Source organism: Gossypium hirsutum, chromosome A07, assembly GCF_007990345.1.
Source record: "Gossypium hirsutum isolate 1008001.06 chromosome A07, Gossypium_hirsutum_v2.1, whole genome shotgun sequence".
NCBI lineage: Eukaryota > Viridiplantae > Streptophyta > Magnoliopsida > Malvales > Malvaceae > Gossypium > Gossypium hirsutum.
In genome coordinates this window covers 21,008,254-21,062,195 of record NC_053430.1, presented here as the reverse complement: position 1 = coordinate 21,062,195, position 53,942 = coordinate 21,008,254, and the positions used below count along the sequence as shown (strand labels likewise).

The window sequence follows — 53,942 nt, the reverse complement described above, 5'->3', positions numbered from 1 at the left end:
TGAATAGCTTTCATAATGATATATAATAAGAGAGAACTCAGTCATTATATTTTAGTGGAATGATTCCATAACTAAATATTGTTATAATTAATAGACAAAGAGCTGGAACTAAATCATAAATTATTTGAACCTTAATTATATATGTCCAATTGGTCTCTCTATTAGCTCAAGATAATAAAAAACAAATGGCCCGTAGAACCAATGATATGAAATGAATAAAAATGAAGTAAGATAAATAGATAGTGTATACATAATATGACCTAAAAATTAATTTAAAATTTTTAAATTATTTTTAATTAATTATAATTAAATAATTAAAATTCAAACTAGGAATTATATTGATTAAGTCATTACAGATTTGTTGAATAAGACAATTAAATCAATTAAATTAAACTTGAGAATTACATTTAGATATTGAGGTCTCTTAACAATGCATTAGATCATAGAAAAGAAAAAGAAATGTCGGGGCCTACTATGTCCCAAAACTGCTAGTAGATGAGGCTCGACTTGCCATCAATAATACCGAAGGCTTTAAGAGCACCAATTTGGAAAATGGCTTCTTTGACTTCCCTCCCCGAGAATAGCTAAGAAAGAAAAGAAATGTCCTTCTAGGTGAGACAAGGGATGTTGAGTTCCCTCAAAGAAACCACAATAGTTTCCCTTCTAATAGTAACTGGGCTACAATAAAAGTTCTCAAAAAGTTAAAAAAGACATGTTGGACCGATGTAGGATCGGATCATCAACCTAGACATTGTTGGAGTCTTTGATGCCTTCGGTTCTATTTTTAGCTCTTCTATGTTTTGTAGAAAGGTGAAAGAAGTTGTGTTTTGATCTCCCGATTTATGTCACAGAAGCTTGGGTTTTTGAAGCCAATGTAGCTGCTCTTGTTCTTCAAGTAGTTTAAGGTTGGCTCTGATTTCCTTTTCCTGGTCTAAGGTGCTCGGGGTAGAGATGTCAGGTTGTGCATTCATTAAAGCACATTCTAAGTCCAACTTTCTTTTTTGTAGGTTACCGGAGATGTCCTTCCACTTGCGAAGAAAAGAACTTGTGATCTTGGTTTTGCAAACCAGATTATGGGAAGGGGATCCCACCACATTAGAAGCGATAAGGTATGGGTTGGAATGGTGTTCTTTTATTTGTAAAAACAATCATCGACCCATGATCGGAGTGAATGATGGGAAGGTTAAAGACAGACAAATTCTCATAGTGACTGAAGCAAGACTCATTTGGTAAAGGCCCTGTTGAATCCTTCCAAGACTACATCATTCTGTCCAAGCGAAAAATATCACCTTTTTTTCCAATTTGACAGTCCACTTGACAGCCTCATTGGGCAAAGGCCCTATTGACTCAATGTCACTGGCAAAATTTAAAAAAAAAAAAGGAGTTGTAATTTCTTGAGGGTGTTTCCCAAATTTAAATGCTCAATGCAAGTATCTGGTATAAAGAGGAAACCAACAACACATTCTGGGTTATTGAATAAACAATTTGGAGCAAAAGTTAGAACTTGATTAATCAAATGAATTAATTAAATTGCAATTTTTATATTTAGATAACACTATAATTTAATTAGAATTAATTTTAATTTTATAATACTTCCAATCCATACAATACACCAACATGCTTTTCCGGTCCCTCGTTCACAAAATACACGTCCCTCATTTTCTGAAACGTGTGCCAAGTCAGCAAAGAATCGGACCCGGCTTGGTGAGATTTCCCAACCGCACGGTTCACATCTAACGTTTGAGCCAGCCGGTCCAACCCACCATACAAGCTCTTGCAGAATCTCGTCATGTGCTTCACATCGTAAACTTTGTTCCCGAAAAACACCCTCAGAATTCTCGAAAACTCATCCAAGCCCTCGGGCAAGTCTCGTCGCGTTAGGATCTTAACCAGGTACCCGAAATCATATGCGCTGTGGAAGGTCACCCAACTCACTGAGTCATTGAATACGAGTCCAGAGGACATGGTCAACTCAGCGAATCGAACCGAGTCGATCCCGTTTTCCTTGTTCTTCTCAAAATCAACCCCTTGCCTCCTCAAAAGCTCGATGGAATCAGGGGCGTGAGGTCACGCTCCACATCGAAGTCGCAGAAATTGAATTGCCAAATGAACTGAGAGTCGTCGGTTCCGAGAACTGGCAGGTTACCTGAAGAATCGGAGAGAGTAAGGCCCACTTGGATCAAGTTGAGAGCATCAACGTTAGATTTGAGGATCTTGTAATGATCGGAGGGTCGGAGGAGTTGTTCATGGTAAGTCTTAGTGGGGTCCACTTTTGGTCTGAAAACAAGACCTGGAAATTCAGTGTCCATGGAAACGAAAGGGAAGTCATCAATTACCCGACTGATCAGCTCGAACTCTGATTCTAAATTATCCGACCAAACTTCCCTTATCTTCACAGATCTTAAAAACCCCATATCGTAATATCGCAAAGAAACTGAGAAAACAAAAATTGATCCTTTTTTTTTCTCCTCGAAGTTTTGATTTACGGTTTCTGATTTTGGGGAAGATGGTAGGTTATAAGAATTGAGAGACCATGTTTTGAATAAAATAAAAGGTGCAAATTTGGTTTGTTTTTAGTGGCAAATGGTTTGAATGCTTTTTGCCAATTTCACATTTTTCTGTGGGTCTGAGAGGGGACTATTTACAATGTATGTGAGGGGGTGACAGTAGGGATTTCTGTGTCAGTTGTGCGTGCGTTGCGTGCAAGTGCATGTAACTGACGTTGCGATAAGGTTCAACTTTTCGCTTCCTTTTTCCTTTGGTTAATGATAAATTTGGTCAGTAAGTTTGTTTGTTTTATTAAATTAATTTTAATTTAATTTTTGAGTTTTTTTATCATCAATTTTTTTAATATATTTTTCTAACACATTTAATAAAAGTATAGTTAAAAAGTTAATGAAGATGAGGTATAATTTTATATGTGAAATATTTGTAATGAAATATATTTTATTATTTAGATAATCTAATAAAATAATTATATAATAAAATAAAAAAATAAAATATTAAATTAAAAACAACTCTTAGTTTAAAGAAAATAAGTATAATTATCTAAAAGAATTAACTTAATAAAAAAACTTCTCATTAAACAACGTACGAAAGATTGAAATCTCTTACAAAAAAAGAAAAAATTGGAACTTTGAATTTATTCATTAAATCTATTAAAAAATAGATTAAAAAAATAAAGTTGATGGCCAAAAATATTCAAAAATATAATTAAGATCATTTTGAGAAAACATGCAAACATTAGTGACTAAATTTATCATTAAATCTTTTTCTTTTATGTTTTTACCGGTACACTCAAACCAATTTGTAATTTGATGTCTCCTTAAGCAGCTCAAAACATTTATTGATTTTAATTTTATTTTTAATGTATTATACACCTAGTTTTTGTTAATTTCATAAATAAAATTAAATTATAACACGCATGTAAAAATATATTTATAAAAATTAAATCAAACTTTAATTTAATCCATAAAATCCAGGGCTTTAGGATGTTAATGTTGGTACGTAGTCACCATTTATCCATTAAATTTGAGTTTACTTCAAATTGTTTTTAAAAATATATAAAAAAAGGTCTTAATATGATATATATTATCAAATAAAAATTCTTTTAATTAGTACTCGATGCACTCTTGACATTAATTCAATGAAAAAATTGAATATTGTTATCCCATTAGCCTAAAAGGGAAAAGGAGTAAAATTCAAATTAACCCAACTTCGAAGATAGCATGGAAAACTCTCTGAAAGCTTCCGATGGTGATGACGGTTCGCGGCTATCTGAAGATCGCAATGCCAAGAAAGTTAGGTTTAAAGATGTTTCCGATGGGGCTTCTGTGGACATGGCTGTGGACTTTGATCCACATTTGAATGCGGCAATGTCGTGGAAAGATAAACTTTTTGAGGCTGGTTCGTCTGGGACTAGTCAGGAAGTCGCGGGATTTGAGGGGGGAAGTGATGAAGATTTTATTCTGTTAGACGATGATATTATAAGGTCCACTATTAATGGCATTCCAACAATTGAGTTCTCTGATCGTGTTAAAGAAATCTTATATAAGGAGATAGAGATGACAGTAGTCTTAAGATTACTTGGCGAAATATCAGTTATAGTGTTCTTTTTAATCGAATCAGTAGCCTTTGGAGACCTATACAACCATTCCAATTAATGGGTATTGAGAATGTGTATTTTTTGGCTAAATTCCAAAACAAGGAGGATTATGACAATGTCCTTACACAGGGACCATGGATAAATTTTGGGCAATATTTGATAGTCCAGCCATGGACAAAAGATTTCTTTCCCCTTCAACCATACCCAGGTGTAGTTATGGCCTAGATCAGGTTATCTGGATTACCAGGGTTTATGTACAAAAGAAAGATTCTCGAAGCAATTGGAAGTCTGATCGGTAAGGTTGTAAAGTTTGATTTTAAGACCAATAATAGAACTAGGAACAGATTCGCTAGGATGGCTTTGTTTATCAACCTGGATAAACCTCTTATTTCTCAAATCTGTGTTAATAGAGAAATGCAACGGGTGGTTTATGAGGCCTTACCAACGGTTTGCTTTACCTGTGGAAAATACGGGCATGTGAAGGACTTGTGTTCCTTGTCAAAAGAAACATCGGACAAAGTCAGTGACAAAGTGGTGGCCGATGGTGATCCTAACAGTAAAAAGGACAAACCGGGGAAGATCTCTGAACCAGCTTTCAGACCGTGGATGTTGGTGGAGTGTAAATCCCGCCGAAGATCAGGGAATACTCGTGATTCTGGTGATATGGATGCTGGAAAAGGAAGGTTAGGCTCTCGATTTAATGCCCTTACCGTTGAAGGCGAGAAGACGGGTGGTGAAAAGGAGATGTTAACAGATTTAAGGGAACTAAATCTTCAAGCGGTGGAATCTGATGTGTCCATTCTTGATTCTAGAGAAGAAGAGTTTATTAAATCTTTGCCTTCCCCGCATATTAATAATGCTAAAAATTTGGACATTGGTTTAGGAGCTCAAAAGAAGACTTATGATTTGGACCTGGATTTGGAAGCCCAAACTAATATAACTATTTCAGAAGCTAAACGTATTGGGGAGGGAGCTCATTTGGGCTATGGTAATGACAGAATAAGGCTGAAAAGCCTCTATTAAATGATAGTACGTCGAATGGGTCTCTAGTTGGGCCATCGCCTAAAGAACACCTAAATAGATCACGTCAGCAGGCCTATCAATCTAAAGAAGTCCCTTCGATATCTATTGGTCCTATGAGTATGGGGACCACGGGCAATCACGCTAATGGAGCGGTGGAAAAGTCAAACAGGCCGTCGCCTCTTTTTATGGTCGTTAGTGACAAACAGGCCTCTCTTGTGTGGCCTAATACCGAAAAGACCTAGGTTTTTCCAAATCTTAATTGATTCCCGACTAATCAAGAACTTGGGGCTGTTTTGTTAAATGCAGGTAACTTTGAAAATGATTGTGACCCAAAATCGTAAGCTAGTAAATCGGGTGATATTAAGGCACACTTCAACCCAGCATTTGAAGGCCCAGTAAAAGTTGAGGTTCAGCTGACTGATAACATTTTGGACCATGAGAAACACTCTGCTGTCACTTTTAAAATTTTTTTTAATTCCTCTGATCAATCTAAAGGTAGTCCTTTTAAGCATATGAATGCAGGTAAAACGGATAATAAAGGTCGAAATAGTAATGAAAAATTTGGCATTACTAGAGGAGGGCGTAAAAATAGTAATGCTTTAAAAGGTTGTGGGAGTCGTTTTAAAACTTCTGAAAACTCGCGGGTTTCTTTAGCCGATTCAATGAAAGAGGTGGTGAAGCTTATATCCTCTGACCTTTTGAAGGGAGATAAAATGGAATCACCTGTTGAATGTGAACCTAGTGGAGTGATCGACTCCCGACAGTAATGGTATGGTTTCTTTTCTATTTTCTATTAATTATGAATCTCTCGATTTTTTCTTGGAATTGTCAGGGTTGCGCCAATGCCAGATTTCCTCTATTTTTTACGAGTATAATATGGAGTACAAACCCGATATTATTAGCTTGTTGAAAACCAGAGTTAATGGATCTAAGGCAGATAAAATTATTGCAAAATTAGGGTTTCAATTTTCACATCGTGTGAAGGCTATTGGCTATGTTGGAGGCATTTAGATTGGCTGGAACAAGTCTGTTAAAGTGGAGATTTTACAAAATCATCCCCAATTCATTATTATTCGGATTTGGCATAATTCTTTGTCCACTCTAATTTTGATCGGTTTCGGTTGCGGGAGTCCTAATCATCAGAAGTGAAAAGATCTTTGGCATGATTTGAAAGCTACTATTCCTGCTAGGCAAACTCCATGGATGGTGATTGGAGACTTCAATGCTATTCTTTCTTCTGATGAGAAAAATGGTGGCCTTTCAATCGGAAAGAGGTGTCCCTATTTTTGTGACTTTGTGGACTCGTCTAACCTTCATGATTTGGATTTTAGGGGACCTCCTTTTACGTGGCACAAGGGTCATCTATTTGAGAGATTGGATCGTGCTTTAGGAAATGAGGCTTGGGTAATTTTTTTTCCAAATAGCTTAGTTACTCATCTTCCGAGAATTAAATCTGATCACCGTCCTCTTCTCCTCAATTGTAGTTCTAATTTTACATTGCCTAAGGGAAGGCTCTTTTGATTCCTAGCAAGATGGGTTGAACATCCTGACTTTGGAAATCTTGTGAGAAATCAATGGGTCTTTCAAGAGAACATGTCTGCTTCTTTAGATAAATTTACCGGGAATCTCAAATAGTGGAATAAGAACACTTATGGTCATATTACTACTCGTAAGAGGAACCTGATTCACCAGTTGTCTACCGTTCAGAAGAAAATAAACTTTTTAGGTTCTTCTCATTTAGCTCATGTTGAAATGAAAATAAGAAACGAGTTGGAAAATGTGTTACACCATAAGGAACTTCTCTGCAAATAAAAGGCTCCTTGTGACTGGCTTCATCTGGGGGATAAAAATACTAAGTTTTTTCATGCTCGCACTTTGCAGAGGCGGAAAAATAATCGTATTTCTACCATTCGTGACTCTCTTGGTGATTGGTTATTTGACCCTAAGGTTGTTGAATTGGAAGCTTTTAATTTTTTCCAAAAATTATATAGAGAAAATCCTGGTCCCATGGGATCCTTGCCTCCTAGCAGGTTCCCTAAACTTGCTTCTACTGATAGTGATTTTTTAGGAAGAATGGTCACTGATGAGGAAATTAAGAGAGCTATGTTTGACATAACTCCCTTAAAAGCTCCGGGTAGCGACAGTTTTCATGTTATCTTCTTTCAGAAACAGTGGGATACGGTAGGGCCAGCTATTTATGACTGGGTAAAAATGGTTTTCAACGGTGGGGTTATTGATGCTGGGCTTAATAATACCCTGCTTGTCATTATTTCCAAGATTTAGAATCCTGAGGAGTTTGCTCAGTTCCGCCCTATAAGTCTTTGCTCTGTCCTCTACAACCTGGTAATGAAGGTAATAGCTAACTGTTTTAAGATTATATTTCCCAAAATTATTGCGCAGGAACAGGCGGGGTTTATTGCTGGACGTAATATTACCGATAATATTGTCATTGCACAAGAGGTGATTCATTCGATGAAGAGCTGCAAGAGTCAGAAGTGGATGGTGATAAAAATTGATTTGGAAAAAGCATATGACCGAGTGCGATGGGATTTTATTGATGCTTTTCTTCAAGTGGCAGGTATCCCTAATTATCTCTCAAATGTTATTATCTCTGCCATTTCTAACTCTACCATGTAGGTTTTGTGGAATGGTGTTCCTACGGCCAAATTTAGACCTGTTAGGGGGATTAGACAAGGTTGTCCTCTTTCTCTATACCTTTTTGTACTCTGTATGGAATGGTTAGGGCATTCTATTAGGTCGGCTTTATCCAAAGGAAGCTAGAAACCTATAAGGCTGTCTCGCTCGAGGCCAGATCTTTCACATCTCTTTTTTGCCGATGACCTTGTGATTTTTTGTAAAGCAGATGAACATGGGAAGATTTTAAAAGAAATTCTGAATGATTTTTGTGAGCTCTCAGGACATAAGGTTAATCCTAGGAAAACTAATATATTTTCTTCTCCAAAGGTGTTGAAGAATCCTTGGCTAATCAGCTAAGCAATTTGCTCAGTTTTCAAAAGGTGAATGATCTTGGACGGTATCTCGAAGTTTCTCTTTTCCATAAGAGAGTCACCAATAGCACCATTCATTTTGTGATTGAGAAAGTCCTCAAGAAGCTTCAAAGTTGGGATGCTCGTCAACTTTCTTTTGCCGAACGAGTTACTTTAGCGTAGTCTGTTCTTCTAGCCATTCCTAGTTATTTCATGCAATCTATGATGATTCCTAGGCAGATTTGTGAGGAGATTGAATGCCTAGTCAGGCGTTTTATTTGGGGGACCTCCGATGGCAAGAAAAAGATCTCTCTAGTTAGTTGGGACTCTATATCCAACCCAAGTGGTGTGGAGGTCTTGGCATGAGACAGTTACGGGACCAGAACATTGCTTTCTTGCTTAAACTTGGGTTCAAATTGGTTACAGATGATGAAGCTCTCTGGGTTCGTGTGCTCAGGTCTAAATATAGGATGAAGGATTTTCTACCGGCTAATATAGCAAAGGCGGAAAGTTCTTTTCTTTGGAAGTCGCTATCAAAAGTGTGGACCCTGTTACTTGGTAATCTAGTATGGCCTGTTGGTGATGGTAATAAAATTCGCTGTTGGAAGAATATGTGGATTCCTAGTTTTGGACCTTTGATTAATTACTTACCTCCTTATGCTAATATTAATTCTAATTGTTTGCTTAGTGACTTGATTACAGGAGATGGTAGTTGGAATCTTAATTTTTTGCAGACTTTGTTACTAGAGGACATTATTTCCTACATTATAGGCATTCCTCCTCCTCATCCAGCTGAAGGATCGGATAGGCTGTCTTGGCGACATACTTCATCTGGAGCTTTTTCTGTTAGAACCGCTCACAAAATGCTAAAGGAGAATTCTTGAAACTCTGGGGATGAGTTATGGAAGAAAGTGTGGAAGATTCCAGGTCTACAAAGAGTCCGTTTCTTCTTTTGGACTGTGCTTAAACAGAGATTACTTACTAATGTGGAAAGAGTGAGGTGTGGTTTAGCGGTTGATGCCTCTTGTTCGATTTGTGGATATGCCTTTAAAGACATTCTGCACAACATTTGAGATTGTACTATGGCTAAGAAAGTCTGGAAACAGGTTATTTCGAGAAACCAACAATCTCTGTTTTTCTCTAACCCTTTGTACGAATGGATTGCTTTAAATCTACAGGATACTTCGACGCTCCTTGGTGGGGAAATCAGCTGGGCTTGCCTTTTTGAATTATTAGCTTGGCGTCTATGGAAGAATCACAATCTATTCATTTTTCAAAGGAAGTCATGGAGTTCAAGCGAAATCATTAAAGTCTCCATGTGCTGGGCTAAACATGCGAGTTAGGTTTCTAGAAGTAGCCTGAGTGATATTATTTTTACATTCCAAGGGGAGCCTACACCTAAGGATTGGATCTTTCTTAATACTGATGGCGCCGTGTCAAGAACATCCGGAAAAGCAGCTGTGGAGGAGTGGTACGGGATAGTACTGGTAATTGGATGATGGGCTACAACCGATTCCTAGGGACTTGCTCGATTTTCGAAGCAGAATTATGAGGTATTCTGGATGGCTTAAAGCTCATTCAACGTAGAGGTCATAATAACGTAATTATTCATTCTGATAGTTTAAAGGTTGTCAAAGCTATTCATGAATGTGGTTCGAAGGGTTCAACCTCTGCTATGATTAGAAGAATACACCGAATTTTGTCTCAAGAGAGCCAATGGATTTTAAGACATATTTCTAGAGAGAACAATTACTATGCTGATTACCTTGCTAAATTGGCTTTTGAAAGAGAGGAGGATTTACACTTGTTTGAGTCTCCCCCAGATGAAGTGTTAGATTCCCTTAAGTCAGATAAAGAGAGGCTTTTTGCACCTCTCGATTTTTCCTTGTAATTTAACTTTCTTATGTTTCTTTTTCACAAAAAAAAAAAAAGGGAAAAGGAGTATCCACTATCCAATCAACTATTTTATCTTATTGGTTTTTAATATCACATGCATTCTATATGATTTTACGTATTTAATATTTAATAATGATATTTTTAATTACGGTAATTAATGTAATATAATATTTTTATTTAGATTATTAAACATAATTAAAATATATTAACTTATCAATTCAAATATTTTAATAGAAAATTTTTAAATCATAATTAAATATTTATAACATATTCAACATAAAATATAGTTTTATTTTATATAATTAATATAAAGTAACATGATTCAAAATAAAGAATAAATTTTAAAACTATACATGAACTTTGGTACCTAATGTATAATTTTGAACATGAGATTTTGATTTGATCTAATTTTCACAAATTATTAATATAATTATTGATATAGCTTCATTTTATGTTTATAATTACATACACAAATAATTATATTTATTAAATATAAAAATAATTTGATTTTTTCATTTCTTTAAATGTGTATAATTGAATCAAAAGGAAAGTTTCATGTATATATTTGAATCATAATTAAAATTTCATGTGTATAATTGCATCAAATCAAAATTCATGTATCAAATTCCCATTAAATCAAAAGTTCATATATAATTTTGAGATCTGTCCCTTCAAAATAATAACTAATTAACATAACTAATTCTAATATTAATTAAATGATAATTAAAATGTTTGGATTTTTTATTTAAGGAATAACTTTATTTTACATAAAACAAAATTTTAAATTAGCGCAATTTTTAACTCATAATTATAAATTAAATTATAATATTTTTAAAAATGTAATTATTACTTTTATTAAATTATAATTATAATTATAATAACTTCTATTCCACTTGAAATTTTTTATTTCTAAATGTAAATTTCTTATTAATAGATTATAGATATAGATATATAAATAAAAATATATAGAAATCTAAAGTTGGATATGAGAAAATTATGTGTATTCTCATCCATAGGATTCATTGCCATCTTTCCTTCTTTTTCTTCTCCTTTTTAATATAAAAATAAAAGAATCCATGGATCTTGGATCTACCAAATTATATAATCCTCGGCATAGTTCTATCAATTAAAAGAATGTGCTCATATAAAAAGGCTTACGGCTAAAATAGCTTTTCAACTTTGCCAAAATTCAATTAAGATATATCTAACCTTTTAAATTCTCAAATTACGTCAACGAGTTATTTAATTAATATTTTTTGTTTTTATCTTACATCACTAGCGTAAATGTTTACGATTGGTGAGTCAACTGTTTTATTGTTGATGTAGTGGTATACACCAGTTGCTAGTAGACTTGTTTATAGGTCGGGTTATTCATTCAAAACTTGTTTAAAATTTGAGAGGGTTTGAGTAAAAATATTAGACCCTGAAAAATAGGTTAGGTAAAAAGATTAGGTTCATTTAAAATATTGGTCAAACTCGAGTTTTAACATTTAAGGCCCAACCCCAACCTATTTTTTGTAAGTTCGTAACATTTTACATTGTATTATTTTATATATTATGTAATTTATAATACACAAAATTTCAATGTATAATAATATATAATACTACTATAATTGTAATAACCATATTTTATCCGAGTCAAACTCGGATTGAATTTTAATATTAATATTTTCTAAATGATTTTTCTAAAGTCCCATGATGCCACTTATAAAATATATACATAATTATTTTCGTGTTATTAGATTGTATTGTGTATAATATATTAAGCGATGTGTTCAATATACTTATATAAATGCCTTGAAATTTCATGTTATGTTTTAATAGGCTTGTGATGTAAATTTTCATTTTCTTCCACCGTGTCATATTCTTCACATTTTTTATTTGCATTTAGTTGTCCTTAAAATTATTTAAAACAACTTTATAAGTATGACAACAATGCTAAGATGCTGATAATTTAGGGAGCCTTCAGAGCACTTAATAATTATTTATCGTAAAAAAATATTTTTTTCAAGATTGAAATGAGATTTTTTAAAAGTATTTAATTATGGAATTTTACTAAATTTTATACATAAATTTTTATTTTTTTATAAATTTTATACATAAATTTTTATTTTATCCAATCCTATACATAAATTTTTATTTTTTTATAAATTTTATACATAAATTTTTATTTTATCCAATCCTCACAAATTATTAACACAGTTATTGATATATCATCATTTTATGTTTTTATATTACATACATAAGTAATTATAATTATTCAATATAAAAAATAAATTGATGTATTTACTTTTTCAAATAGGTATGATTGAATCAAAATCAAAGTTTTATGTGTACATTTAAACCACGATCAAAATTTCATGCGCATAACTACACCAAAATAAAGTTCATATATCAAATTACACATTAAATTAAAATTTATGTATAATTTTAAGATTTTCTCTAATTTATAAATAAAACTTAAAAATTATATATGAATTTTCGACCAGATATTGATTTAATGGTAAGGAGGTGATTCAAAGAACTTTCAGGTTGCATTTGATTTGGCCTAAATTAAAATATATTTTAGTATTTCGATAGTGTTGCAATATTTTATTTTGATCTTATTTTAGTTATTAAGTTGATAATATTATAATATTTGATTGTGATGGTAGTTATTTGGATTGCATTGTTTTTAATTGAGATAAACTTAATGTCACATAGTTAAATTTTTTAAAAATATTTATTTAAATATGATTACAATGTGCGATAAACCATTAAATATTTATAAAAAAAATTTGAATGTGATTAATAACGAAGAAAAGTAATAGAAAAGGCCAACTTTTATCATTTTCTTTAACAAATATTCATTTCATAAAGAAGGAAGGATTACAACTTAACGAGGATCAGGTGTTTAGTACAAATAAAGGCTCATTTTTGAAATTATTTATGGAACTGAGCCGTTTTAAAAAATAATAACGGATATGGACCGAAAACTTAAAGACGTCGACGCGTTTTCAGGGAAAAATCTAAAAAATTTCAGAAAAACACTTTCATGTTAGCACTTTTTTCCTTGTGTCAGGTAAAAGCACGCTGACGTGGATGCGTTTTAGTAAAAAATGCTAACGAGGACACACTTTTGGCCGTGTAATCCCCCAACGATCAGGAAAAAAAAGAGTATAAAATCCCCCAACCCATTTTTTCACATCAATTTTATTATCCTTCCAAATTTCTCTCTAAATTTCTCAAAAAAACTCTCAAAGCTCTCTAAATTTTTTTTGTCTTAATTAGTATTTTTTTTATAATTTCTAAGAAATTTGATCGTGTTAGCAATGGCCTAACAATTAATTCGTTTCGATGATAAACATATCTCCATCGACCAAATGTAAATTGTAAGGGTTAATTTTATTTTTTTAACTAATTTTTATAATTTAATTAATATTTTTATAATTTTTTTATAATAGCTAGTAGATCGAGTGTTATAATGTTTTATTCGTAATCTACTTGATCCTCCATCACCGTTGATTGAAAATTACTTGAGTGAAGCAGGTTTTTGGCACGTGACCAATATAGGCTGGAGGTGCAAGTTGGACCCAAAACTCATCAACGCATTTGTGGAGAGGTGGAGACTCGAAATGCACACATTTCATCTTCCATGTGGGGAGTGTACCATCACTTTGGAGGATGTGCAGTTACAATTGGGGTTACCAGTGGATGGGCCCGTACTCACTAGGTTCACTCAATTTGTTGATTGGGGAGCCATATGTTACGATCTTTTGGGTGTGATTCCGAATATTATTTACGGAGGTCAGATCGATATGGGCTGATTACGAGAGACATTCACGGTGCTGGGGAATGATTCTACTAAAGTACAAAGAGTACGATACGTTCAGACATATATCTTTAAAATCCTCAGAGGTTATTTGATGACAGACAAGTCACGAAACCTCATACATTCAAGGTGGCTGCTAAAACTCATCGATTTTATAGCAACTGGCGAACTCAGTTGAGGGTCTGTCGTGTTGGCGACATTGTACCGGGAGATGTGTCGAGCGACGCAACCAAATAAAATCAAAATCGGAGGTTGCCTCTCACTGCTACAATCATGGGCTTGGTTTCGCTTTCCATTTTTACGTCATTGAGTGGACCACCAGTATACATTCTCACTCGTAATAAGGTAAAATTTATATTAGATTTTACAATTATTAATTAGATTTAAAATAAATATTATACTAAAATTTTATTTTAATAGGTGGAACCATTCTCCGAGTTACGGGGAAATACCTACCGCTCTTGAAGATATACGGCTTCTATTGGACCAACGGTCGAAAATACATGTTAGTATTTATTTCATTTTGAACTATATATACATAACATAGTTGATTTCGTATTTAGTATTTCATATTATGTATGTAACTAATATTTTTATCACGTTCATATAGTTTTAATAGACACCATACAAGGATCCAACAATTTGGATAGTAATTCTGGATGAATTCCTACAGAATCTGAACATCTGACACGTTAGGGTCTCATTGGTCAGCTACGCTATTGTCGAGATGCGCTAGACGGATAGAGTGTTGCTGCAATTCGGATTCCGACAACCGATTCTCGTGGCACCTGAGGTGCTCGATGATGAGCACAAAAGTAACTTACGGCAATCGAATGCGCATTGACCGCTCTTCCACTCGAAATATATCGAAATGTGGGAAAATCAGTATGATAATATACGTACTTGCGAACCGATTATCTTTTTGGAGTTAGCCTACAATCCAGATTACATGTCATGGTTTAGGATTCATGGTAAACCATATTTGCTCTTGGAAAAGGAGAGGCGTCGACAAATCCGTGTTGAAAGGAAACAACAGAGCCCTTTAAACCTAAGGACAATGGATGGTTAGGCAGGCCCATCAATAGCTCCCACGCAATCACCAGCCTCAATGGAGTAAGTGACGATGCCCACACCACAATTCCTCCAGATTATGCAATGTGCGTATCCTAACCCTTATGTGTATTCTTTTTCCACTCATATGCCAAGTTAGAATGTATGGCTTGGTGCATCTCATTACCGATGACTCCGAGTCAACCGAAAATATATAGGTCATCGTCACAGGAGGGACCGCACGAGACACCATCGGGGAGCTCAACTCATTTTCGATCCCCATCGCCTTATGGGATTCAAGCTAGTTACATTCATTTGCCGTGGGTGATGCAAACACCTCTGCGATCTTTGTTCTATTAAGATGGGTCATCTTCCTAACACTCATAACCAGAAGCTGATCTAGAACAACCACAACCCCGGTCGAAAGCTGAACCAAGAAGGAATCCAGAGCATAACCGTCAACCATCCCCATGTGGCACTGATTCTGACTGGCATATGCATTGATTTATTTTTGAATTTTTTTTGTACAAATTGTTTTTATATTGTTTCATTTAATAAAATAAAAGTTCTTTTGAATATTTTTGTAAAAATTATTTTAATATTGTTTCATTTAATAAAATAGAAGTTCTTTTGAATATTTTTGTACAAATATATTACTGACTATGCATCCTACTTAGAGCGTTTTTTTCAAAAAAAAATCTATCTTTTCAAAATAATTTTTTCAAAACACATCATGTCAATTTTATTTTTTCAGAACCCATATTATCAAAATCATTTTTCCCAGAACAATAATTAGCAATTAAAAAAAACAAACCCTAAAACCCTAAACAATTTAAAGCCTAATACCCTAATTTAATTTTTCCTAATCAAACCTAAAAGCAATTATCGTATTATGGTTGTAGCGACGTAAAGATTTTGCTTTCGATCGCTAATTGGGGTGTTTGATTGAAAGTTTAAAGATCGAGGTTTGATTTTAAAAAGGGAGTCGCCACCGATCTTTTTTCTAGGTGTGATCGGACACCTAATAAATCATCCTTTTTTTTTGAAAAGAAGACTTATTCTTGAACAAAAATGAAGGCTGAATTTGGGTCTACGTGAAAATCCAGAGAAAAATAGGGTTTGGGAGTCGGTTACGAGCGAGGAAGGCATTAGCACCCTCGCGACGCCCAAAATTGGTATCTTGTTAAACATATGTTGTCTTGGTTTTCAAAAATACGAGTTCAATGTAAGATTTAATCGTGATCCGATTGAAAAGGCGAGAAATTTTAAATTTGATTTGTTAGAAGGGTGTTCCGTTTTCAACACGAGCCGATATGATTCACCCAACATAGCGATGAAATCAACGACATAGTGTTAAACCGATACGTTGCCTCATGTATTGAAATTAATTAGAAAACAAGAATAAGATTTTCGACGTAATGCAAAGCAAAATTGATATGGAATAAAAATAAATAAATGGAAGAGCTAGAAATATATTGAAGCAAATAATAAATGTGACAATTATATTAAAAACGATAAAGATGTATGCGATATTAAACGTAATACTAGAATTAAACATAAAAGGGAAACAATGAATGTACAGGTATACACATATAATAATGGTTAATATGATTATGAAAACATGATATTAAAAATATTAATGATGCTATATATACGTATATAATACGGTGTTAAAATACATACATCATATAGATATTAAAAATATATACATAAGATAGTACAAAAACATTAAAACGTATATATACATGACGTACATAATATGGTAAAAAATCTATGTAATATAGTGTTGAGAATATATACATGAAATGTATAAAGATATAATATTAAAAAGATACATATACGTAATATATATATATAATAAAAACATGTATATATATTATAGTACTAAAATATTCACATAGTATACGCCTATTAGAAATAATAATAATGTTACAAAAACAGCTATTAATATTACATAAATATACACACATATACATATATATATATTTAAAAAATTACGTAATAATAATAAAATGCGTACATACTATATATATACATATAATATAGTTATTAAGAAAATACATACAATATATAATATCAAGAATATATATAACAATATGGTATTAAAAAATATAGTATTGTAAAAACATAATATATACATATAAGTATTGATTTTTTTTAAAAAAATAATACTAACAATAGTAATAATAAAATACTAATAAATGATAGATATAGTAATAATAAAAACGTATAAACGACAATATGTACGAGGGAAAATAAAAATAATAAAAGAAAATTAGTAACGCTATGTATACGTAAACATAATATTAAAAATACTAATAGTGCTATATATATATTAAAGTATGTGTAATGATAAGAGCGAAAAGTGTATACATAGTAATACTAAAATACATAAGTAATATATACCTACATAATATATAAAATGAACATATACAAGATACATTATAAATACTAATAACATAAAAATTATATACATTAATAATACTACACAAATATATACATATATTTTAAAATAAATACATAATAATATTAAAATAAAATAATAAGTATAATAATAAATATAAGGATATATGAAAATAATACTATTTATAAATATATATATACGTATAATAAAATACATATACTAATATTAATAATAAATGTAATAGGAATAAAAATAAATAAAATAATAGTATATATATGATGTGGTATTAAAAAGAGATATATATATATATATATATATGTAATAGTATTCAAGAAGATATGAAAAATAAAAATATACAAATAATATGGTATTAGAGGTATATACATAATATACATGAAAACATAATATAGCATTAGAAATACATATATATAATATAGAATAAAAAATATACATATAGCACATGTTAAAAGAATATACACACAAGTATACGTATATATATGTACTAAAACATATATGTAATAATATTATTTAAAGAAATACATATTAGAAATGTCTATACGTAATATGGGATTTAAAAGTATATATACATAAATAATAATAATAAGTAATGAATAAATATAATGAAAATAGTAAATATAAAAGTAAAAAGAAAAAAAAGAGAAAATATAATATATAAACAAAAACTAAGTATAATAATGATATAAAGAAAATAAAATAATAATATGTTAAAATAAATAATAAATATAATAATGTAAAATAGTAAAAAGTATGTCTATATGTATATAATAATAATAATAATAATAATACCAATAACAATAAATAATAGAAAGTATAATAATAGAAAATATAAAAATTAATTAATTTAATAGTAAAGGAATGAAAATAAACTAAAAGGTCTAAAATTGAATAAAAAACAAAGTTTTGGGGTTGATTTGAAATAAAAATAAAAAGAAAGGGATGAAATTATCACATGCATGCAACCTGAAGGGACCAAAAACACAATAAATCCCCTGGTCAAAACGCAGCGCAGCACGGGGGACCAAATTGCAAAACACAACGTATTTTGGGCCAAATTAAAATAACTAAAAACTTAATTGTAAAAATATAAAAATGCAGAAGGGCCAAAAGCGCAATTAGCCCTTCCGCTATAAAAACATGTGGATCCTAGCGGGTCGAGTCGGATCAATCCGACCCAGGGCCAAACGACGTCGTTTTATGCCCTGGGTCTTTAATGCAAAACGGCGCCGTTTTCGATCAGTATAAATAAACTAAAAATCAGAAAAAAAATCATTTGGAACCAAGGTCAGGTAAAAAAAAGAGAGAGGGAGGGCTGAGCGATTTCCGGCCATAGGCCGGTCACCAGTCCGGTCGTCGGACCGTCGTCGACGCCGGCGCCGGCCATTGCATGCGGTGGCCGAAATCCCAAAAGGTAAGTTTTTTTTTTGTTTTTTTAAAAGTGTTTTTAATATATATATGTGTGAAAATGGACCCGAAAACAGAAGCTGAAATGAAATTAAAATTACCTTAGGTTTTTTATGTCGGTATTTTGGTTGCTCCGATTGGTGTTATTCTTGTATTTTTTCTTATATTTTCCCAAATCACTGCTTGTGTATATGTTGAAATCTAATTTTTTGTATTGATCAAAAAAAGCCGAACCCTTACAATGAGAAATTCGACTGGCTTTATAGCCACTACATTGTCATTTTCTATTGTTTTCTGTCTTGTCTTCTTTATTGGTTGCAGTTGTTGAGGATAGATGGTGGACATGACCTTGGGCGGTGGCCGCAGCGTCAGAGGCGTCAGAGGGCAGGTGGCTGGTGGCCAGTGGAGTTGGTTCGGCGCCGCAGTAAGTGCAAGTGGCTAGGGTTAGGTATTTTTCTGTTTTAGGTTTGGGGTTTCAATTGGGTTTGTGCTAGTGTTGGGCTTTAAGTGTTTAGGTTAGTTTAGGCATTAGTTGGGCTAATGTAATTGGGTTTTGGGGTTTAATGTAAAATGGGTTTGGGGGTTTAATGTAAATGGATTTTAGGGTTTATGTAAATGGGCCAAAGTTGTCCTTCAACAATGGTGGACCTGTCCAACCAACTCACACCATGAAGTGGTCGTATGCCACTTTTAGTAATGTGAAAATATAGCTAAAAATATAAAGATACAGTGGAACTGCTAATACGAACTTCTTTCACTTCAAAACCATGTCCCAATTACAAATGCAAATGCAAATGGTATTATGCATACATATATACATAATTGAACATTTTTATATTCAATTACGAATAGTTCTCAAACATATTTATAACCGACACTAATTAGCCGGATCGTCGACATATGTAAATTCTATTTAACACTTCCAATTAGTCTCATATTACAAAATTATTATAACAAGTTATCAATGAAGAAAACATAAATGAATTCATGAGAAATAATTTTGAGTGTGACATTAAAAACAATTAGTCCACATATAATACAAAGATAACTTGTAAATAAAAATGGGGAAACAACATTACTAATGACTAAACAACCTAATGCAGGATCTAAAGTGGTAAAGAATTGAATGCATGAAAAATCTTTTTCTTGATAATCGTAAATGGGTATTGTTGCGCGGAAGCGTGTGAAAGAGTAAAATTATTGTACTAAAAAATTACACTAAGTTCAATTCCCAGGAAAGAGAGGTGAATCACGAGGATCACTTAAGTACCAAGTCTTTCCTAGCCAGAATATCTCTCTATCGTAATTTAATAGCACAATAAATCGCTGTAATCATATTCACAAAATATGAAAAATAAATAGTAAAGAACACCAGAATTTAACGAGGTTCGGCAAATCTTGCCTACGTCCCCGAGCACTACCAAATATATTTCACTCCAAAATACAAGTGAAACTTTACAAATAGGGAGAGAGAACAATGCCTTAAGTAGAGAATGGCAAATGTGGGATGATTAGAATGAGCAATGGTTGGCCTATTTATAGTTGAGGTTCAAGGGCCATCTTGCAAAGTCCCTATTCACTTAGGGACCAAAAATTGCTATTATTCCATGCCCAACACTAAATAAATATTTGGTGCCCATAACTTTGACCTTTCCAAGGTATGGGTAGGTATGGGAAATGTATGGGCAAGGTATGGGCAAGGAATGGGTATATTCTAATAATCTCCACCTTGAAGATTTGATTAGGATAATCTTATCTTCACACAATTCTTTCTGCCTTTGACAACAATACTTGATAGTGCCTTCTTCAACTGTTAAACTTGCAAGATATTGATCAAGTTCAAACAATGTTCGAACTTGATTGCTGTTACCACTTTGGTCATCATATCTGCGGGATTATCTGCAATCTTGATCTTCTGAAGACAAATTTTTCCCTCTTCAATAATTTCCCGCACAAAATGGAATCGTACGTCGATATGCTTTGTACGTGCATGATAGACTTGATTCTTTGCTAAATGAATAGCACTTTGACTATCACAATACATGTTAATATGCTCCTGAACCAAACCCAAGGTTTTAGCCATACCTTGTAACCAAATAGCCTCTTTTACAACCTCTGTTACAGCCATGTACTCGGCTTCTGTGGTTGACAACGCAACTGTAGACTGTAATGTAGACTTCCAACTTATTGGTCCTCCAGCAAGTGTAAACACATAACCGGTGGTTGATCTTCGCTTGTCCAAATCACCGGCATAGTCAGAATCAACGTACCCAATAACACCTTTACCAAGTGTATTATCCTGCTTGAACAGTAATCCAACATCTACGGTCTTCTGAATATACCGTAGAATCCATTTCACAGCTTGCCAATGTCCTTTTCCAGGATTATGCATATACCTGCTCACTATACTAACTGCCTGTGAAATGTCGGGTCTTGTACACACCATTGCATATATCAAGCTACCCACTGTATTAGAATACGGAACTTGCAACATGTATTCTCGTTCCGTATTCGTTGAAGGAGATAGTTGTGCAGAAAGCTTGAAATGAGAAGCCAACGGCGTACTTACAGGTTTTGTCTGCTCGTTCATGCCAAACTACTGTAGTACCTTCTTCAAATACTGCTTCTGAGACAAGCTAACTCTATCATGAGCTCTATCTCTCCATATTTCCATGCCGAGAATCTTTTTAGGTTCTCCTAGATCTTTCATCTCAAACTCGAGATTGAGTTGAGTCTTCAATCTTTCAATCTCAACTCTGCTCTTAGATGCTATTAGCATATCATCAACATATAAGAGCAAGTATATGAAAGTTCCATCTTGTAGCTTCTGAAAATGCACACAATGATCAAATTTGCTTCTTGTGTACCTCTGCCCTTTCATGAACTGATCAAATCGCTTGTACCACTGCCTCGGAGATTGCTTCAATCCATAAAACGACTTTGTCAGTTTGCAAACCCAATTTTCTTTTCCAGCAACCTTGAATCCATCTGGCTGAGTCATATAGATTTCCTCTTCCAAATCACCGTGTAAAAACGCGGTCTTCACATCAAGCTAAACTAGTTCAAGATCATATTGCGCAACCAAGGCTAGCAAAATTTGAATAAACGAATGCTTCACAACTGGAGAAACACTTCATTGTAGTCTATTCCTTCTTTCTGAGCGTAACCCTTTGCTACCAATCTAGCCTTGTATCGAATTTCAATTTTACTAGGAAATCCTTCCTTCTTTGCATATACCTATTTGCATCAAATTGCCTTCTTTCCCTTGGGCAGTGTCACCAACTCCCAGGTCCTATTTTTATGAAGAGACTGCATTTCTTCATTCATTGCTTGCTTCCACTTTACACCATCAGGGTTACTTATTACTTCGGTGTAAGTAGAAGGAACATCATCATCTGCAATTGGAAGTGCATAGGCCACTATATCATCAAAGCGGGCAGGTTTACGAATCTCTCTTCTTGGCCTCCTATATGCAATTGAATCTTGTTGCTGTAGAGGTTATTGGGTAGGAACCTTTTCATCATTTGTCCCTCCAATATTAGCTGGATCATCATTAACCTTTTCAAGCTCCACCTGCTGCAAAGTACTACTAGTTTTGTCAACTTTTTGTGAATCCTTGTACTTCAACATGGTTGATTCATCAAAAGTCACATCTCTACTGAAAACAATCTTCCTTGTATCAGGACACCAAAGACGGTATCCTTTTACTCCATCAGTTATACCCAAGAATAATTCTTTCTTTGCTCTTGGGTCTAACTTAGATTCTTTTACATGATAATATGCAGTGGAACCAAATACATGTAAAGAATCATAATAAGTAGCAGATTTACCAGTCCACATCTCCATAGGAGTTTTTCCATTTATTGCAGCTGATGGCAAACGGTTAATTAGATGGCATGCATATATAACTGCCTCAGCCCAAAATTCTTTGCCCAATCCAGCATTGGACAACATACATCGAACTTTCTCCAGTATAGTTCGATTCATGCGTTCTGCCACACCATTCTACTGTGATGTATCCCGAACAATGAAGTGTCGCACAATGCCCTCATCTTGGCATACTTGTAGAAATGGATCGTTTTTGTATTCAGTACCATTATCTGATCGAAGTCGTTTGACCTTTCGACCTGTCTGAGTCTCCACCATCTTCTTCCATTTCAGAAATGCATCCAAAACTTCATTTTTTCTTTTCATTAGATACACCCATACTTTTCTTGAATAATCATCAACAAAAGTAACAAAATAGGGCATACCTCCCAAAGAAGCCACTTTGGTAGGTCCCCACACATCACTGTGAACGTAGTCCAGAATTCCTTTCGTATTGTGAATTGCTGGACCAAATTTTACCCTCTTCTGCTTGCCCAGAACACAATGTTCACAGAATTCCATTTTGCAAGAATTTGCACATTTCAACATGCCTTGCTTCGCCAATGTCTGCAAAGCTTTTTCACCAGCATGTCCCAATCGCATATGCCATAATCTGGTAGCCTCTGAATCTACATCTTTTGTAAAAACTGTTGATGTTGATCCAATAACTGTACTTCCATTTAAAAAGTACAAGTTATTTCTTCTTGTGCCTTTCATCACCGTCAATTGCCCAGCTACTACTTTTAGTAATCCATCTCTCAAAGTGATTGTGAGGCCTTTAGATTCTAGGGCCCCTAATGAGATGAGATTTTTCTTCAGGCTAGGTACGTAGCGAACATCTTTCAAGACTTGGATTAAGCCGTCGTGATTCTTCAATTGGACTGTACCCACTCCCATTGTCTTACAGGCACTATCATTGCCCATAAGAACAATTCCATCTTCTAGCTCTTTAAGACTAGAAAACTAGTCCTTATTAGGACACATATGGTAAGTACATCCTGAATCCAAAATCCATTCATCCGTTTGACATGCCATTGCCATGCCAACCAAGCTAAAGTCTGACTCCTCATCATACTCCACTACACATGCATTAGAAATAGCCTTGCCCTTTTGTAGCTTAGGACGATTCTTTTTCCAATGCCCTTTTTCACGGCAAAAGGCACATTCATCTTTGGCTGGTCTCCCTTTGGACTTTCCCCTTCTACCAGATTTGCTGCTGTGTGAACGACCTCTTACTGTTAAGACTTTTGCAGTTGTATCTCTGTGATCTCTTTTATCTTTCTTTCGAGTCTCAGATCTATACAACGCACTACAGACTGCATCAAATGTGATCGTGTCCTTCCCATGAAGCAATGTGGTGGTAAGATGATCATATTCATCAGGAAGGGAATTCAACAACAATAATACCTTGTCTTCATCTTCAAATTTCTCATCCAAATTTAGCAAGTCTGCTAAAATTTTATTGAATGAGTTCACATGGTCATTTATCGACATACCGGGTGCATACGTGAATCGATAAAGTTTCTTTTTCATATAAAGCCTATTTTCAAGACTTTTCGTTAGAAACTTTTCTTCCAGTGTATCCCATAGCTTCTTCGCTGATGTCTCCCTCATGACAGAGTACTTCTGCTCTTTGGCCAAACATAGGCGGATTATACCACACGCCTGTCTATTGATCTTGGCCCACTCCTTGTCATCCATCTTGTCAGGTTTTTCTTCAAGGGCTATATCTAGCTCTTGCTGACATAAGACATCCAGGATCTCACATTGCCACATACCAAAATTATTGGTACCGTCAAATTTCTCTACTTCAAATTTTGCATTTGTCACAGTAGTCCTTGCTGATGACGATGCTGCTTTCATTTTTCTCCTCAATCCCAACTACTGTATACGTGAATAGTACCGTATACATAAATAGTGTCGTATACGTGAATAGCACCGTAAACGGTCGTATTCCCTAAGTACGAACCTGGCTCTGATACCAATTGTTGCGCGAAAGCGTGTGAAAGAGTAAAATTATTGTACTAAAAAATCACACTAAGTTCAATTCCCAGGAAAGAGAGGTGAATCACGAGGATCACTTAAGTACCAAGTCTTTCCTAGCCAGAATATCCCTTTATCGTAATTTAATAGCACAATAAATCACTACAATCACATTCACAAAATATGAAAAATAAATAGTAAAGAACACCAGAATTTAACGAGGTTCGGCAAATCTTACCTACGTCCTCGAGCACTACCAAATATATTTCACTCCAAAATACAAGTGAAACTTTACAAATAGGGAGAGAGAACAATGCCTTAAGTAGAGAATGGAAAATGTGGGATGATTAGAATGAGCAATGGTTGGCCTATTTATAGTTGAGGTTCAAGGGCCACCTTGCAAAGTCCCTATTCACTTAGGGACCAAAAATTGCTATTATTCCATGCCCAACACTAAATAAATATTTGGTGCCCATAACTTTGACCTTTCCAAGGTATGGGTAGGTATGGGAAAGGTATGGGCAAGGAATGGGTATATTCTAATAGGTATTTTGTAATATAAGAAATGATAAAAAGAAAAGAAAACTAAAATTAGTTAATAGTGAGAAACCATATGAAATGAAGAACTTCAAGAACACAGAGTAGTCCGTTTGTGGTTCGCACACCATAGAGCGGATGAGTGCAACAGGTAGGTCTTAAGTCTATCAAAATAGTAATGCATGTTGTAAGTCAATAAAAAAAAACACCTGACAGTACACTTGCAAGAAAGGTAAAATTGAAAACTACAAATTGCAAAAAGCTAAAAAATCTGCAAACATAGGACTACACCAACCCTTGCAACGAAACACGAAATTAAACCACAATATTCATCCCCAATTACGAGTATTCAAGAAACATACCTTAAAACGTGATCCCAAACACCTACGAACTACCGATTCGCCACCACAATACTAATCTAATAAAACTTCGACATCAACGGTGAAAAAAAAAATGAATGAACTCCAATGAAAAGGCAATCAACAATTATATTGAAACAAATAAAGTGGCTCGAAATTATTAGAGCTTTGGAGAAAAAAAACAAATAAAATCGATAAACTAAAGAAATTGTGAATCAAAGAAAGGAATAATAAAATAAAATAAAATAAAAACTATGGCAAAAGGAGAACACAGTAACCAAAAAGAAAAGTTTGAAAAATTGGGAGAAAGAACAATAAATTGACGTTGATAGGAGAGAGTGAGGGAAACGTGAGAAAAATTTGGGATTTTCTTTTTTTTATTCAAAAATTAAAATAAGATAAAATAAAATTATCCTTTCAGAAAATTATCATTTTCTCATGACAGAATTAAAATTCAAAAAAAATAACCTCCTTTAAGCTCCCACAAGGACTCAAACACAAGACTTAAGAGAAAACTAACAAGCATCTTATCACTGAACCAATAGGCTTATTCTATTTTTAAAACACGAAAATAAATTTAAAAGTATCATCACACCCAGTGACTCATTCTACAAACCCTAACTCTTCGAACCCTAAATTCGAGGCATCACAAGTTTGATATATATATTTTTGGCTTTTTAAATACTTTCTATTTTTTCTTCTTAAATTAGTTTTGATTCAAGGACTTGCTTATTTAATTAAAGTATTTAATTTATATTTTTTTTGCATTCGTTTTATTTCGTTATTCCAATCGAGAGATTTGCTATTCCGTTTCTCATTCGATACTCGATCCATGATTATTCAAATATTCTTTCTCCTCCGAATTGGTCGTGTTTCTCACATAGTTTATTCAATTGAAGTTGAGATTATAAATAACATGAGTTGCTAAATCTCTTTGGGGAGATTAACGAGTGGAAGGGGATGTGATTAACGAATAATTTGGGATTTCTCGAGATGGATTAGTTGGTATAAATTATGTATTCTTAAACTATTAGGCTTGACAACCCTAATAAGTTATCATAGACTAGACCAGTTCGAAAGATAAGTTGAACCGAGTAAATCATGCTTTATCATTGTTGAGAAAGTAAGGTCGGGAGATAAGTGAGTATCAATCAATCAATTAAGTTAATTAAGAGTCGGGAGGTAATAATTGCTTAATCGGTTACAAACCCTGAACCGAGTTTGGTTTATCAATTTTGTTCGTTTGTTTATATATTGTTATTTATTTATTCTTATTTCTCTTAATCTATTTTATGGTCGATCGTAACATAGAAATTAACTATTACTACTTTAGACTTATTATTGTAAAATGTATTTTCATTATTTATTCCATCCTCTCTTGAGTATAATCCTTGGAATACTTCTGGCATTTTGTTGTACAAATTATATTACAATTTGACATGTGCACTTGCGAACACTGCCATTTTTAATTCTTATATTTTTGGTGTTATATTTATTCTATAAACGTATAGGTAGTCAATCATTTAGCCAAATTTCAGTTTATTTATATAATGGCTTCGTAAATATCTTTATTAAATATTTACGAACTGAATTTATGAAAATAGAGTCCCGAAACCTCTTTTTTCAACGTCACTAAAAATCAGGTCGTTACAGGGTCTCCTTAATTTGGTAACAACTCTTCTTATTTTCAAGCTTTATTAATTAACCTCTAGAAAATTAGGATTGTGGTTAACCCCTATAAAGTAAGGATTGTAATTTTTCTTGTGATAAATTAGGAATTTTTATGCAAGATTTAGTTTTCTATTTATTAAATGAGTTTGGAATATTGATTTTGTATGACATTCCCAACATCTTGACTGGGTAATAATTTTTAGAAGTTGATTAATACAAATTATTGAAAAAATAGTATTGATTGTATTTATAGCCTTGAATTTCTTGAATATTTGTAACACCCTAAACCCGACCTAGGCGCCTAAACCAAGTTCAGAGAGTTACATCAACGACACTAAAAACACCACATCTATAATGCAGTTAACATGAACCATTCATAACATAATATCCCACACAACAATTAACTAAGTATAACATCTTTCCAAACATCACAATATCATAGAATACCGAATTTTCTACTAGTAGTATTTAAAAGAAAGATAAAAGCTTGACCGAGCTCTCGCGGCGCCGACCCGTTCAAGTCTGAGAACCATCTGAAATCTAATCAATAACAAAGTGAGTTGTGAACTCAGTGCGTAAAAGAAGTTTATTCAACTAGAACATATTTATAATATAGCTTTCGAATTCAAAGATTCGATTTGGTAACAAAAGTAATTTCAGTTCAGATTCAAAACAAATTAGTTACATATACAGAAGCAATTTCAGTTTCATATATAGAACATATCATATTCGGATGCAATATTTCTATCTGCATCAACTACACATCGTCTTCGGCCATCCCAACGCATCGTTAAAAGTGTTCAATGCCCAACCAACCCTACACACCTTAAAGTGTCTGTCTGACACATTTACAGAGATGCATCTTAGCTGTTAGATTGAAATGCGACAAAGCGCCAGAATCAAATTTATACGCATTGTGGCTTAGCCACCAATTCAGAACAGATTACTTCCTTCTTCAGAACATCCCAACCTATACAAATGTAGAGTACAAATATCCACAATATGTATTTGATCATTCTAAATTGTTTCACAAGTAGATAATACAGTTCAATATCAAAATAAGTATCACAGTACACATACAATTATCTTATTCATATGTCCGTCACAGAGTATCAAAGAGTTCTCATATAATCAAAATCAAATCATTCATACATTATAAAAGTCAATATCAGTGTTGGGCAACACTCACGGCCTCAAAAATAGGTTTCGGGCCTTATTTATATGTCACACGGCCTAGACACATGCCCATGTTCTTGCCCGTGTGGCTCATACGGCCTAGGCACATGCCTATGTCCTCTGCCCGTGTAGCTTTAAAGCATAAACAGTGAGTTACACGGCCTAAACACACGCCTGTGTCCCTGCCCGTGTGACTCACACGGCCTGGGCACACGCCTATGTCCTTGTCCATCTGGTTTTAAATCACAAATAGTGAGTTACACGGCCTAGACACACATCTGTGTCCTTTGCCCATGTGAACCTTACACTAAATTGAGTGCCTTACACACATCCATGAGGCTTCAAATAGATGTACAGTGAGTTACATGGCCACCCACACAGCCTGGCACATGGCTGTGCAGCTCACATGGCCTGGGCACACGCCCACGTGCCTGGCCGTGTGGCGTCAACAGCCATGTTTCTTGGCAATCGAAATTCACAAAAAATAAAGTTTTTAGCATGCACCTAAAGAGATTTTGAAGTAGAAACAACATGAAGAAATCTCGGAACCCAATTTAACCATTCAACTATAAAAATGAATCAACGCATACATTAACTTTCAAGCAAAAGTGTTGAAACCTTGACGTTAAACTTTTGACGACGAACGCTTACCGACAATTCAACAGCACTAAATCAACACAACACGCGAAGGATCACCTCCCTCCGTACTCACGCCTAAGGAAAAAAAAGACTAATTATCAGAGAGTTTATGTAAAATAATCAAAGAATTCCCAATTTAGCAACGCAACAGAAAACTAACGAAACTTCGCAGAGGTTTAAGGATTCCGATAGAACTTACACAGAAATCTTTCAACAACTTAGGGGTCTCACTAATTCTGATATTCACTTGTTGAACATAATTGAAAATGAGAAATCGAAGGAGTAAAAAGCAGAAAGAAAAAAGAAATAAAAAGGAAGAAAAGGAAAAGAAGAAGAAAGAGTACAGAATGTTAAAAAAATGAAGCTTTTGCCTTAACCATCAACGTACTTCGGACAACAAGCAAAAGTTTCCTTAATGCTTACGGTGGGATTCGAACTCAGGCCAGACAAAATACAGACAGATGCTTAACTAGTGAACCAGCAGGCTCATTCTTGACATAGACTCGTACAGGATTACACTTAACTATGTAATGTATGGATAGGGGTAGTTCTAAAAGGATAAAACTTTTAACGATGCGACTTGAACTCCAGACCTTAAACACAATAGCAGAACATAGAACCATAGATACATAAATTTAATTACTACAGATTCTCACAATTAAATCCTCAAAATTTTAGGGCGTTAAAATATTAATTAAAAATTTAACATTTTTAATCAAAAGTAATTATTGCTAGTGTGATTCTAGTGAATATTGTGTTTAAAAATTGACATATTGCATTCTCATGAAATTAAAAGTCATTTAAGTGATTTTATGTAAAAAAATAGAATGTCGATAATGACAAGAAAAGAGATAAAAAAATAGAACACATAGATTTTACGTGGAAATTCTTTCGGGAAAAAAATCGCAGGTAGAGGAGAAGAAAATTCACTATGTCAAATTCGAATGATAAGAAAATTCACTATGTCGAATTCGAATGATTACAAGGAGTATAGACTGCATCTATTTATAGGTTTAGAAAACCTTATTTTAATCAACATTTAATAAAAGTAATGCAGTAAGGTTGAAACACCTTATTCAAATCAATACCAAACAGAGGAAGTAAACCCTCGGCCTTCACCCTCATGGATCCCCCTATCTTGCCATTTGTGTTTTATTTTAATAAGAATTTAGGTCACAACTCTAACATTTTTATTTTTGTGAAAGAAAATTACTTATTGTATGTTGGCTTCGTGAAAACTTTTGTGTTTAACGTTTAGATTTATTTTTTTCTAAATGTTTAACAGTAATGAAAAATATATTTTTTTAAAAAAAAGTCTAATAGTGAGGTATAAATTTTTTTAAATAAAGGCTTAAATTTATTTGTTTTAAATGTTGATTTGTGTTGATTTTAGTAATTGTTACAAGTGTTGGATAGAGTATCTTTTGTAGTGAAAATTAATGGATGAATAATTGTTTGATTACATATGTTGGGAAATATATTTTTAACAACATTAAGAAAGAGAAAATAATTCAACGGTTTTAACATATGAAAAAGCGTCGTGGACAATTATAGAAAAAAAAATACACATTATTCAAATTTATTTGAGTTACATTTTTCTGTACTTACTATTTTAATAATTTTGTAATTATTTTACATTTAACCAAATACATTGATTTTTCCATGATTAATATTATGAGTTAGTTTATATGAGTTTAATAAACGTTTTAGTTTTAATTTAAAAAAAAAATTCACCTCGCAATCCAACTTACATGGCTCTATCCCACTAATAATATATAAGTTCATGTAGTGTTAGTACACTAAATGATGGCACATAATCTAAAATGAATATTAATGGATTTATGTTTAAAAATTTTAAATGATATATAATTTTATTCACTATCGTCCTCCTCTAAATTTCAATCTTTTCACCGAGTAAAGCCTGATGCTTAACCCTAAGTTTAAAAGACAAGACCAGTCAATTTCAAGTTGGTTGTGCAAAGTTGAATAAGGTTGAAATGACATTCAATATATTACATAAAATTAGTTCAACTACCCTTAGTGACAGTCGGGTGCATGCATTGACATTGATGCTTTGCTATGGATGATAGGTTTATCATGTCATTTATGCCGTTTTAGATCTCATATTTCTCAAGAGTTAATTGTTATTGGTCTTGCTTAATTTGCACTACATGAACTTAATTGTTTTAATTATTCATTTATTTGAAAAAAAGAGAGAAAGCTAAATCTTCCCTTAACAAAGAAGGCAAAATGGAAGAGAAACCTAATTAAACAATTACAACACTTGATGTTGCGTATAAAGAGTTATTTTTTTCAAACATTAATTGAGCAACCAGACATCTTGATGAGTGTATGAAATTGAACAAAATAACACAAAACTTCCAACAAGCAAGCAAGAAGAATGATAGATGTTGTTGGATAGATTCAGTTGGATGGCATTTTGGAGTTATAATGGTTCAGAAAATCAAGGAAGACGGTGGTTTTACATCTAGGGCACTTGGGATTCACTTGCGCTAGCATAACGTACATGAGGCACCGAGGACATCCTACCAACACCATCGGAGTTTCTTCCTCACTACTACCGCGTTGCATCATCATCGTTGATGAGTCGTCAGTCTCCGAAGACACGCATGAACTTTCGAGTGACATCTCCGATGTGTTTGGAGACCCATTTACTTGTTGGTTATTAGGCCTAGCTGTAGGTGGTGGTAATAGATTCAACTTCAACTCAAGCTTTGGACTGTTTTCTCTTCCACTCATTCTTGTTAACTATATCCTGCTTCATAATCATATGATCACATACACAATTAAAAAAAATTAGCTAAGAAATTGATTAAACACTCACATAAAAACAAATTGAGAGAAAATTAAACTGAACCAACTTATATATAAAATTAAAAGAGGACTTGAATTACCAATTTGGAAAAGGATGTTTCAGATTGGGTTTCTCTCGTAGATTGAGATTGGGAGGGCTTTAGGCCATTATATATGCAATGATTTTCAAGGGAAGAGATGGGGATCCATTTTCTTTAATTGCTACTTAATTATGTGTAGGGGAGGAGGGTATGGTAGAATTTACACGGAAAACAGGTGGGATAATGTGTTGATTAAAAATGCTTAAAACCGAGAATGAAGAAAGCAAATATTTATAACTTTAAAAAGTTGCCAATGATTCAAATCCATATAAACATTTCTTTTTCTTTCAATAATTTTTGAAATATTGAATATGATACTCTAATTCAATGTTTTATTTATCATGTTTTTATTATAAAAATAGGTAACTGGTTTTCAAGTTTTCATTATTTGAAAACAAATTTTTAATTATATTTACCAAATATGTTTTTCAATTTTTACAAAATAGAAAATGAAAACTGTTTATGTTACTAACTTTAGTTGCTTATTTGTTTAAAATGAAAACTGCAATGGAAGTGCTAGATTGTAGTAGTTACTATGGCTTGGCATTGCGAAAACTGTGCAAACAAAATAATAGATAACACCAAAGATTTGTTTCCATAGTTCGGTTTTCCTACATCTGCGGAACCTTTCAGTGAGTAACTCTATTATCTTTAATCACAAATACAACAAGTGATTCACACTCTATCACTTCTTAAGTATAAAGATCTCACTTTTGTCCTTAAAGATTAAAACACTCACCTCCCAATCCTTTTACTGAGAAATTAAGTAGTAAACACTCAAAAATGTTGTTACAAAGTAATTTAACAATGAATAGATTAGAATGCACCTGTAAAATCCAAATTTTGCCCGGCCCAAAATCATTCAATCTATTTTTTATTAGTCAAATTAAAATTAGCCAAACCCAATTACAATATCAGTCCATTCTTTTCCCTTTTTAATGTTTGCTTATTTATTATTATTATCCATATTTCTTTTAGACACTTTTTATTATCATTTTATTATTTATTTATCTATATCCTTTCAAACTTTAGATTATTTATTATTTATACTAATATTATTATCATCATCATCATTATTATTATTATTATTATTAAACCATTTTACATAGATTTATTTATTTATTGATTTATTATTACGTTCTATTATTTTATTTATTTTTATTATCTTATTTTATTTGGTTTTTACCTATTATTTTTCTTTTTATATAGCTTGTTTGTTTTAGCTCTTTATTTTGTTTTATTTTCGTCTTCATTATTGTCATTCATATTACGCATTTATTATTATTCTGTTATGCATGTTAGTACCGTGATCTATTGTTTACATTTTACTACAAATTTGTATTATATTAATCTTTATCCGATACATAAATTTAAATAATAATAATAATAATAAGCAATCTTTCGTATTTTGGAATTCGAAAAGTCATTCCCTAACTTACGGGGTTTCGATTTTCTCAATGAATCCAAATAAATGAACTTTTTAAAGCATGAATTTTAAATATTCTTGGGTATTAAGAAAAGATCGTGTTCTAACTTACGGAATATGATTTCTTTCTAAAATCGAAATAAGAGAATACTTTAAAAATAAATAAAATTTTCAGTGTCTATTCTTGTATCGGGAATTTAAGATATTGTGTCCTAACTTACGGGACATAATTATTTTTCTCGATTAACGTGAAGTATGCCCTTTTCTCGAAAAAATTTCAATTAAATAATATTTTAACAAAGGGTCGTATTTTTAAAATCTTTTCAAATTCTCAATTATCAACACTAAGACATTAATTAATCAACTAGGTACCAATTTTGGTTGTTACGAGGGTGCTAATCCTTCCTCGTACGTAACCAACTCCCAAACCCGTTTTTCTGAATTTTGTAGACCAAAATCATCATTTTAAATGATCAAATTGCGAGGTGATCCGATCATACCTCATAAAAAATGATTGGTGGTGACTCCCATTTTTCATTTTCGTTTTCAAAATAAAAAGTCGAACCCTCTTACGAAAAATGGTTTCAACAGCTTGGCGACTCTGCTGGGGACTAAAATAAGAGAGTCAAGCCATGAGTTGATTACTTTTTGTCTTTTTGTTGAAAATTGAAAATTTGGTTTAAATTTACAATCCTTTTGTTGCATTTCATCTGTCTTTGTTGCGATCTTCATCGTTTTGGTTTATATTTTCTTTACTGGGTTGAGTTTTCGATATATTTCTACATATTGCATCGCATAATCGGTCGATTTTATGCTTTTTAAGTGGGAATGAGAAACTATTCCTTCGTGAGGTCTTCACCTCCGTATAGGATAGTGGATCGCTTTCGAGATACATCTGTACCTATGTCTTCGTAAGATTTTCATCTTCGTATAGCCATAGGGAAATGTATTCCCCTGAACTGAACTCGGTTCATATGAGCCTATAATGGGTGAGGATCGAGGAATTTGCTGGTTCAGGTACCTTTACTTTAGAACTGAACCCCATATAGCGAGCCTTAAGAGCCCACCTTAGGTAGAGCCACACCAAACCCTAGTGGTTACCCGAGTAGGTGCTTTACTTATTATTCTTCGTTTTCTTTAAACTATGTATGAAGTACTGACTTGTTTTGTTTTACTTTTATTGTAATTGCATGGCATTTTCATCACAAAAAAGATGTTGATTCACATTTGGTTGCTAAATAGATAACTTGTCATTGAAAATGGGTTTCTTGATAAAGTGGAGGATAATGCGGTCGTTTGGATATAGGCCGAGACAAAGTAACAAGAGAAGGGTAATAGTCTTACAGAGGGGTACGTGTCAGAGTTGTGGGATTTTACTCGTATCAGCGTAACCCAAAATAATCTTCAAGAGATGAAAAAAATATGGGATCAATGGGATGACGAGATCAAGCAACTATTCTACTGTAATTATGGTGATTTGCCCTATCTAATGGATATCAAAGTGGACAAGCACTTATTCCGAGCTCTAGCCCAGTTTTAGAACCTTGGGTATAATTGTTTTACTTTTGGAAATGTAGATTTGGTACCTACTGTGGAAGAGTACACGGCCTTGCTCCGTTGCTCGAAGATTCTAATTGGCAAGGCTTATTCCAGAGCTGCCAACGTCCCAACGTTCTTAAAAAAGCTGATGAACATCACGGGAATGAGTGAACAGTGGGTTGTAGCCCGAATCAAGCAGAAAGGTGATAGTAAGTGCATTCCTTGGAGAAATTTGAGAGATTTGATCCTAGTACATCCTGATGTGAAGAAAAGGGTTGATGTTTTCGCGTTAAGCATTTACGGATTGGTTATCTTCCCTAAGGCTTTGGGGCATATAGACGAGGCGATCTCCGATTTATTTGACTGACTTGATAAAAGGGTCACACCCGTTCTCGTAATTTTAGCCGAAACTTTTAGGTCCTTGAATGCGTGCAGAAGAGCGGGTGAAGGGAGATTCATCGAATGCGCACAATTCTTACTAGCATTGTTCCACAACCATTTTTGGAAAGTGGGAAATGTCTCATATCGAATCTTCTCCGAAGACTATTCTCCGCTGAAAGAGTTAGTGGCTACGCCAAGACGAGATGATATTACAGAAGAGAAATTGATGATGATTCTCCAAAATCTGAAAGATGAATACGTCGAATGGTGAGACTCTTGGATAGTCCCTGACGAGATTCTATATCGGTGTGGTGATTTTGATTGGGTTCCCCTGGTTGGAATACGGGGGCTGTCGGGTATGCCTCTCTGCTTACGTTAAGACAGTACAGATCAAGACAGTTTACGCTAGCAACACAAGGGTTAGATCAATGCGAGTTTGTATACAAAGGAGATAATTAGAAAAAGAAAGTTCGTGAAATATCGAACACTTGGAACCGAACTCGCAGAATGAAAAGATTTGCAGCCAACCCGATGACTACCCCTGAGTATGACCGGTGGTAGGGTCAGAGAATCAAAGACAACATCCCTATGTTAGACCAAGAAAACACCCGATCAATGGAATAACACTTGTAGGTAGTCCCATCTGAGCTAGAGTTCATCAAACAAGATTTTGAGAGAAAGTTTGGAGCTAGAAAAAAGGATAGAGCAATTGGAGGAGGAGAAAATGCAGCGGGACTAGATGTTGACCTCAAGAAATTAGAAGCCGAGAAGCTGAGAAAAGAAAAAAGTAAGGCTCAAGAGAATTTGGACAGTTTGAAAATAAACTAAAAGAAGTTGCAGAGGTCAATGAGAACCGCTGGTCTGGGAAAAACGTCAGAACAATGGCAGCAAGAAATTAAAGAGGAAAAAAGTAGAGCCAGAAAATGGGAAAGGAAATTTTGAGATGCTCAAGCGCGAGAAGACGTTCTACAAGGAAGTTTGGTAGAAATTCAAAATGAGAATGTGGGGTTAAAAACTCGGGTATCAGAGTTAGAAAGATCCCTACATCAGTATCATAGTCTTAACTCTGTAATTGAGTTGAAGGCTAGTTGGAGCAAAATTGAAGAGCTAAAAGGAAAGATAAAAGAACTCGAAATCGCGTTACAAAACTGTGAACTTCGCGTTGAACTTTTGAAAGTAAATGATGAGCAGTAGCAAGAGCAACTTCATCGATCTCAGGTCTAGGTTAGGGATAGAGATTACGTCATAGGTACAGCTTTGGCTCAAGTACGAGAGGTGGCTGATCATTTACAAACCTTAGTAGTTCAGGCTGATATACTGAGTTTGAAATACGAGTCAGAGTCAGATCAAGTTCGAGAGTTAGCTTGGCTTCTTAGGAAGGTCAAGGCCTTAAGTATTAGGGTGAGGCCTTATATGTAATCCGTTTTATGTATAGAAATTTATTTTCTAGAAAAGTTACTCTAATGAAATTGAATCAAAATCAATGCATTTTTTGCATGCATTTTATGCATTAGCATTACATTGCATCATGTGAATTAAATCTCACAAAGAGACCCAAAAATCATGGCAGTTACCCTGGAATATCATTACGGTACCCTAGGAAAAACTAAAGTAATGGACTAAAGATTGGAAAGATTAGAGCAAATACAAAAAGAAATGCAAGATCAGCTGCAAATACAGATGCAAGAACATTTGGCCAAAATTCAACAGGACATGAGGGATCAGATGCTAGAATCCCAAAAGAATATGATAAGCCAACTAACCCAGTTGTTGACTAGAGGGCTAGAAAAAAGAAGGAGCCCTATGGTCAATTACGGGCATGAAAATGAGGACTCTGCTTATCCTCCAAGCTTTACCCCAACAAACACCCAAGCTTAACCAAACGTATATCCATAAAGGGTGTCCGTTAACATTAGGCCCCAATTTCAGACCGATACCTCGACATCAACAAGCTTCCCGACAGGTTCAGGCTCTAACCTAGAAGACCATCAAACAAATCCCGTTGTCCCTGATTTTGATGATATAGTAGAAATAGAAAAGGCGAGAGTGAAGCTCCCAAAGTAACTTGAAGACCTATGCAAATGGCTAGAAGAGAAATTCAAGGTATTGGAAAGTGCTGATCACCATTATGGAATTGATGCTAAAGACTTGAGCTTGGTTTCAGTTCTAGTGCTCTCGCCCAAATTTAAGACCCTGAAGTTTGAGAAATAAAATGGGACCAGTTGTCTCGAAGCTCACATTACGATGTTTTGTCGGAGGATGACAGGATATGTTAATAATGATTAGTTGTTAATTCACTATTTTCAAGACAACCTGACCGGGGCTGTGCCAAATGGTATAATCAATTAAGCCGTGTCTAAATCAATTCATGGAATGACCTGGCACAGGCCTTCATGAAACAATATAGCAACGTAACAGATATGGCACTCGACAGAATCACAATGCAAAACATAAAGAAAAAGCCAAGCGAGAGCTTGAGGCAATATGCTCAAAGAGGGAGGGAAGTCGCCACGCAAGTCCAACCACCTCTACTAGAAAAGGAAACGACAATGCTCTTTATTAATACCCTGAAGGCTCCATTCATTAATCACATATTGGGAAGCACAACTAAGAGTTTCTCGAACATAATAATGTCTGGTGAGATGATAGAAAATGTAATAAGGTGTGAAAAAATAGAAGCTGGGGAAAACGCCAAGAGAACTGCCCCGAGAAAGAAGGAAGATGAGGTAAATAATACGAGTACGTATGACAAGTGCTATTTAAAGCCAATCACTGTAAGTCAGCCAAGGGCAGTGGCTACTAGCCATTAAGGCCCCTTAAGGCAAGAATCCAACACAAGGCAAAATACAGAAAAACTCCAATTTACGCCCATCCCAATAATGTATAGGGAGTTGTACCAAAATTTGTTTGATGTACATGTAGTATCCCCTTTCTACCTAAAACCTATGCATCATCCATTCCCCAAATGGTACGACGTGAATGCTCAATGCGAATACTATACGGGAATCACGGAATGCTAGATCGAGAATTGCACCGCTTTCAAAAAGTTAATCGAAAGACTCATCAAAATGGGCACTGTGAGATTCGATGATCCATCTGGTACAGAGAATTTGTTACCCAACCATTCTGACAAAGGGGTAAACGTAATAATCGAGAATGCAGAAAAGAGAATCAAGATGAATATAGCAGAAGTGAAAACCCCACTGAGAGGGTTTGGAAGAAAATAGTAGAAAATAGATTAATCACACAGGATTTAGGGGAGAAATCTCGAAAAGCAGGGAACTACTGCGAGTTCCATGATGAAAAAGGTCATGAGATTCAAAGATGCAGTGAATTTAGGGCCCTAGTACAAGGTCTGATGGATAATAAGGAGTTAGAATTCTTTGAGTATACCGAAGGCCTAGAAAGAGAAGATGTATGCGCCTCAGAAGAGGGGTTAACAGAGAAGATCTATAAAGTCAACCATCTAGTGGTTATCATTTCACGACCAAGAAGCAATAAAATCGGAGTACAAATTGCACCAAGAGTCATAATCTAGAAACCTGTAGCCTTTCTCTATAATGACAGCAAGAGGGTTCCCTGGAATTACAACCGCAACGTGACGATCCCGGGAGAAGAGAACCCAATTAGCACTTCAGAAGAAGATCGAGATATGGGTTTCTACACGCGTAGTGGGAGGCTCTACGACCCATCAAATGCAAAGGCTGAGCCCGCAAAAGGAAAAGCCTTGGCGATTGAACAAAAGAAAAAAAGACGGTCAGACTTAAGAAAAGATGGCCAGACTTGAATCGCATGTTAATGAGCCAAAAACTGAAGAGGAGGCTAAAGAGTTTTTGAAATTCTTAAAGTATAAGGAGTATAGCATTGTGGAGTAATTGCATAAACAACCGTCTCGTATATCGATGCTAGCTTTACTCTTAAGCTCAGAGGTACATCGCAGTGGTTGATGAAAGTATTAAATGCAATTTATGTCGCTAATGATATCTCCATCAACAAGCTAGACCGTTTGGTCAGTAACATAAGCGCCGATAATTTCATCTTTTTTAATGATGATGAAATACCACTTAGAGGCATGGGATCGACTAAGGCTTTACACATCACCACTCGCTGCAAGGGATATACACTGCTAGGAGTGTTAATTGATAATGGATCTGCACTGAATGTCTTGCCCTTATCCACACTGAACAGATTACCAGTGGATAGCTCTTATGTGGAGACGTGTCAAAACATAGAGAGAGCATTTGATGGTACCAAAAGAAAGGTGATAAGAAGGATTGAGATACCTCTTTTGATTGGTCCAAACACGTATGAAGTAGATTTCCTGGTGGTGGACATCAAAACTTCTTATAATTTCTTATCGGGGAGGCCTTGGATTTACTCGATTGGGGCAGTACCGTCATCACTACACCAAAAGCTAAAATTGATAATTGAGGGTTAACTAGTAATGATAAACGTGAAAAAAGATATTATTGCATTTGTAACCAGTGACGCGCTATACATAGGGGCAGAGGATGAAACGATAGAATGTTCTTTTGAATCGATAGAATTTGTAAATGTAACCTTCATCATCGAAGGGAACAAGATCCCTATGCCCAGAATATCTAAAACTACGAAGATGAACCTACGGCTGACGGTCGAAAAAGGAGCCATGCAGAGAAAAAGACTGGAGAAATATCTCCAAGAGAAAGTCGATGTATCAATTATGATGGAAAAAAAAGATTGCTTTGACTTGTGATATAAACCAGATGCGAAGCAAAGAAAGAAAGAGTTAGAGAAGAAGTAAGAGAGGAGAAAAACACGATTAAGCGGGGCAGAAGTCAAGTGGGAACCAATGACCTTTCCCCATATATCTAGAACATTTGTGTCAAAAGGAATTATTCACCCTAAACAGAAGATGTCAAGAAAAGAAACTACTGAAGAAATGATGGGAAATCTGAACATCAATGCCATATATGAAGAGGGAATTTTGGAAGGAAATTTATCGGGCATTCGCCCTTATGAACTTGGAAGTGTTCTGAACAATTGGACTACGGAAGAGATTCCAGTAGTTTTTAGAGTTAATTCATAGTAATGTTCAAAACACACTTGTTGCTTTAACCCTAGGGGTAATAAGAAACCTTTTTTGAAATAGGCCAATGTCCAACATCTTTATTTCAATGAAATGCATCTTTCTGTCTTATTCTGAGCAAATATTCTTCTATTCTTTCATTTCATTCATAATCATACCATACAGATAATTATTCTTAGATTCTTTTATTCTTCAGGTTTTTCTTCATCCCTATAACAGGTCCCAGATATCAATGATATGAGCGACGCTACTACTAACTTAGAATCTTCATTTAAGATAGAAATGTGTTTAGAGGAATCTCAGGACTTTGAAGATGAAAAAGATTGTAGTCTATCTCTTGATTTGTTAAGGATGATAGAATAAGAGGAGAAATAAATTCTACCTCACAAAGAGTCAGTAGAAATTATGAACTTGGGAGACGGACAAGAAAAAAAAGAAGTGAAAATCAGAGCCTGCATTACCACAGATACAAAGCGGGACCTTATTGAGTTACTCCAAGAATTCAAAGATGCCTTCGCCTAGTAGTATCAAGATATGCCTGGTCTAAGTACTGATATCATGGTACACCAGCTCCCCATAAAGGAAGAGTGCAAGCTAGTTCAACAGAACCTCCGAAGGATGAGACCCGATGTTGTGATAAAAATAAAAGAAAAAGTGAAGAAGTAATTCGATGCTGATTTCCTACAAGTAGTTAAATACTCGAAATGGGTAGCCAATATTGTCCTTGTTCCTAAAAAAGATGGAAAAGTACGAATGTGCGTAGATTACAGGGACCTGAACAAAGCTAGCCCGAAGGACAATTTCCCATTGCCCCATATTGACACCTTAGTGGACAACACAGCAGGTTATTCATTATTCTCCTTCATGGATGGTTTCTCAAGATATAACCAGATAAAGATGCATCTTGAAGACATGGATAAGACCACATTTGTAACCATATGGGGAACATTTTGCTATAAAGTGATGCTATTTGGACTGAAAAACACGAGAGTGACCTATCAGAGAGCTATGGTAAACCTGTTCTATGATATGATGCACAAAGAAATTAAATTTTATGTCGACGATATAATCGCCAAATCCCGAACAGAAAAGGAGCATGTGCAAGTCTTGAGGAAATTATTCTTGAGGTTGAGGAAATTCCAGCTAAAGCTCAATCCAGCAAAATGTACCTTCGGGGCCAGGTCAGGGAAATTGCTAGGATTCATAGTCAGCGAAAAGGTGGTTGAGATTGACCCGGATAAAGTGAAGGCTATACAGGAGCTGTCTTTGCCGCGCACTCAAGAAGAAGTTTGAAGATTCATAGGAAAACTAAATTACATCACCCGGTTCATTTCACAACTAACCGAGAAATGTGAGTCCATATTCAGTCTCCTTAAGAAACACAATCTAGGTGTTTGGGATGAGAAATGCTAGAAGACTTTCGACAAGGTTAAAGAATACCTATCCAATGCCCCAGTGCTGACACCATCTAATCCAGATAAGCCACTGATACTGTATTTGGAAGTATTTAAGAATTCTATGGGATGTGTGCTAGGCCAACACGAAATAGTCAGGAAGGAAAAAAAGGGCGATATACTACCTCAGTAAGAAGTTCATTGAATATGACACAAGGTACTCACTGATTGAGAAATTGTGTTGTGCCTTAATCTAGACAACTCGAAGACTAAGACAGTACATATTGTACCACACAACTTGGCTCATCTCAAAACTAGACCCTCTAAAGTACATGATGGAGTCCACTGCTTTAAATGGAAGGATGACCCGATGGTAAATTTTGCTTTCCGAATTTGATATAGTCTATGTGAACCAAAAAGTTGTAAAAGGGAGTGGAATAATAGATTTTCTGGCCAGTAAAGCTCTAGAAGACTATGAGCCTCTAAATTTTGATTTCTCGAATGAAGATCTAATATACGTGGCAACCACTGAAGAAGACTTTCAAGGAGGCATCCTTGGAAACTAAACTTCAACGGAGCGTCAAATATTGTGGGTAACAGAATCGGGGCAATTTTGGTATCCCCATATGGAGATCATTATCCCTTTAATAGTAAATTGGATTTTGATTGCACAAATAATATGGCAGAATATGAAGCATGCATCATGGGTATCCGTGCAGCCATAGAACGCAAAATCAAAGTGCTAAAGGTCTATGAGGATTTTGTGCTAGTGATCTATCAACTCGAAGGTGAATGGGAAACAAGAGATCCCAAGTTGATTGATTATAGAAGGTTGGTCTTTGAATTAATTAAAGAGTTTGATGAAATTACCTTCTGCTACCTCCCGTGAGAAGAAAATTAGATGGCTGACACCCTAGCAACTTTAGCTTCCATGGTCAAGGTGAACAAACAAGAGGATGTGAAACCAATCCAGATGAGTATTTATGAGGCTCCAGCTCATTGTTACAATATTGAAAAAGAAGAAGAAAATGATGATCATCCTTGGTACCACGATATACTGCGATATGTGAAGAATTATGAATACCCTGACCAGGCAACTAAGAATGAGATAAGGATGCTAAGAAAACTGGCCAGTGAATATGTCTTAGATGGGGAGATTCTATATAAAAGGAGAAATGATCAGGTGGTACTAAGATGTGTATATGCTGTCGTGGCTAAGAAAATCTTGGAAGAAGTCCATGAAGGTGTCTACGAAACACATGCCAATGGTTTCACAATGGCCAGGCAAATCATGATATTCGGGTATTATTGGTCCACCATGGAAGGAGACTGCATCAATTATGCCAAGAAATGCCATAAGTGCCAAATTTATGGAGATAAAATTCATGTACCTCATTCGCATATGCATCTTATGACTTCTCCATGGCCTTTCTCTATGTGAGGCATGGATGCCATTGGGCCGATTTCGCCAAAGGCCTCAAATGGGCATCGATTCATCTTTGTGGTCATCAACTACTTCACTAAGTGGGTAGAGGCCGCTTCATATGCCATTGTTACAAAATCGAAAATTAGCAAATTCCTGAAGAAGGAAATCATTTGTCGATATGGAATGCCAGAATGAATCATATCTAACAATGCATTGAATTTGAACAATAGTACGATATCGAAAGTCTACAGCCAATTCAAGATCAGACACCACAACTCGTTATAGTATTGCCCAAAATGAATGGTGCAGTCGAGATAACCAATAAAAACATTAAGAAGATTTTGGGGAAAATGACTGAGACTTATAAAGATTGGCATTAGAAGTTACCATTTGCCCTCTAGGCTTATCGAACATCTATCAAGACTTCCACTACGGCAACGCCTTTCTCATTGGTTTATGAAATGGAGGCAGTTTTGCCCATTATAGTTGAGATTCCTTCTCTCCAGGTTTTGTCAGAATTGAAGTTGGATGAAGCAGAATGGATCCAATCCTAATATAATCAGTTAAACTTGATCGAAGAAAAAATGTGGAAAGTCATCCATTATGGTCAGATGTACCAAAAGTGAATGATGTGAGCTTACAATAAAAAGGTTCGTCCCATAGAATTCCATGAGGGGGACCTGGTATTAAAAAATATCCTCCCCATACAAAAGGATTTCAGAGGAAAGTGGATGTCAAATTGGGAAGGACCTTATGTGGTAAATAAGGCCTTTTCTGGAGGAGCGTTCATATTGATCGAGATGGATGGCAAGAACTTGCCTAATCCAATGAATTCAGATTCAGTCAAGAAATACTACACCTAAATTTTTTTTTTTAAAAAAGGAGAGGCCAAGGCAAAAACCTGCAAGGGGCACCTTGAGACCAAAGAGATTTGAGTTGAAAACCTGAAGAGAGGTAGCTCAAATTTGGATTGAAGATTGAACTTGTGATGGTCGGGTCTCCTCAGGAAGAAGAACGTTACATCTTGGAGCATCGACAAATTACTCTAGATCTCCTAAACACATAATTGAGCTGAAAATGGTCATCAAGAAGTTTGTGTAGAGAAGTTTGTGCAGAGAAGCTCATGCTGCGATATCTGGGGCTCATCTTCCCTGCTTTGTACTTTAGCAAAATTTGCTATTTTGATTAATTCCGTTCATTTCGAGCTTTGCTTTCAATAAATTTCAGTATTGTCCATTGTTACAATCTTTTTCAAGCATTTTTTATTGAAATAACGATTAATGGACTCATAATATTTACGTAAAAAGAAGTTTTGCATATTGCTCTGAAAAGCTTCTAAATAGGACAGGGACCTAAAACAAGACCACTAGTTAAAACTAACCAAACCTAAGAATTAGAAACATTTGAGAAAGAATATTCTAAATTGTGACTATTTTTTAGAATTTTTTGCCAAAGATACCAGCTGAATAAGAATGCTCGGTAATACATCAGTGACAGAACCTTGATGAGCAACAAGCAATGGCAACCTAAGCACTACAAAGAGATCATTCTTGAAAAATGACATTCTGTATTCATGCAAATATCATTCATGCAAATATCATTCATGCATATCTAGTTAGGAGCATTGATTCATTCGGATCATGACATCCTAATCATTTGGCATACACATAGGCTCATGAAATCGATTCTATAGGTCATGTTCCCTAGAGGACAATGTAACAGGATCGGTGAATCCACAAATCTTGTACCTCTGAAGTTACAGTGAGACGGATTAAAGTTAGTGTAGCAAGTCTTACCTCCCTGAAGTTGCAGTGGAGTAGATTGAAGTTATAATCTTATCTCCCTGAATTCGCATTGGAGTAGATCGAAGATAGAAAATCTTATCTCTCTAAAGTTGTAGTAGAATAGATTAAAGATAAAAATCTTATTTCTCTGAAGTTGTAGTAGATCAGATTAAAGCTACAAATTACAAACCTTATTTCCCTGAAGTCGCAGTGGAGCAGGTTAAAAATAACAAATCTTATCTCCTTGAAATTACAGTAGAGTAGATTGAAGTTACAAATCTCATACCCCTGAAGTTGCAGTGTGACGGATTGAAGTTATTATAGCGAATCTTATCTCTTTAAAGTTGCAGTAGAGCAGATTAAAGCTACAAACTTTATCTCTATGAAGTTGTAGTGGAGCAGATTGAAGATAGCAAACCTTATTTCCCTGAAGTTACAGTGGAGCAGATTGAAGATAGCAATCTTATTTCCCTGAAGTTGCAGTGGAACAGATTGAAGCGACAAGTTGCAAATCCTATCTCCCTGAAGTTGCAGTGGAGCGGATTAAAATGATGAATCCTATACCTCTGAAGTTACAGTAGGTAGGATTAAATCTACCATAGCAAAAGGAGCAGACTGAAGCCACAAATCTCATATCCTTGAAGTTGCAGTGAATTAAATTGAAACTACAAGTCTTATCTCTCTGAAACGGCAGTGAAGTGGATCAAAGCAACAAGATGCAGTGGACTGGAAGGAAGCTACTTAAAGGGAAGCACCAAAGAAGTCAAGACTCAAAGAGACAGGGCAAAATTTGTCTTTCTTAAAAGTCTTTGCTTTGTTCTTGTTATACAACAACGAGTAAAGAAGGGCAGCTATAAAACCCAAATTTTTCCGGGGCCCAAAATCATTTAGTCTATTTTTTTTACAAAATAAAAACAAAACCCACCCCAAACTAAACTAAAATCAGCGAAACCCAATTACAATATCAAACCCAAAACTAAGCCGAAATCAAGAAAACCCTAGCCCAATATAGCCCAATACCTAAAAACAGAAAAAAAACAAATTCTTACCCTAGGTGCGCCGCACCTAGGTCTTCCCCTAACCTACCATTGCCGCTGTCAGCACCGCCCTCTACTTGCCACCGCCACCTGCAAGACAGCAATAGAAAAGACAGTGATTAGAAGGATATTAAAAAAATGTATTAAGATCGGCTACAAAAAGCCTTTCAAAAATTTGTAATTTTTTTAGAGACAAGAAATCAGAATACAAGCAGTAATTCGAACATAAGAAACTAAATACAAAAGCAACCACCAGTTGAAGCAAAAAAATTCAAAACAAGGCAAGAAACTCAGATCGGAAATCAAATCATGCTAAGGTTTTTCTATTTTTCCTTATTTTTCTGTTTTTTAGTCTATTTTTGTACATATACACATATAAAAAAAATGAAAAAAGGGGAAAGAAAACTCACCTGAAGCGTTCCGACCACCGTTCACAGCGGAGGCGCTGCAGAGCCACGGCGGTCCCCTTGGCTGGATTCTGGACCTCGTCCAGAGAGAAATTGGAGGAACCCCCTCCCTTTGTTAAAAAAAAACGCAGAGCAAATGTTTTTTTTCCTAAAATTTTTGCCTTAAATAGGCCTCCAAAACGACGTCGTTTTGGGCAGGCCTCTCAGGCATCAAGATGACGTCGTTTTGAACCTTAACCCACACGTTGACCCGACCCATCCAGAGGATCCGCGTGTTTTTTATTAATGGGCAATTTGCGCATTTGGTCCTTTTGCATTTTCTATCTTTTTAATACAATTTATTTTTATTTTCAATTTTTACTCTATGATTTTTCTTTTATTTCAATTCGGTCCTACGCAAAGTGACGCGTTTTGGAGGGTGGGAATATTTTCTATTTCGATCCCTCCATTTCTTTCGCGTATTGCAATTCGGTCCCTTACCTCATTCTATTCTCGATTTCTCCCCTAAGATTTTGTTTCATTTTCAATTTAATCCCTTTTTTGTTGTTATCATTATTATTATATTATTTAATTAACTAATTTAATATTATTGTTATTACATTATATTTCTTTTCCCTTTTTGCGTTTGCTTATTTATTATTATCCATATTTCTTTTAGACACTTTTTATTATCATCTTATTATTTATTTATCTATATCCTTTCAAACTTTAGATTATTTATTATTTATATTAATATTATTATCATTATTATTATTATTATTTTTAAACCATTTTACATAGTATTTATTTATTTATTTATTTACTATTAGGTTCTATTATTTTATTTATTTATTTTTATTTAGTTTTTACCTATTATTTTTCTTTTTATATAGCCTGTTTGTTTTAGCTGTTTATTTTGTTTTATTTTCGTCTTTATTATTGTCATTCATATTACGCATTTATTATTATTCTGATATGCATGTTAGTATCGTGATCTATTGTTTACATTTTACTACAAATTTGTATTATATTAATCTTTATCTGATACATAATTTTTTTAAAAAAATAATAATAAGCAATCTTTCGTATTTTGGAATTAAAAAAGTCGTTCCCTAATTTAAGGAGTTTCGATTTCTCGATGAATCCGAATAAATGAACATTTTTAAAGAACGAATTTTAAATATTCTCGGGAATTAAGAAAAGATCGTGTTCTAACTTACAGAATATGATTTCTTTCTAAAACCGAGATAATCAAATATTTTTTAAAATAAATAAATTTTTCGGTGTTTATTCGTGTATTGAGAATTTAAGACATTATGTCCTAACTTATGGGACGTAATTTTTTCTTGATTAACGTGAAATATGCCATTTTCTCAAAAAAATCAGTTAAATAATATTTTAACAAAGGATCGTATTTTTAAAATTTTTTCAAATTCTCAATTCTTGACACTAAGACATTAATTAATCAACTAGGTACCAATTTTGGGCATTACGAGGGTGCTAATCCTTCCTCGTACGTAACTGACTCCCGAACCCGTTTTTTTAAATTTTGTATACCAAAATCATCATTTTAAATTATCAAATTGCGAGGTGATTTGATCACACCTCATAAAAATGATTGGTGGCAACTCTTATTTTTTATTTTCATTTTCAAAATAAAAAGTCGATCCCTGTTACGAAAAATGGTTTCGACAGGACCCAGTAAGTTTTCTTAACAAACCTAGTCAAGCCTCAAAGCATATATTCAATTTTGATGTGTTAACATAAAATCTAAGTTAATACAAAGTAACTCATTGAAATTAACTATTATAATTACAACTATCAAAAACACAATCAATTGAAGATATACTTTCCTAAACAATAATACAGTCTCGATCAATCTTCCAGGTTTTAAGGGTAGATTTAATTCATTCTAATTCAATTCAATCTTCAAAAATTAAGAATTAGTTTTGATAAATAAACTAAAGCATATTCAACAACACAAGGTCCAAAAATATTCTTTATTAAATTTAGAAATCAAATAAGGTAAATATTTACACACCATCAATGACAGTGGCACTCAACATCAATTACCTCATCTTACCTTAACAACATTTTAAAAGTAAAAATAAAATAGAAAATATTTTGACTTAAATTTGTTAAAAGAAGAAAAAGCTAAAAATGTTTGTTGGGGACAGACAAACCATATTTTATTGTAAATACTAAATACTGCCTTTAATGATGAACGGAGGAGTTGTTTTGAGGCATTAGCTGTGATCGAATTAATTGGTTGAATTGAGATATTAATAATTTAATAATTTAATTATTGATATAATTGAGAATAAAAAATTTAGTTTAAATCGATGAAAACTAAAAATTGAAGTAAAAAGCAGCTAAAAAAACCATATAAATATGTTTAAAATATGCTTTAGACTTATTGCCCACACATACACACTACATTCAAAGGAAGTTTTCCAAACTAAAGATCTATCACTAACTCTTTAAAGACTTGAATTCAAGATTTTAGGAGTGACATCAGGCCAAACATGAAAATTCAAACTTTTGCATATTTAGTGGTTGATTAAATATTAAATATTGTATATTATACCAGAAATTTCTTCCATATTTTTAACTAATTTTCTCGTGCCTTAAAATTTTATATACAAATTATATGAATTTCTGAGAATTTTAAATATTCAAAAGAATATATTTAATTTTATAAATTTTAAGTTTGAAATTAAACTAATTAATATAACAACTTTTTCAAAATACTCCTTTCTAGAGAGAAAAAAAGTTAAGTCCTGCTTAATAAAGTGTTAAAAATTTTAATCAACCGAAAATTAATATTTTTAATCAACCGAAAATTAATATTTTTAACAATAACATTTATTAGATATAATTTTCTCCAAAAAAAAAGTGTGAAACTTGTTTAGATAGAGATCTACTTATCTCTTATTAGAGAAGAAATTATTTTTATTTTATTTTATTTCATTTAAGTTTATATTATCCTTTTATCAATAAGTTAATTCAATAATTATTTTTTCTAACACTTAATTTTTTAATTTATCAAATTTGTAAAATATTTTTAAAAGCAACTAATTTTAAAATTTTATATCGTAAATTTGAATAAAATTTTATATAAATTACATTAAATAAAGATTATTGTTATAAATGTGTGCATTTTTTTAGGTGACCTCAACCTTTTTTTTTTTTATGTAGGTTTAGAACTTTTAGTTGAAATTTTAAGTCTTAATAGCTACCCTATTCAAAAAATAAATAAAAAAATCTTGACAGCTAACGTGTCTCATTCATACATTGGATTTGTTTATATAAGAAAGTTATAATAATAATTAGAGGTGTTATGTGCCGGGTCGGGTCGGGCGATATTAATATATTTTACATTTGTTCAAGTTCGGTCCGTTTTGAAATTTGGGCTTAAAATTTTATCCAAATCCGCTTATATTTGTAAAAGATTAACCCAAGCCCATTTTAGGCCTGTCTATATTATTTTTAAATTTTTTAAAAATATTTATATTATATTATTTTAATCTTTAATAATTTTATACATTTTTTATTTATTGAATTTTTTCATATAGTCATCTTAACAATATTTTAATGTTTACATTATAGGAGTATTATATATTTAGTATAGATTTTTTTTGTAATGTGTTCTAAATTACATAATGTATAAAGATAACATAATATAAGCTATTATAAACTTAAAACGGGTCAGGGTCAAGTCTTGAATGTTTAAGCCCGAGCCCAACCAATATTTTAAACGAGGCTAATTTTTTCCAAAGCTCATTTCTCGGGCCCAATATTTTTATCCAAACCCTACCAAATTTCGAGCAAACCTTCGAGCCTTGGCAAGTAACCCGACCTATGAACAAGTCTAGTTGTAATATTACAAAAATATATAATAAAGTAAAATAGATTTTGAGGTGTGAGATAATTTTATAAGATTTTATTGTATTTTTAGGATATAACAAAATTTTAAAATGTTTATAATAATTTTTAAAAGACACTTTTTTAGAATAATTTTTATTAGAAAATATTTGTTATACTGTCACCTGTTCATGGGTCGAGTCACCTAGCCCAGCCCAAAGGCCCGTTCGAAATGTGGGAGGGTTTGGCAAAAATATAGGCCCGAATAATGGGCTTGGACAAAAAAAGGCCCGTAAAAAAAAACAGGTCAGGCCTCGAGTAAGGTATTTTTGGCCCTAGGACTGGCCCGGCCCGGCCTAGCCCGAATTCACTAAAAGACAAAAAAAATTGCTCTATTTTTTTTGAATATTATTTTTTTGTTATTTTCTCCTTGTTTTGCTACCATTTTACTATTATGTTGCTACTATTTTATTGTTATTGTTTGGATATTGTATAAAACTTAATTTATTGTTAATTTTGTTATTATTTTAAAGGTATTCGTTAATTTTTTTTATTATTTTAGAGCCATTTGCTTGTTAAATTGTATTTATCTTAGTGTTATTTAAGTCTACATGTTTTTTAAATTTTATTTTCAATTTGTTGGGAAATATTTATTTTGATGTTTTTAATATTTTTGATGTATTATATATATTTAAAAATTATATAAAAAATTAATACGAGCTAGGCGGGTTAGGCCCGGGTTTTAGCATTTTTATCTGGGTCGGGCTTGGGTAAAATTTTAGGCCCATTTTTTGGGTCGGGTTTAGTAAATGAGCCTAAAATTTTAGTTGAGCCCGGCCCATTATCACCTCTAGTCGGGCCCTAGTTTTAGCAATTTTATTCGGGTTGGGCTTGGATAAAATTTTAGGCCCATTTTTTGGGCCAGGCCGGGCTAAGGCTTAGTAAATGAGCCTGAATTTTTAGTTGAGTCCGCCCGAACTTGGCCTGGCCTGGCCCATCTGCATCTCTAACTGTCATTAGAGGTTTAAGACTTCACAAGAGCAAGGTTGATAAGTGTCTATAACAAAATATTAAAAATTAAATATTTTTAAAAACGAGACACATGATAATTTTTTAAGGTTGTTTATAGAATTAAAAAAAAAACACTATCAATGTACCAAATACTAAGTCAATTTTTAACAAACACTTAATTATTGATGTAAGTTATATGGCATCATAACTTATTAGACTCTCCAATTTTACAAAATAAAATCATTTTAGCCCTTTATTTAATTTTTCGTCTTTTTTAGCCTTTCAACTTGCATTATTTGTCAAATCACCCCAAAATGAATAGAAAAGATAATGTTTATTAACTTTACTGATGTGGCATATACGTGGAATGCCACATAGATTATTAAATTTAATAATTTTAAAAAATTAAAACATATATTTTTAAAATATAATTTTTTAAAAAACTTATAACATATATTTTGAATTTTTAAATTTTAAAAAATAATTAATTGTTGATGTAACATCCATGTGGCAATTCACGTAGATGCGACGTTAGAAAAGTTAACATTTTCCATCTTTTTTTGGATGATTTGACAAATAACGCAAGTTAAATGGTTAAAATGACCCTTTTTTTTAAGTTGGAGGGCCAAATAATTTATTATCAAGTGGACATGCAAGGAGGAGTGCTATGAATATTTTATTATCAAGTAGATGTCAAAGATAAGTTTGATATACATTAGAACTCTAATGTTCATCAGAAGTAAAGTTTTATTTTGTTTATACTTCTTACCTCTATAAATATAAACTTTGAATAAGTATTATAAACATCTCAATTGATCAATAAAATATATTCTCTTTTGCTCTGCTATTTCTAATTCTTTACCATCTTTTTATTGTTATTTTTACTCTCTCTATTCTTTTATTTCATAACAAATATATATATGAGTACGCTTTAACAATTTTTTATGGGGTAAAGTACACCATAAGTCACCTAATTATTGTCCATTTTCTTTTTTGGTCACCTAACTATTTTTTTTTTTTAAATTTGGTTAGCCAAATAATCAATATTATATTTCTTTGGTTCATTTTCCATTATGTGTTGTTAAATCTGTAATGAAAGGATAATGTGGTAGTTAAAAATCGAAATGATAACAAATTTAGCTTTCAACTTTTACATATTATATTAATTTAATTATAATTTTAAAAAATTAATCCTCAAAATTTACAAATGACCTTAATTTGATCCTCAACAGTGGCAAAACGTAGTGGAGACATAGGGGGCCATGCCCCCTAAAATGGTAAAATTTTAATTTAAGCTCTTTACATTATAAATAATAATGATAAAATTGCACATTGACCATCAAAAATGATAAAAATTTGATTTAACCCTTTAAAATTATAGAGATGTAAGTTATTAAAATGATGAAATTATATTTTTACTATTATAAAAATATATAATTTAATTTCGATCTCCAAAAAAATTTCAGGCTCCACTACCGATTCTCAAAATCTATCTTCCTCTTTCGCTTCCCTCACTATCACTACCATCATTACGTCCACATTTCTCAAAAAATTAAAGTTAAATAATCACTATTATGTGACAGTGAAAACGTGTCTTGTAGGACCCTTTTTAGGAAAGAGAAGAAAAACAGAGCAAATCAATAAATTTTTACAAAATCAACATAGTTTCTCAATTTTTTTTTCAACATTTTTTTGTTAAATTAACCCAAAAAAAGAAGAAGAAGAGAGAAATGGTTTATTTTTACATGGCATGGTGATTTTATGATTGATGATGTTGTTTTGTTTTATATAACATTTCTAAGTTAAAATCCTTCAATGTGTGATGATTTAATTTGTTTCATATTAATTTCATTCTATTTGAATTTATTTTAAATTAATAAAAATTTAATATAATTTAAAATTTCAAACAAGTTAGTTTTTAATATGAAAACTAAGAACAACTAAAATTAAAATCAACATTTTGACTTTAAATATAAAAAAATTGTTAATTAGGTCAATAATACAATAAAAACATAATTAAACTTATCCATTATTCGTATATAAATTAAATCAAGCTCTCAAAATACATTTTTTTACAAGTTAAATTTTAAGATATTTACATTATTATGAGTTGTTTTTCTACCTTCAATCAAATTCAAAGAAAATTTTGAAGGATACATTTTTCATGTATCAATATTTTATTATTATATTAAAATTAATTAAAAAATGAATAAGTTAAAGTTGAATAAATATTAAATTATATTTTGTATTCATATTCAATTACTTTTTCATTGTCATTTAAACAATTTATTTACATATTATTTTCTTATATAATCTAATATAAATAATCTTTTCACTTTCGAAAAGAATCTATTATATAATTATATAGTTATACTTTTTAATCATACAATTACTTAAATTATTATTTATTTTTTAATATTATATATTTTTATTATCTTTAATAAGAATTATATATATATTTTTTTAACAATAAAAATAATGTGTTTGTAAGCAAAATGTGTATGAGTCCTAAATTAGCTTGCAACAAAATATTAAAATATATGAAGTGATTATTTACTTTAAAACTTTAAATATATCATCTAAAGTAAAATTAAGAATATTACTATTAGTAATATCATCTTTGTTAATGGGTTATTTAAGAAAATCAATTATTAAAAAAGCGTTTTATTTGTCAGTTTAAGTATTTCAATCAATGAATAAACGATGAATTATTTTTAAATACATCATTTAGTTTATCCATCTATGTTTAGTTTTTAGCCTTCTTTTAGGTTATTAACATTA

General features: G+C 33.3%; 2 protein-coding genes and 1 pseudogene across 3 annotated transcripts; 1 reads left to right on the top strand and 2 right to left on the bottom strand.

Annotated features, from left to right (window-relative positions):
• Window positions 1–1,561: 1,561 nt before the first annotated feature.
• Window positions 1,562–2,694, bottom strand: LOC107953165 (probable CCR4-associated factor 1 homolog 9; annotated as a pseudogene).
• A 1,522-nt stretch (window positions 2,695–4,216) lies between these two features.
• LOC121232203 (uncharacterized) lies at window positions 4,217–10,066 on the top strand. Of its 2 annotated transcripts, none has more exons than XM_041117748.1 (2): window positions 4,217–5,897; window positions 7,529–10,066. In XM_041117748.1, exon 1 carries the CDS (start codon window positions 4,358–4,360, stop codon window positions 5,126–5,128), a length of 771 nt encoding a protein of 256 aa, XP_040973682.1. In that variant the 5' UTR covers window positions 4,217–4,357; the 3' UTR covers window positions 5,129–5,897; window positions 7,529–10,066. The 2 variants fall into 2 exon arrangements, with proteins under 2 accessions (XP_040973682.1, XP_040973683.1); XM_041117749.1 differs by having other exon boundaries at window positions 4,217–9,668; window positions 9,736–10,066.
• Window positions 10,067–31,354: 21,288 nt separating this feature from the next.
• LOC107956513 (protein GL2-INTERACTING REPRESSOR 2) lies at window positions 31,355–31,690 on the bottom strand. Its single transcript, XM_016892145.2, has one exon. It carries the CDS (start codon window positions 31,688–31,690, stop codon window positions 31,355–31,357), a length of 336 nt encoding a protein of 111 aa, XP_016747634.1.
• Window positions 31,691–53,942: the final 22,252 nt, after the last annotated feature.

What these genes read in the sequence shown, in the direction of transcription:
- LOC121232203 (XM_041117748.1), top strand. Translation starts at nt 4,358, where the DNA reads ATGTACAAAAGAAAGATTCTCGAAGCAATTGGAAGTCTGATCGGTAAG.
- LOC107956513 (XM_016892145.2), bottom strand. Translation starts at nt 31,690, where the DNA reads ATGAGTGGAAGAGAAAACAGTCCAAAGCTTGAGTTGAAGTTGAATCTA.